At 40.9% G+C, this 62,244-nt stretch overlaps 2 protein-coding genes across 27 annotated transcripts; one reads left to right on the forward strand and one right to left on the reverse strand.

Annotated features, from left to right (window-relative positions):
- Positions 1 to 1,497: 1,497 nt before the first annotated feature.
- Positions 1,498 to 44,510, forward strand: picalma (phosphatidylinositol binding clathrin assembly protein a). Of its 24 annotated transcripts, XM_034293141.1 has the most exons (26): positions 1,498 to 1,701; positions 1,850 to 2,066; positions 16,727 to 16,869; positions 20,043 to 20,118; positions 21,323 to 21,425; positions 21,773 to 21,866; positions 22,089 to 22,200; positions 22,788 to 22,894; positions 22,992 to 23,033; positions 24,098 to 24,109; positions 24,604 to 24,689; positions 25,400 to 25,523; positions 25,946 to 26,082; positions 28,343 to 28,443; positions 29,446 to 29,592; positions 30,473 to 30,556; positions 30,863 to 30,943; positions 31,149 to 31,259; positions 32,156 to 32,287; positions 32,418 to 32,448; positions 32,570 to 32,669; positions 32,878 to 32,901; positions 34,823 to 34,882; positions 36,528 to 36,632; positions 41,631 to 41,734; positions 43,018 to 44,510. In XM_034293141.1, exons 2-25 carry the CDS (start codon positions 1,937 to 1,939, stop codon positions 41,721 to 41,723), a joined length of 2,235 nt encoding a protein of 744 aa, XP_034149032.1. In that variant the 5' UTR covers positions 1,498 to 1,701; positions 1,850 to 1,936; the 3' UTR covers positions 41,724 to 41,734; positions 43,018 to 44,510. The 24 variants fall into 24 exon arrangements, with proteins under 24 accessions (XP_034149032.1, XP_034149031.1, XP_034149035.1 ...); XM_034293140.1 differs by having other exon boundaries at positions 1,498 to 2,066; XM_034293144.1 differs by having other exon boundaries at positions 1,498 to 2,066; positions 32,168 to 32,287.
- A 223-nt stretch (positions 44,511 to 44,733) lies between these two features.
- ccdc83 (coiled-coil domain containing 83) lies at positions 44,734 to 56,849 on the reverse strand. Of its 3 annotated transcripts, none has more exons than XM_020048344.3 (11): positions 56,572 to 56,849; positions 55,623 to 55,707; positions 55,301 to 55,469; positions 51,078 to 51,245; positions 50,817 to 50,908; positions 50,170 to 50,238; positions 48,379 to 48,500; positions 47,990 to 48,069; positions 46,473 to 46,660; positions 45,729 to 45,833; positions 44,734 to 45,620 (listed from the first exon to the last, which is right to left on the reverse strand). In XM_020048344.3, exons 1-11 carry the CDS (start codon positions 56,628 to 56,630, stop codon positions 45,435 to 45,437), a joined length of 1,323 nt encoding a protein of 440 aa, XP_019903903.2. In that variant the 5' UTR covers positions 56,631 to 56,849; the 3' UTR covers positions 44,734 to 45,434. The 3 variants fall into 3 exon arrangements, with proteins under 3 accessions (XP_019903903.2, XP_019903904.2, XP_012989873.2); XM_020048345.3 differs by lacking the exon at positions 56,572 to 56,849 and adding an exon at positions 56,382 to 56,563 and having other exon boundaries at positions 45,729 to 45,835; XM_013134419.4 differs by lacking the exon at positions 45,729 to 45,833 and having other exon boundaries at positions 56,572 to 56,847.
- Positions 56,850 to 62,244: the final 5,395 nt, after the last annotated feature.

Consider the following 62,244-nt stretch of genomic DNA (forward strand, 5'->3'; position numbering starts at 1 on the left):
CAACGGTTGCCATTATTTTGGGGAGATTAGGGAAACCCTTCCTCTTTTTGTTAATATGTTGACTCTCTCTGCATTTGCAATTAAACTTCAGAATTCCACGGATTGCAAAACGTCTAACAGTTCATAATCGTTTTTTTCCCTATCCTCCGAAGAACCTCTAACGTCTACAGTGTGTAATCACCCTACTCATAGCGTTTGCAACATAACTATGTATAGGGACGCAATGTGTGGAATATGCGTAAAACAGATGACTTGTGCCCATCAGAAGACGCGCGCGTATCGGTAGAGGACAAAAGCTAAAAGTAAATTTCAGAGTCTATCAGCTGCAGTACCCTCTGCACTTTTGTGGTTGTGGTTATAACTTCATTTTGACATGGAAATTCATGCTTTCTCAACTAAATATTGTTAGTTCTATGAACCACGCCATTTGTTCTACTAGCCTAAATGTTCACTAATTTGCGAGAATACATTCAGAATCATTTAATCCAGACAGACAAATCCATATTAATCACGTTTAGGATCCAGTGCAGTTCTGAAGATGTATTTGAAAGTGTTGCTATGTGTTTTACATATCGATTGCTAGCGACAGATCTCAATTAACTGTAGCTTCTAAATCTGCAGTACCCAAAAGAAGCAATATCAATTTTTGGAGGAATTGCCCAAGAAATTGCTGGAAGGTTAATCCATGTGTCACACAAATTTACATGGCAAAATTTAACAGAACTTGACTAGGCTACATACATTTCTTGAATCTCAATATCAATACACCTTTTCTCATGTAGGCCTAACACATTCTGAAATAAATTTATGAATTTGACTGCGACTGATCTGGGCAAGTGGTTTGTTTATCCGTCACATAATTAGCCTATTGTCACAGCTGCTGATATGGGCGCGACACCGCCCTTGCCATTTTGACCATAGTTAATAGAACATGATTTTTACTGGCGTCAGTGCTGTGGATGCGAATGGTCGTTCTCCGGTTCCTTAGCGATGAGCATCAATACCGAGGATGGGCCAACCTTGCCTACCGACCAGCGCTATGCCATTCAAATCATATTCACGGTCATGTATTGATGTATTGTCATTTTAAAGGCACGTAGTCTATTAATGCAATACATTTTAAATGTTTTAAATGTATTTGTCTTTCAATTTCGTTTCTGTTTTTCATTTATATGGATACCTAGGAACTGCATTTAGGCTTATTGTTTTGCAGTAGGCAAATAGCTAATGGCAATCCTAATCAAATCCAAATCCAACCCAGTAAATATGGAACGTTCCTTTACATACAGACATATTTACGGAACTATTTTTGGCAACACCCACATACACTTTTTTGGGAGTCTCCGTATGGGAATATCTCAGGTTCATACTCCTGGTGTCCTCTCCTTGTCTGACAAAAAAACATTTGTGGACAACGTCAGAAAGTCCCGCCCCTCTGATCATTTCCTCCAATAAGTATTCAGGAGAGGAGAAAGGATGTGATCACAACATAATTGAGGTCTTCCCTCCAGTGTACTCAGACCCGCCATTTTCCTGCTAGCCTCCAGTCCATTTAAAAACCCAGCAGTGGGAGGCAAATAAGTAGAGAAGAGCATACTTCTTCAGTGCTGGGAAGGGAAGTGAAGGGAACGAGCGTCATTCAGTGTGAGAAAGAGTTGTGCGGCAGGTAGAAAGGAAATTGGGAAGACATTAAAACTCTGGGTTTGTATATTTTTGGTCGTCCAACGTAGACAAATATATTACCAACAACTTCTAAAATCCGTGGATGCGGGCTGCGTTTATCACCCTGGGATTTAGGTACACGAGAAGCGTTCCTGAGGTCCCATTTTACCTCTTTATTTTGTGTCAGGTGGCGGAACCGTGGGATTTACGGAGCACAACAGGGGACAAAAGGATTTGAGACATTTGTTCTTTATCTTCATACAAAAGTGCGACGATGTCTGGACAAAGCATTACGGATAGGATAACCGCTGCTCAACACAGTGTTACCGGCTCTGCGGTGTCCAAAACTGTGTGCAAGGCGACCACGCATGAAATTATGGGTCCGAAAAAGAAACATTTAGATTGTAAGTATATGTCTGCAAGTTGCTACATTGTTGCGTTTGATCAAGCGTGTGTTTGTTAGGATTTGTTTGGGCTGAGGCCTACTGAGGCTTTTCTAGTCTGATATTCACCTACCTTACAATGAAACAATGCGGGATTTCCTAGAATTGTGATACAATAAAGCTCTGATCTTTGGTCTGTTATATATCATGCTGTCAAAAAAATATTCCTCTGCTTGACACAAACCATGTTTAACTGGGTTACCATCAAATCATAGGTCAGATTTAACAGTAATGATTCTTGTAATTATCATTGTGTTTAATGTAATTATTGAATTCGCTCACATTGCTCCATTCATGGTTTTTGATAGTCTTAACAAGACGACCATAGTCTACCTACTGATAACCTACTAAAATGAAGAAAACACTTAAGCAATTGAACGATACAATATATATACATACATGCACATAGTTGCAGAATTATCATTTAAACATTCTTAGTCATGTTTAAAATATGTTGGACAGGCCCAGCTGCCCTTTATGTTAGTTACCATGGCGTGGCTAGAAGAAATCTGTAGTGTCTTTGAAAGAGGGGTGATTGTGAGGTTGGATTGGCAGTTGGCCTAAACGTCTGACAATTACCATGGTTTCCAAAATTGTATTTACATGTACTTTATTGGTTTTCGTGCAGTTTCTCCTGTGATCGTTAGCTGGAGTTCATAGCAAAGTAGTATTAACCTGACTTAGGTATCTGGTCCGTATATTGTCATGTTCACTTGCATTTCTCATGTATTTTCATGTAGTGCATAACAAAGTTGCTCCTAATCAGCTGCAAGTTAACCATAATGCATTTGCTCAGCATTGTTCTAAAATACTGGACTTTTGTACTTTTTTTGAATTATCAGCAGCAGCTCAAACTGTCAACCAATTCAAATGAGTAGAGGATGCTGTATCAAAGCTGCTTTGGTTGGGAATGTGTCTGTTTGGGCTGGGAGTACCCTTCAGAGAGCCTATTTTACAATTGGCTGCGGTACTGCTACGACTTGGTCTGTGGTCTATTATTCAGACTTCAGTCACCAGGCCTCAAAATCACTTAACTAATTTATTTGAGAATTTGTTGATGGCATTTCACTATCAGCCAAACAGCAAATTATTGATTTACTTGTTGAAGAATTTAAGTTGCCTTCCATAGAGTTCTGGACACTGCTTGTTAGTTCTGATTAATAGAGACTGTAGCCTTCATTTCATGCCTACAGGCATTTTAATGTTTAGTGTGTGTCTTACAGGATCTTAAAGCCATGGGGCAATATAGCATTGTTTTCTATGTCATTCTGGGTGTCTGAAATGTTAGACTGAATTTGATGTGAGTTTTGTGTAGTGGTCTTTATGATTAGTGTATGTTTCTCCCAGTATTTATGTCGGACTCAGCTTTTCACAGGCTCTCAATGGGGAACTTTGACAGTGTGTATTTTTATTTTTGTCACTGTTCGCAAGATGGTCTGACAAGGGGATGTACAAGACACACCCTCTGCACTTCCTGACATTTGACCATGGTTGTGCCACACTTCTTGTCAGTCATGATAGGGAGTCGAGCTGTCATTTATGCCAGACATGGACAGCACGATGATAGCCATGGTCTAGAATGGAATAGTATTTTCCACAATATTTCCGAGTTCACATTAGACTCTTGAAGCAAAGTTTGAACTGAAGTTCTGTGTTCTTGTTATCAACGTAACTAATGCTGAGGCTGGATTTTCATATTCGTCACCCTTATGCGCTGTGACTTAACTTCCTGATGCGCAACACTCATTTGAATCCATCACTACGTTTCAAATATTAATTTCCATTTGGCTAGATTGTTTATGTTCCTGGATGATGGACTTTGACTGGAAATCAACTGTAATGTTGTGAACTGCCTGGACAGTCATGCACCAGCAGAATTAATTATTCCTTATGTTTCTTTCCAAAAACCATAGCTGGCTAAATAGTTGGTGCCAAAATGCTTGGTTGTAGATTGAGACCTGTGCTGGAGAACACTGGTAAACCCATCCCATATTAAGGTTATGAATCAGTAATTAATTACATCAATTAGCTAAATGGGAATGGGTAGCAAACTAAACATACTTAATAAAGGCCATTGCAATTTATTCCCATTGCTAGCTAACATTAGCTAGTTAGTGAAACCAGGCACATTAGATAATTTAATTACATAATTCACCAATTGTAATTAGCTCTCCTTTCAAGACTTACTTTAGGAACAATTGCTATCCAAACCAACCACAATTTAATACCTTAATTCTAATGGATGCAACCATATATCAGTGTCATATTGTGTTGTTCCCCCTTCTGTAGCGGTTGTTATGAAGCCTAAGAGGATTTGTATTTATTAACAGTACGAAGTGTCTGGCTGGGTTTAGTCACCAGTGGAACAATTTTCCATAGCAATGACTGTTAGTCTCTATGTCTGAGCGGGGTTATGTTAGCATTAACACTTTGAGTCTGTTTCTGGGTTCATGGTGTGTGTGTGTATTAATAAAAAGGAAAAAATCAGTCCCTGCCAAGTTTTGTCTGACCTGTGAGTTAAAGGTTTGAACAGACAGCTTTTTACCTTTTACACCTTTCTCAAAGACCAGTAATGCAATCAATCTCCAATCCACTCTGAGCCAGTAGATATTAAAATGCATGTTGTGTAAGTGCTATTAGTCCTGCTCTGTCCTGGAAAAACAATAACTTTCTTCTTCATATCATTGTGCAGTTGTTGTGATAACATCTTGGCCTATAGGACCTTTTGGGTTGATTAAGTCACAAAAGCAGTACAGTGTTTCATTATAGGTTGACATCTTGGCAACTTTTTCATCTACGGTGTTGTCCTGAGTTACTGGCAACCTTTGTAGATATGCGCAAATAAGGCTAGGAACATATTTTCTTTTTGTTCATCAGCTTGATCTTACATTGCAAATAAGAGTGAAACCTTATGTTTTAGGTAAAATGGTTAAAATAACTTTCAAAATGTTTTTTCTCAGAATCGTCTCACAATTATTACATTTAATACTTTCTGTACCGTGCTCTTACAAAGATAACAGCACTGACTCTTCGCTGATGTTTGAGATGGGGAAAATGCGACTGAGACCATTCATCAATGCAGAATTGCACTTGTGAAGTCTTCTCTTCAGCTCACCTGATGTTTTCAAAGGGGTTCAGGGCAGGGGATTGAGGTGGCCATGGCAAAAGCATAACTCTGTATTAATTGAGCCTTTTCTTTGTGTGTCTGGGGGAATGCACTGGTTCATTGTCCTGCTGGGATATCTCACATGGACCCTATTTTTAATTGGATGGAACTTTTATCTAAGTCATTGGGAAGATACATTTATTAAATTTCATTTACATGAATGTCTTGGTGTGCAAATGGTGAAATTATTAATTCAAATTTCATAAGAATTGTTCTCCAAACATTGCTCAATTGCTCTGTAATTTGCTGGACCCCTGGAGCTAGCTTCGAACGCTTGTCTTGAAGACATCGCTAACTGTAAGGTAGCTTTGCTACTGCCACATTCATGGTCTCTTACCACATTGTCTTAACATGAAACCTGTGTTGAATGTGTTTTTATTAAGACTCAAATGGTCAACAGACATTAGTGTCATTTACACTGGGGATGCTGGGGACATGTCCCTACCACTTTTTGAAATGGCTGATTTTGTCCCCATCACATTTTGAAAGCATTTGGTTAAAATGTTCTGAAAAATCAAGCAAACCAATAAATGTTAAAGGTTTATTTGCACAAAATAAAACATGCAATGCAGTTTAGATACAGAAAGAAACAATGTACATTGTCCAAAAAAAGTAACTTAGTTTATTTTGTTTATTTCTGATTCTAAAAAAAACATGCATGCGCCGATAAGTAACTTGACACAGTTTCTTCTTGTCCAAGTTATAACACTTCGGCAAATTATATTTGAATAGATTGTTATTGCTGCTTCCACAGCCATCAGTGTGTATTTGAAAAACTATTACTACTGTATTATTTTACTCATGCTTATGTGTATTGACCTAAAATAAACATTATGTGGTTGAAAACACTGCATAGTTGTGATATATGACAGCGCTGAACACGTCCGACTCTGGCCAGCCCCCATGCGAAAGCACAGTTTGAATCTGGCAGTTAAGCGACGTCACTGAACATTCTAAATACAATGTGGGACCGTACTCTCAGGGGCACAGAAGTAAAAATCCCATATATGCGACCATAACGGTCATTTTTTATGCTGAGTATTTACGTGTTGTTGACTGGCCTACGCTATGCCCATTTTTGATGCATGGCGCCGTTATTCAATATTTTTCCCGTCCTGCTGTAATGTTTTTTTCATCTGATCTTTTGTCCCCACTACTTTTCAACATAAACTGACGCCCCTGTCAACAGATCATGGAATTACACAGGATATATTTGCAGGATAACTCAATAAAAGGAATGCTGTAAATAAAATACTAATATTCTAGTTCAATAGTCATGCAAGTTTGGGCAAAGCGCTAAAGTGGATCTAAACAGTCCCTTGATAATGTTGATATCTTAGGGAAAATCCTTTCTAATATTGTCGTTGGGCAGTGTAGTTTGTCTAATGCAATTTGTTTTACAAAATGTCTGGAGTTGATTGACCAGGTATGGAATTACTCTAAGCCTTTCACAAACTGTAGTTTAGGTATTTTTTTATTCCCGTTTTGTCCTCCCAATTTGCCTTGATAGCATCTGCTGTTGACCAAACAAACAAGCTCTATCCTTCTGGAATGCAGGGAGATGGTTTCTGATTCCTTTATCTGCTCTTCTCTGGAATTATGTATTCACCACAGTTTTCCCTCAGTTGTTTAAAGGACAAACACTTTCTGTAGGCATTCTAAAATTATTGGCACGTTTGATGAAGAGCAAAAATTGCTTTTTCAACACAGGTAATGTGGTATTAAATTTTTTCAAAATTTTGAATATTTTATTCTTCATTGATTGAAGCAAATCAAGAACATTTGTAATTTTCTAAAATCATTCCTTGTTTTCAATACTTTTAAATTTTGGGATCCCTTTGTTCTGCCTGCTGTCTTGAATCAACTAGGATTTTGGTCAACTAGGATTCAATGTGTGCTTTGAGTCATTGTCTTGCTGGAAGAGCCACCTAAGGTAAATATATCAGCCTACTAGCACAAGCAATTAGGTATTTGGCTAATATGTCCTGGTGCTTGTTAGAAGCATAGCCTGTGCGTCTCCATTTTAATGTCATCAAACCAAAGTACCATGTTCTAATCCAAGTGCTAGTACTGTTTAGCAGACTCCAGGCCTTTATTTTTGGTTGCTATCAATAAAGACATTTTGACTGGAAACCATTGGAAATAGGCTATTGATGTCTAATTGCAGATTTAGAATTGGTGTCTCCAAGATTCAGTCAAGCTGTGAAACAACTGGGGCCCTGGGATTTCTTTGCTTACTGAACCAATATCTCCGATATACCGGTGTACCAGGTTTCATTAATAAAACTTAAATATGCTTATATATACAAATACTCACAAATGAAGGATGGTTGATAAATAATTTGAAAATATAATTATAAAAACACCTGTTGATTGTAGCATTAGCTACCTACCATCAACTTACATAGTAATGGTAGCCAGTTATTCTCAAAGTGTATGAACATGTCTCTTCTCTGTTATCAGCCTTAAATTATGTTGTTGCCATGACTTCCATACCCCCTGATAGGGTTGAGTTCAGATTCACCAAAAGAAAGCAATTCTCTTTCCCCCACTCAGTTGTTTTAATAGCACTATTATTTTGCCCACAAACACCTGTGTGGATTGTGATTAAAATAAATGAATAAATCCAATTAAGACTTTACCTCAAAGTGGACACATGGACTAAGAGGGGGGCTGGTAAAGGGTATCAGTACTCCTTTTGTTGTATGGTGCTGGTAGGAGCAGAGCAGGGATGTGACAAAGGTTGAAGGTGTTTCAGGGGGCTGGCAGCACTTGAGAGCTAGAGTTTCCTGTTAGTCTGAAATAGCTTTGCTGTGTCTAGCTCCTGTCTGATTTGTATGCAAGATATTGCCCCCTCCTCTTACGTCCTTTTGATTTGGGTTGGGTTTCCGGGTTAATGTGCACATCCAGTCACACAAGCATGTTAAATAAACCCCAACAAATAACACTGAGACAGTTATCAGAGAAAAAGAAATGGGCAAAGGTCAGCCAATTGTCTTTTTCCTTGTTTTGACGAATAGCTTTTTCGCTTATGTGCTTCGGTTAAGAGCAGGTGTGAAATTACCTCATTGTAGAGTGTTCTGCCATTTTGAAACAAAAGCAAGCTCACCACTAAATTAGTTAATTTTATCATTGTGTCCTAAAACTGGATGTATGATCTTAAAGAGGTACTGAAAATCTGGTTCCAACTTTTCACACAACCTGACACCTGACGTGTTCAAAGTACAACCAAAATAAACACCCACTGTGCATTTGTAAGAAACGCTTATTAGTCTGTGAGAAACTTTGCACTTTACTCACTTCCCTTTTGTAAGTCAGTGAGTCAGAGGTGTTTATTCATTTTTCTGCATCCATTGTTCATGTTTGCTAAGATATTTATCATTGGGCTAACATAATGTGAGTTGAAGTTGAATGTTTTCTACCTACACAACCATGTCCTGAAGGCAGGATTAATGTAGTTGGTTGACTCAATGGAGAGGGTGGAACTTACATTCCAACTCTGGAATCACTAAATTTCATTTAATTATGAAACCGTTCTGGTTGAAGTGCCTGTAAACTCAACAGATTGTCTGTTAGCTTAATTGCTTTCTCAGACTGATCCGCTGCTTCTGTTGACGTGCACTTTAATATAACACTTCGATGTCACAAAAAATTGCACGGGGCAACTGTCAAACTTTTCCACAGTCATTACCAAGCATAGATAATCCACGTATAGGAGCCTCTGCACCAGATCCCGAGTGTCCTGAACAACAATTCTTTTAAAATAAACCATAATAACAAAACCTTCAAAACTGGTGCTATGAAAACTTTTGTAGCCACCACACACAACTCTGTTATGTGGCAGTAATGTCATCTGTCGGTAGCAAATGCTAAGTTGCTGTTACGTTGAAACAAGGATAGATACCACTGTGAACAAAACTGACAAGTAAAAAATAGGTTGAAAATGTGATTTTCAACCTATTTATATAATGAAACATTATTTCAAGGTATACATCATTGAACGGTTCTTTGAGGTAAACTGCTCTACTATTCTTAGTGGGAAGTGTTTTGGAGTTGGTTTTTGCTCGCAATGCAGCTAGGTTGGGATGCACAGTTTCAGTTGCTGAATTTGGACAATGCTATTAATGCTAATTCCAGACTGAGAGAGCCTTGCATAATGACTTGTGAAAAATTACTCCATGGGTCTCCAAGAACATGTCAAGTGTTATTTCATCCAAATTTAAATCTAATTTAAATAACTGGACATTTTCCAACATGTCATCCAAATCTGAACTATCCCTTTATGTCATAGCTATTAAAACAAACAGTATGTGAATAATCACATTGCTATTTAAGCAAAACTAAGTATTGCTGATGACAAAATTTTAAAAGGAAATTAGTTTACCTACTCATTTACTGTACCTGCTTCATCAGGGTCATATCTCCAAACAAGGAGGCCCTTTTTAGTCCGTTCAACCCAGTCTATAGGTTTACTGTGTATATGCATTATGCTACTGCATGAACACTTTCTTCATTGCATTTTGAGCATGGATCCAAACCGTGGAATCCTAAAGGTCTCTTGTGCTAGGTCGATTTTGGCCTTCTCTAAGCTATGATAGTAATCAGTACATATCCTCGTTCATGTGCCTGAAGATGCTGTTTATTTTGTTGAATGGTTTCATGGATAGCGAGCCTTCAGTAGATAAGATTTATCGCCCCTCCCTGCCACATTACAGAACTTTGCCCGCCCCCATTACCTAGAGAATTGGTCATAGTGGTGTTACACAACCCAGTCAACTCAACATGTGTTTCCTATGCCTTGCGAAACTACTATTGTAATCACTTGTGTCCATCTTATCATGTATCAAATTCTCTAGTTAGTCTGATTGCCCCTAATGCTCATTCCAATTCATTATCACCAGTGAATGTGGTACAAGGGACTGTTTATACCTGGCTAGGTTGCTGAGATGAGTATGGGGGGTGGGTTCGTGTTTACCATCCTCCGCTTGTTACTTGAGTAGCTGTACAGGAGGGCTTGCCAGTTTATTCGAGGTGGTTTTCTGCAGACTTGTCCCCCAGCTTGGGCCTGAATGTTGAGTGTTCTGTCACACAATGATACAGTACTGCAGAACGCTCTGGATGTTGTGAAGCAGAAAAATATGGTCAGTGTTTTCGGTTTCCCAGGAACGATCTTAGCCTTCAGAGAAACTGAATGCACTGTTGCACTTTGGCGCCCAAATTGTCCATAGGGACACTCCATCTCATGGTGAGTATGTACTTCCAGGGATTTCTAGGAGTTGACCTGTTATGTTTGCTGTTAATGATTGCCTGGTTCTGGTCAGTTACTGACCTGCACTTGAACATGATGACCTGTGTTTTTGTGACCTTCAGGACTAGGCAGTTTGTCACTGGACTAGGCTGTCTAGAGACAGTAGGCCGGGTTGATATAGCAGGATGACATATAGGTTGGTGTAGTGTAGTCTTTGGTGTTAAGACATGAGTGAATGGTGGAGGAGGAAAGTGGTTCATTTTAACTGGGTTCTTTCACTAATAAACGGTGGTACAGCTGGATGTTGGGAAACATCGTTATTTCATTTTTGCTTGTAGAAATGATGTTTGTACGGTCTAAAAGGTAGGAGAAATCCAGAGAGCGGTGTGTTTTAGTTTTTTTGGTCAGGCTGTTTCTGGATCTGCATGATTTGTACTACAGCTGTTTTCTATAGGTGACAAGTAAAGGTCCAGTTTTCTATCTCGCCGTTTTGGGTTTTGAGCTCCTTGTGTCTTGTGATTTGACCAGTGTCGAGGTCAGAGACCCTGCATGTCTCAATAACTCTGAAGCGCTGTGCATGTGACCCGGTTCTGGTTTATTGTCAGTGTTCATTGTGTGCGCCGCGTACTCCAGGGCTCAGGTAGTCTAACCACATGCCGTTTTAACCACTGAGGCAGCAGTGTGTTGCTGGGTCAATCGAGTCAGTCCGGAGGACTCTGTCTGTGTGTGTGTTTGTGTGGGTGTGGGTGTCGTCCCCTCCCCTCCCCCCTCTTACGAAGTGTTGCCCTCTTAGACCGCGTGACCTCTGACATAGAATGACCGTCCCTGAAGAGTGCTGACGCACTGCCGGCCCTACTGAATGGAGCCCACTGGAATTCTCTGAAAAGCCTTTTGAGATTCAATAACACGTGCTCATACCGGGCTCTACCATCAAACTGTCATTCTCTAGCCTTTCATCTGTCCACAGCTCCATTTGACCATCTACAAAATCCATCTACTGGCTCATGGATAAACCTCAGCAGCAGACTTGTGGTGGGCCGCCTGGATCTAGTTCAGAATCTTTAGCAAGATGTTAAAGGTCGACTTCACTTTGGTTTTACTGTACCCGTGTTCCTGTCACTGAATGAATTGAGTTTAATTGCGTCATCAGATCATTTGTGTATGATATTGTCCTGACAATGGGGGCACCGTGGACAGCAGATGGCTTGATGGTGGTATTGGGCCAGTAAACTAAAGACTGCTAGTTCTAATCCCAAGCCAGCAAGGTGTCTAATTGTAACCTGAGGTACTTAACCCTAATTGCTCCTCTAAGTTGCTCTGGATAAGAACGTCTGCTGTATTTCTTAAATGTACGTCTCTAATGTCGGAACGATGTGGCTCTGCCAGGAAAGACATTGTTTAGCTGTAATGTTTGTTGGTGTGGGCGCCACCCACTTTATTATATTGTTTTTCAGAGTGTGTGGAGCTAAAGAGCCTCTCACATCGGACATGTTGCGACTAGGTTTCATCTAAATGAACAGGACGCACCAATTTTTTTTATTGGGGGGGGGGGGGGGCGGGCAAGATTCCATGTCCAGTAGCATGCCAGTAAAAACTAAGCAGCTGTGGGAAAAGGCCAATACAGACCTTGAAAGAGCCAAGCAGTACTCTGGCATTTAGAGCAAGGTCACATAATGAAATTATTTGTACTGACCTGGGACATATGCCTTTATAATTCAAGAGATTTAAAGAAATATTCTGTGAATTGACTGACTTCCTTTGCTTTCCATTGCTGATTTAAAAATGTTGGTGCTACCGTAATGACTTCCTCTGGATGTAGATAATTCATTGCTTCAAATCAAAACTATTTGCAAAGTTTGTCGTGGCATTGGTAAATAAGTCTGTAGTTGGGTAAACAGTGATCGTTTTTTGAATTGGATAACGGGGGGGGGGGTCTAATTAAAGAAGGTTGATTCATGATTGTGCTCTACCTCACTTCCTAGGCATCAACACCAAACAAGTTGATGACGTATGTTCCTAAAATATCACTACTAGGTATAATAGTGATAAAACTAACTTAACAATTCTTTGTAAATAAGTCTTTATTAAGACCATGTTGAAACCCCAAAGGACTGTAATTTTCTGGTGACCTCCAAGTTCCATTTTATGGGTGGCTTCTGTCAAAATAAAATGAGTGTCATTGTGCATGTCAGAGGCTCTCTGTGCCTGATGCGCATGCATGCTGTATGTACAGAATGGGCTGTGAGAGGTAGCCAAGCTTGTGTGTCCACTGAACGTGTCTGCCAGAGCCAGGAATTGTTTTGGGGTGATTTACTTTTGAACCCATATCAAAAAAGTTTTATATCTTTAATTTTATAAACCTTTGTTTTCAGCTTAGCGATTGGCCAAAGCCATAACTTAGTCCCTGGCCTTTGTTTAGCTTGCCCTGGTGTGTTTAAGTTGTCATTTACCACTTAAGTTACACTGGCCTCGAACTGTAGGGCGGGATCTCGTGTGTTCATTCATTAACGTTAACACTGGTTCTTTATTACAGATGTGGGTGGTTTCCAAGTGCATAATATGAAGTCGCTTGTGAATATGCACTAGCTGTTCTTTTACAATAAAGTTTCAGTAATGACTTTGGCTTTCTCTCCTGTATGTGATTATGACTTGGCACCTTTCTTTAGATGTTGGGAATGCCGTCCTTTGTGACACTTTTCATTTTTCAACTTTCCACGGAACCCTTCTAAACCATAAAGTAGTTAAAATAGAGCCTTGTCACATTCCCACCCGATTGTACTCTACACTCGCATCCTTTTCGTTTTGCATTTCAGACTTCTGCCATTTCAGCTACCGTTCTGGCCAAAATGAGCCCTTATGTGAGAAGTTGTCATTTTGCGATGTTGATGTGCCACTTGGTTCTGTGTTCATGTGTTGGTACAAACCTGTGTTTTGGCATTTATGTTTTTGGTCTGACAGAAGCACCAGTTGGTTGAATGTGGTAAATTGACTCAAAGGGCATATGGACAACTGTTTTAATTTGACTGAAATGACCTCTCACATGGAGAACCTAGATCTTGCATGTAAATGATTGTGTACTTAGTGCTTGACTGTACATCTGAGTTGAGTGTGAATGATCTTAGTAGTTTCAGACTGCCTGCCTGAAATACAGTGGCCTGGAGAGAGAACATATAAATTAGTCTGTTTGCTTTATGGAGGGATAGTTGATCTAAGTAAAGCTACTGCTACGGGTCTCTGCTAGGCTCTGGCTGGCTCACAATTAGAGCCAAAATGTCAGGCCCTCTGCCCAATTCAACCGTATGTTAAATCACAGCATTTTCATGAAGCAGCATTTCATCCCATTTCTCTGCTTTGATTCAGGCCAACTTTCTGGTGGTAGTGTCTCTAGATGTCATTTAACAGAGCAAACAAGGTGTCATTTCAAGACTGTTAACTTGTATTGTCTGCAACAAGGGCATGTGCTCACTTCAATGGATGAAGGCTCTTAACTGTCCAAATTTTGTTTAAATTGTTAAATTTGTTTCTCAACTATTTATTGATAATTTTTTCCGAGCATTTGGCCCGTGATTGTTTTTAAATACTGCGTAAACCAGAGGTCTCAAACCGGTTCCACAGAGGGCCGAGTGTCTGCAGGTTTTTGGGTTTTCCTTTAATTGGTTCCCAGTTCAGACCTAAACAACCAGGTGGGGGTAGAAACGAACCAATTAGTGACCTAATTAGTCAATTAAGTACAAGGTGAGAGCTAAAACCTGCAGACACTCTGCCCTCCATGGAACCGGTTTGAGACCTCTGGCTTAACAGTTCCTGGTTATAATGTCATTCTCCTGCCCTATTTTGACAAACCAGTCTGGTCTGTATAGCTACAGTTGGAAGAACAAGTATTTGATATACTGTCGATTTTGCAGGTTTTCCCACTTACAAAGCATGTGAGTGATGGAATCTAAAACAAAAATCCAGAAAATCACATTGTATGATTTTTAAGTAAATAATTTGCATTTTATTGCATGACATAAGTATTTGATACATCAGAAAATCAGAACTTAATATTTGGTACAGAAACATTTGTTTGCAATTACAGAGATCATACATTTCCTGTAGTTCTTGACCAGGTTTGCACACACTGCAGCAGGTATTTTTGCCCACTCCTCCATACAGACCATCTCCAGATCCTTCAGGTTTCGGGGCTGTCGCTGGGCAATATGGACTTTCAGTTCCCTCCAAAGATTTTTCTATTGGGTTCAGGTCTGGAGACTGGCTAGGCCACTCCAGGACCTTGAGATGCTTCTTACAGAGCCACTCCTTAGTTGTCCTGGCTGTGTGTTTCGGGTCGTTGTCATGCTGGAAGACCCAGCCATGACCCATCTTTAATGCTCTTACTGAGGGAAGGAGGTTGTTGGCCAAGATCTCACGATACATGGCCCCATCCATCCTCCCCTCAATACGGTGCAGTCGTCCTGTCCCCTTTGCAGAAAAGCATCCCCAAAGAATGATGTTTCCACCTCCAAGCTTCACGGTTGGGATGGTGTTCTTGGGGTTGTACTCATCCTTCTTCTTCCTCCAAACACGGCGAGTGGAGTTTAGACCAAAAAGCTCTATTTATGTCTTATCAGACCACATGACCTTCTCCCATTCCTCCTCTGGATCATCCAGATGGTCATTGGCAAACTTCACACGGGCCTGGACATGTGCTGGCTTGAGCAGGGGGACCTTGCGTGCGCTGCAGGATTTTTATCCATGATGGCGTAGTGTGTTACCAATGGTTTTCTTTGAGACTGTGGTCCCAGCTCTCTTCAGGTCATTGACCAGGTCCTGCCGTGTAGTTCTGGGCTGATCCCTCACCTTCCTCATGATCATTGATGCCCCAAGAGATGAGATCTTGAATGGAGCCCCAGACCGATTGAGACTGACCGTCATCTTGAACGTCTTCAATTTTCTAATAAGTGCGCCAACAGTTTTTGCCTTCTCACCAAGCTGCTTGCCTATTGTCCTTTTTCATCCCAGTCTTGTGCAGGTCAACAATTTTATGTAATGAGTGGAAAACAGGAGGGCTTCTTAAAAAAAAACTAGCAGGTCTGTGAGAGCCGGAATTATTACTGGTTGGTAGGTGATGAAATTCTTATGTCATGCAATAAAATGCTAATTAATTATAAAAAAATGATACAATGTGATTTTCTGGATTTTTGTTTTAGATTCCGTCTCTCACAGTTGAAGTACCTATGATAAAAATGACAGACCTCTACATGCTTTGTAAGTAGGAAAACCTGCAAAATCGGCAGTGTATCGAATACTTGTTCTCCCCACTGTATATCAGGATGTCAGTGTTTTTAAAGATAGGTTAGGCCTAGTAAAATGAGCGTGTGTGTTCTTATATTGTATTCATGTGTCTGAAGGTGCCTTAATGATTAATTTAAAAAAATGTTTTTGTTCTTAGATGTCACTTTGATTGGATGGTTTGTCAATTCTGCACATCTGTCAGTCCTCGGTTTGTTTTGTTGTCACATGGCCAGCCTCGTGTGCTGATCAGAATGTTTTCAGCAGTCTGCAAAAAATGTTGTAGTCCACCCAGGTCACATGAACAGGCAGACGTCTGCACAACAAAGAAACAAATGGAACAAAAGTAGAAGCATTATTAAAATGTAGTTTCTGCTTTCGTGGTTCATTATAGTTAAAGGGAATCTGTTTGTCGGCTATTGAAATGGTTATTACAGATCTCCAGGGCAAATGTGTCTGTGGTGCATGTCGGTTCAGGGTGTTGCGATGGCCCAGTGAGCGCAGGCATGTGAGCTCAGTCTCATGTTACTGAAGGAAAGGTGACAGGAGGCATCCACTTTCACCGCAGGCCAGATGGACCAATGCCAAAGGTCAAGTATTGCCCAGGAAGTCTGAGGTATCTACACACTGACACCTGTCACCGCAGTGTGAACGTATGCACATTAAGCACAACCTTTTCCTGGGCCGTGTGAAGCAGCGCCACAAGGACTGTGTTTTCAGTCTGTCTCGGTGGGTTTTACTGACCTGAGCTTATAACCGGACGTTTGTCATTAGCTCCCAACTAAATAATGCTGTGTTCTGTGAAACTGTCTTATTAAAGTAGCATTTTTGTCTTGGCTAACGTTCTCTCTCTTCCTGTTTTCTCTTTTTACTCTCTCACTCACCACACGCGCCTTTAGAAACCTGCCATTACCTGTGTTTCCTTGTCTCCCCCAGACTTGATCCATTGCACCAATGAGATGAACGTGAACATCCCCCAGCTGGCTGACACGTTGTTCGAAAGGACGGCCAACACCAGTTGGGTGGTGGTCTTCAAGTCGCTCGCCGCCACACACCACCTCATGGTTTATGGCAACGAGGTGAGAAAAAGTCTGTTAGTGTTACAGTGCCTGCGCATGTGTGTTAGGGCGCGTGTGTGTTAGTGCGTGTGTGTTAGTGCGCATGTTCAAGTTGAAGGTGCCCTTGGCACTGAGGAAGCTGATCCTATATCTGTGCCTGGGGAAACTTCACCCCAGGTCTCTGTGACCACAGTTCCAGCAGGGCCATTTACAGTAAGGTCCAGAAATAATTGGTCCCTGAGACAAATGTTATTTTGATTTGATTCTAGGTAAAGTTAAATATTGAATATGTGCTTAAAATACCCTTTAATTTGAGGGTATTCACATCCAAATTGGTGGATGGGTTTAGGAATTACAGCTCTTTAATATGTAGCCCCCTCTTTTTCACGGGATCAAAAGTAATTGGACAGTTGACTCAAAAGCTGTTTCATTGACAGGTGTGGGCTATTCCTCTGTTATTTCTTCATCAATTAAGCAGGTAAAAGGACTAGAGTTGATTCCAGGTGTGGCAGTCCCATTTGGAAGCTGTTGTTGTGAACACACAACATGTGGTCAAATGAGCTCTCATTGCAAGTGAAACAGGCCATCTTAGGCTGCAGAAAAATCCATCAGAGAGATTGCAGGAACTTTAGGAGTGGCCAAATCAACAATTTGGTACATTCTGAGATTAAAAGAACACTGGTGAGCTCAGCAACAGGAAGGCACGGAAGACAACAGTGGTGGATGATCGTCGGATCCTTTTTATCCTTTTATAGAAAAACGCCTTCACAACATCCAGCCAAGTGAAGAACACTCTCCAGGAGGTAGGCATCATTATCCAAGTCTACCATAAAGAGAAGATTTCACGAGCGCTAATACAGAGGGTTCAAGGTGCAAACCATTCATAAGCCTCAATAATTGGCCAGGTTAGAGGCTAGATTAGACTTCGCCAAAAAACATTTAAAAATGCTGACCCAGTTCTGGGGCAGCATTCTTTGGACTGATGAAACTAAGATCAACCTGTACCAGAATACTCGGAAGAAAAAGGTATCAAGAAGGCTCGGAATGCCTCATGATCCGAAGCATACCAGATAATCTGTAAAACACAGTGGAGGCAGTGTGATGGCATGGGCATGCATGGCTTCCAATGGCACTGGGTCACTAGTGTTTATTGATGATGTGACAGAAGACAGAAGCAGCCGGATGGATTCTGAAGTGTATAAGGATATATTGTTTGCTCACATGCCGCCAAATTCACCGAAGTTGATTGGAGTATGCCTCACTTTACAGATGGATAATAAACATACTGCGAAAGCAACCCAGGAGTTTTTTAAGGCGAAGAAGTGGAATATTCTGTAATGGCCGAGTCAATCACCTGGGCTTAACCCGATCAAGCATGCGTTTCACTTGCTGAAGACAAAACTTAAGGCAGAAAGACCCACAAACAAGCTACTGAAGACAGCTGTCGTAAAAGCCTGGCAAAACATCATAAAGGAGGAAACCCAGCGTTTGGTGATGTCCATGCGTTCCAGACTTCAAGCAGTCATTGCAAAGGATTCAAAGTATAAAAAAATGAACATTTCATTTATGATTGTGTTAATTTGTCCAATTCCATTTTAGCCCCTGAAATAAGGGGACTGTGTTATGAAAATGGTAGCATTTTTGTTCAACACCTTGAATTAAAGCTGAAAGTCTGTCAGTCAGATATTTTGCCAAAGTTAGCCTCTTATAGTGTGGTGTGGTATTAATGGCTGTTGAAATCAGTTCAGTGTAAGGCTGCTTTAGGAGTCTGCGGTGTCCACGCCAACAGGATTGGGTCATTCATCATACTACTTTCAAGGAAGTGCTGATGTTAAATAATTACGGCATATTTTGCATTTGGTTAAGACAGCAATTAGCTATGTCAGAAACTCTGTTACTATCCAACTGTTGATGGGTTTTATTTTGTGCTGTTGAATTTTTTAAATGATGATTTGTCAATGTTTTGTTAACTATAAATTGTTTATTATTTTGACATTAAATATGTACAGGAGCTCTTTTCCTGGCAGTCCATTAGATCAGGGTTTGTCATTGCCCTTATTTGCCTATTATCTGTATCTATTTGTGCTGCATAAATCTGAACAGAAGGTTGCTGCTCTCTGATCCCATAATTCTACCATCTCCTACCATTTTGATCTTGATCAAGGCACCAAATATGATAACGGCTATATTAGGGTGCAGTATAAAAACCACATGAGCCCCTCTTATCTGGAGAGCTGCTGGGTGTGCAGGAATTTGAACCAACTCTAAATCACACCTACGCTTAGGATGCTTTAGGTAAGGTACTTGAATAATTGGAAAGGGCATAAGGTAGGCAAGGTGACTAGAGTTGTTCATCTACAAATATTATTCAGTAGAGATCTGCAATTTATGCAGAGCATAGAAGTTGTTTAATTCCCCTATTAGAATGTTTTGTTGGAAACTCTACTGTTAACAACGTTAATTTTTAGCTAAGCCTAGCATCAATCTTAAATAATGACAACTTACCATGCCACAATCAAGGTGTTAGCACACAGCTGCTTGGGACCAGTTGGAAAATAAGGTCACAGAGGAGGCACCACTGGCCTTCTCGTTTATCTTGGTTTTTGAAGGAAGACTGGGATGGGGGATGCGGGGAGAGAAATTCCAATTTCCGACAACTTGGAACAGTGCGTCCTAAATACTAACAGATGTTTCCACCAAACTGGCTAAAGTAGTGCTGGGTGAGGTAGTGCGCACAGTACTGACATTTAAAATGTGTTCATTTTCATTTAAACTCTGCTGTTTCATCACAATCTGCATTAAATCTGCCTACCCTTGACTTGACATCTTCAAGCGCTGTAGCCAATTGTTGGCAAATGCTCGTAGGCTAAGCTAATCTACACAATGATGATATTATGGAGCCTGATTATTTTCATTTATGATGGCTATTGTATGAATATATGTACCCAAAGCATTGCCAACACCAGTTCATCCCACAAACATCCCACTATTTCAAACTGATGTTTTCGTGAATGCAGTCTTACTGATGTTCTGTTTTTTTTAACACCTGTCTTTTTATATACAACCCTGTTTGCAAAGAAAGTTGGGACGCTGTATAAAATGTGTGAAAACCGAATGCAATGATGTACAAATCATTTATCTCTATATTTGATTGAAATAGAACATGTTTTTTTTTTTTTTTTTTTCTGTTGCAGAGATTTATACAGTACCTGGCTTCAAGGAATACACTTTTCAATCTCAGTAACTTTTTGGACAAAAGTGGCCTACAAGGTGAGTGACCTCTGTCTTTGGGCAAACATTGCACAATGGTTTTCATCACAGATTCAGTATTGGCTTCTTTGTGTTAAATGTACATGTCAGATATTTATGAAATGCTGTTATTCAAAGGTTTGTTCAGTTGTGGGTTCTTTGATTTTTATTTATTTATATGTATACATTTTGTTTAATCTTCCATTGAGAATCAAACCCTCAACCCTGGCATTGTAAGCCCCATTGCTCTGCCAACTGAAGTGTATTTGACATCTGTATGAGGGCAAATTCTACTGTGCGTTAAGGCGTTTTCTTCAGGCAATCAACAGGGCCCGGGTTTACAGGGCACAGAATCTTTGAATGTTCGTACCTGACATGTAGAATGCGGAATCGGCAGCTCTATTTAAGACTTGTAATGTTCCATAATGTTTTGTCTGCCTGACCTGCCGGCCCGCCTGGGGTTTTGCCTAACCTGCCGGCCCGCCTGGGGTTTTGCCTAACCTGCCGGCCCGCCTGGGGTTTTGCCTAACCTGTCGGCCCGCCTGGGGTTTTGCCTCACCAGCCTGTGTGTGTGAAACAGGCAATGTTTAGACCTCTATAAGCATTTCTGTAAGACTAGTGGGGAACTGCTACTTTAAACAGTGCTACTCTTTCCCCTATGCTCTATTCCTAGTGGGATAGTGAAGGCAACATTGCTGAAATTATTTAGGCCTTGGATCTGACTGGTATCTTTAGTCTGCCAGAGTGCAGATCTCCATCTGTCCATGTGTTTGTCTTCAGTCTCTGCTCTACTTTGAGAGAATCTGGAGAGTTTAATTAAGTTAGATCAGAGCTGAATCAATGTCTGCTAGGTCAAAAGTACAGAATGACAAGGGTTTTGAATCAGAGGTCTACCTGGTGTGTCTGAGTTGCACCAAACTGAGTTATTTCAATGCACCATTAAGACTCGACAATACAGTACCTATATTAGTATGTGTGCAAAGCTATAGGACCATATCATTAAGGTGGTTGTATTCCATGCTAGGTTTTTGCCAGTATAATTATGGTAGGACGCCAGTATCATAACCCCCCTGGAAGACACTTGACTTGTCAGTCGCCTGAGGCCTTGCCCCACTTGCTGTAGCGCATGTATCAACTCAACATCTCTTGTCTTCATTTTCTAAATTAATGGAATGTGCCTCTGTTTCAAGCTCAAATCAATTGATTTCTGTATTGTCTATTTCAGGCTATGACATGTCAACATTCATTAGGAGGTATAGTCGCTACCTGAATGAGAAGGCTGTGTCGTATCGACAAGTTGCTTTTGACTTTACAAAAGTAAAACGAGGGTAAGAATTATTCAGAACTATTAATATTAGTTTTTAAAATGTCTTGTATGTATGTTATAATGAAATTTCTGTACAGGATAGAAGTTCTAAGTCTGAAATATTGCCTAATTTGAAACCATGTGTACATGTAAATACAGTACAGTTGACCCCTGACAGGTTTGTTTTGCATATACAGTTGTTGTTTCGGACATTTGTTTATTCCTGCAAGCACATGTTGCCCGGCAACTTGATGTTGATTTCTGGATTGGGCCTTTATGTTATTTTTAGTTAGGTTTAGTTTATTACACAGTTTCATGGCAGTTTATAACTGTTAGTATTGGTCCCTTTATTCATATATCTATCTTAAGGTCGGATGGCGTTATGCGGACCGTGAACACTGAGAAATTACTGAAGACCATACCCATTATCCAAAACCAGATGGACGCGCTACTTGATTTCAATGTGAGTTTCCAATATGTGACGTTCCGTTTTGGCTTTGCTATGGCCTAAGCTCTTTAACTCTCAAATGGAATTGTGTTGCAACAAACTAAGTCTGCGACTGAGTAGTCGAGACCCTTTCAGTTCTGTCGTGTGGATTGGCACTGACCTCTGAGTCAGAACGCTTTGAATGCTCTGTCATTTGACTGTCAATTCATTCCGCTTTGGATCCCGTCTCCATCGCAGGTCAACGCCAATGAGCTCACCAACGGAGTGATCAATGCTGCCTTCATGCTCCTGTTCAAAGACTCTATTCGGCTGTTTGCTGCCTACAACGAAGGCATTATTAACCTTCTGGGTAAGTGCTCCCGCCTTCCGGCTCTCAATGGGTCCCGGCTCGTCGAAGCAAAGTCCTTATTGCAGTATCATTACCGCAGAGCAGCACTCGTGCAAGGACACCTTTGCACCCTGTTGTCTTGGGTTGATGCTCTATCTCTGGCCACTCAGCGTCAGTCGGCTCCAATCTACCAGGCTTTGTGCTGACTAAAAGACTGTTCAGCTACAACCCTGTTTTAGCTGCAGTTGTGCTTGGTGATGTGTGGTCTCTATTTGGGTTAGACTCTTAGGCGATTTCCCCCTTTTTATTATCTGCTATTAAATATCTAAAGGATGTTTTGTTTTTGGTTTTATTTTAAATAATTGTCCAAAAGCGCTATGTGAACATTGTATTAAGCCCATTGCTGGTGATCAAACTGGTATTGCATGCAGCTTGATATCCAGAGTAGTTAAATTAATGTTTTGTAACAAAGATTTACATGACAGAACTTTGTGGAATTTATAGATTTTATTTAACCCTGGTTTGATCATATTTGTTATACCAGTGAATTTTCACCATTATTTTGGTTGAATTCCAGTGCTTTATTATCACTTATTTTCATTTTGCAGAAAAGTACTTTGACATGAAGAAAACTCAATGCAAGGAAGGCCTTGACATCTACAAGAAATTCCTAACCCGTATGACAAGAATCTCTGAATTCCTCAAAGTAGCCGAAGTAAGATCCCACCCTTCAAACTGACTTGGTTTTTCTTTAACTTCATTTGGTTTTACCTGTAGGTCATAATGACTGTTCTCTCCCTCCATCCTTGCAGCAAGTAGGAATTGATCGTGGGGATATCCCAGACCTTTCCCAGGTAAGACCTGTTGCTATCTTAACTCTGTCCAACACTTCCACCCAAATGAAAGAGAGGAGAAACTCGTCCTACTTGGCCTTTATTAGCAAATAGACTGACAAGGAGAGACCAACAGTTCATAGCTATGGGCGTATCAGCTTTATAACTACCCGCTACAGTTGTGTGTTTCACTATAGTCTATGACAAATACTTAACTAAGGCCACGTTCTAGTTCCTGTTATCCCCGGTGAATACGAACTGTTTGTGCTAGCCTGGGGTTGAGGGTTATGTGTACCGTTCGTCTCTCCGGCACTGAGACAGAGCCCTGCTGAACCTGTGGGCTTGACTTCATCTGCATGACTCTGTGCGCCGGCTGCCGGCCTCTCCTCACCCTGTCACCTCCTGCAGACCTCAGACCTTCCAAAGGGCTTCACCTCTGCTGCAAACCCCCTAGCTTTAACACTGGCTGCTGGGCCAGCTTTAACACTGGCTGCTGGGCCAGCTTTAACACTGGCTGCTGGGCCAGCTTTAACACTGGCTGCTGGGCCAGCTTTAACACTGGCTGCTGGGCCAGCTTTAACACTGGCTGCTGGGCCAGCTTTAACACTGGCTGCTGGGCCAGCTTTAACACTGGCTGCTGGGCCCGCACTGCATGTGAACACCCCTCGCCCTTTTAAGGAAATGCCAGAATCTGTCCCTGTTCAGTTTCTGTATCCCTATTTCTTTCCGGTTGTCTCATGTGAATTGGTTGGTTTGGTGAGAAGTGTGGATACATTCTCTTCTATGCGGTCATTTTTTTGGCCTGTGGATATGTGGAGTAGACTTGACCCAAGATGGATGAAGTAGGGGCAGAAAATTATCATATTTTAGCATAACATATAGTTGAGTGTTTTTACTGATGGTCACACTCAAAGTCCTTTACACACACAACTGTGTTTTTTCTTAGATCGCCTTTTTTCTCTCGCTTTGTATAAACACATACTGTATCTTTTTACCTTGGTACCTTCCCCTCCCAAAAAAAATGTATAATCTCTGAGAATCATCACCTTTATATTCTGTATCTCTCCTTAACTTTCCATCTGCAGATTACAGTTTGTGTGAGTATCTACCCATCTTTGTTTGTACTGTTGAGGCTGCTATGTGCTCTCTCTGTCTGCATTGTGAAGTAGCTGGGCATGCTTACTGTGTGTGTGTTTCTGTCAGTCAGCTTACCGTGATGTGCCCCCCCCCGCCTCTCAATCCATTGTTGTCACAGGCAACAAGTAGTCTTCAGTCCACTGTGTTTCTGTTGTGACAGGCCCAGAGTAGTCTTCAGTCCACTGTGTTTCTGTTGTGACAGGCCCAGAGTAGTCTTCAGTCCACTGTGTTTCTGTTGTGACAGGCCCAGAGTAGTCTTCAGTCCACTGTGTTTCTGTTGTGACAGGCCCAGAGTAGTCTTCAGTCCACTGTGTTTCTGTTGTGACAGGCCCAGAGTAGTCTTCAGTCCACTGTGTTTCTGTTGTGACAGGCCCAGAGTAGTCTTCAGTCCACTGTGTTTCTGTTGTGACAGGCCCAGAGTAGTCTTCAGTCCACTGTGTTTCTGTTGTGACAGGCCCCGAGTAGTCTTCTGGATGCCTTGGAGCAGCATCTGGCTTCACTGGAAGGGAAGAAGGTGAAGGATTCCACGGCGGCCAGCAGGTAGTCTCTTTCCCCTTCGACAAAATCAAGTTACGTTCTTCCTCGTTCTGTTTGCTGGCAGTTTTGTGCGTGTGTAAGCCAAAGCATTTCCATCAAACGTTCATGAAAAAAACGTCAATATTATTGATGGTGAAGGGTGATGAGCTGGTAGTAACAATGTATGGCTTTACCAAGAGGAAGAAACCTGCGTAATTTCCGTCACTGCAAAGGTTGACCAATCACAATAAAAGGGCTCCGATGTCGGGACTTCAAATTGCTCTGGAGAAAATGGTGTGTGCAAACTGCAAACCCCCAAAAAGAACACTGAAATGACCCCTCACTGCTATCAGACAAGCAGGCTTGCTTGGGCACCAACTTACTGCTGTCCAAGTTTTTTGACAATTGATTTCTAGACAGTATTGACCTGTGAGTTATTTTAATTTTTTTGTAGTGTTAATAAATACCTTGCTTGTCGTTCATGAATATATAATTTGAATTCATTATAATATATACAGCCTATCAGTGTTTGGACAGGTTTTCTGTTGGGTGTTATGTAACAGAACTATACCTCTCAAGCAGAAATCTGCCTACCATCTGTTACTGTTTTAGCCCTTATCAGTGTGCAGTTGTAAAATGCCAGCCCTGCCCTTTTGACAATGGCCAGTAAACCGTAACCTCCTAGTCCCCACTGACTGACCCCCACCCCCCCTCCTTTCTTTCCGTTTGTCCAGGGCTAGCACTCTTTCCAATGCCGTCTCGTCTCTCGCGAACACGGGCATATCTTTCACCAGAGTGGATGAGAGGGAAAAACAGGCTGCTCTGGAGGAAGAGCAGGCCCGCCTAAAAGCATTGAAGGTACATTGTCCTTTCAGAGTGTGTGCATTCTCTCGCTGTAGCTCTCTCCACTAAATGCCAGATTGGATTTAATCTCTTTTGGCTGGTGGTATATTGTAGAACATTAACTGATAATTAACCCGGATGAATCAAAAGAAACAACTTTCTGCCATTGGGGAACGGAAGTCAATATTGAGGGAGTTTGTTTATGTTTATGGAATTGAAGTCTTAACTTTTCCTATAGCAGAATTCACCAGAATGTCTTCAAAGAAGGTTTGGCTCTCATTTGAATCCAAACGAACACTGTGGTCAGCACATTTGAGTGTTTAGTCCACCGCTGACCAAAGCTGAAGTATTTGTCTAGGTAATTTCTGTCTTAAGGCCTCCAGAGGTCTCCTAGGCTTGGGTGTTTTGGTTTGTTGAATTTGGTCCGTTCCACCTAGGAGCAGCGCCTGAAGGAACTCCAGAAGGGTCCTCCTTCCTCTTCCACCACGGCTGCATCGCCCGTGTCCACAGACGGGTGTAGTGTCAACACGGCGCCGGCCATCGATCTCTTCTCCACACCCAGCACAACGAACGGGTAACGCCACATACACTCTCCTAGGCCCAGCTGAACGGCCGACCCTGACTCACCCAAACCACTGCTTGGCCATCAACACCAGTGTCTGCCCAGGGCGACCGCCATAGCGAGGTGTTAGTCGATTAGCTAGCCATATGGCCAGAGTGGTGATGACGCTGGTGTGTAAATGACTTAATTGACTGTGCTGCTAGGTGTCCGTCAATCAGACATGTAAAGTTGTATAGACTGAGACGCTTAACTAGCCACTCAGTCAGCTAACAGATCACACCACTGGGTCAATATGCCATCCAATAGCGAAAAGGTATGGTTTTCTTTTTTTATGCTAATGGCAGAGATGGGGACAAGTCACACATGGTCAAGTCCAAGCAAGTCTCAAGTCTTAACCATCAAGTCTCGAGTCAAGTCTCAAGTCACAGTTCAGATAAATCAAGCAAGTCAAGTCAAGGGTTCACCCTAAGCAAGTCAAGTCGAGTCCTTATAAGTTTCAAGTCACAGTACTAAAGAGATGAACACACACACGCTGTCCTCTGTTTCTGACGTGCGCTCGGTGCGAAGCTCGATTTCAAAATCAAATACCGTTCCGTCTCTGGTTAGAATCCTGCTGCGTCCATAGCAACGCGCTGTTTTTCATGGCTTCGGTCTGTTATCAAGAAATAACACGCATTCTGCACTGGAATTCAGCCAATCCATGTAATAAGGGCTAATAATAACCTTATAAACTAATTATTGTGACTGAAAAACTGCCTAATATGTAATTACGCTGTAATTATTCTTGTCTGTATGAGTAAAAAAATAAAACTCTTCGAAATGTTTAGGTGCTAGTAATCACATCGGCGCCTCGTGTTAGCCTTTCATGCAGTGAAGTTAACTGTTATGGTGTAAGCACAATGCTTTTTAGTTTCCACGCGCAGTCGACAAACACTTGAAAATGCGCACATTTAATACAGACATTATAGCCTACGTGTAAGAATATACATGCCCGCTCATTTTAAGATGCCCATCAACATTAAAATTCAGGCTATGCCACTGTTATAGTCAAATTCCCTTAAATCTATTTACCAGACGTATTCAGTAATGATAATGGTCACATTTCTAACAAGAAAAAAAAAACATAATATGCAACCAAGGCCAAATTATGACAAACAAAATATGAATTCATTACATTAGTAACTTAATCGTTATAGATCTTAGTGAAACTGAATATAAAGAGATTACTTTCTTACCTTTCCTTGTGGTTCTTAAAATGACGAATGAAATTTGACGTTTTTGCATATTTAGCATCTGGCAAATATTTTTTTATTCACACGGTCCAGTTCAAAGTCCTTGTATCCAAACTATACTATTTGTGGAGCTCGACTAACGTTACTGTCTGCCATGTTTGGCGCGGTTTGAATTGTGCAGCGTTAAAGGCACATACGCTGATTAGTGGTGCTGATGTCACAACACATAAAATAATTTTATTGCTGTTTGTTTATTATAAGTTCAAGTCATTGTCGAGTCTTCCACTTCAAGTCAAGTTTCAAGTAACTTGTTCTCAAGTCAAAGTCAAGTCATTTTGATACTTTAATCAAGCAAGTCACAAGTCCTGAAAATTGTGACTCGAGTCAGACTCGAGTCAAGTCATGTGACTCGAGTCCCCCACCTCTGGCTAATGGTAAATCATTGATCCTCACTTGGGTGATGGAATTGACCTGCCTTGTACTGTGATTCCATTCCAATGAGTACACACTCACCAACACGTCCGCTTCTCTTTCCAGTTGTTTCAGATCTCTGAAGGGGTTTTAACAATAGCCTAGTGGCTATTTAGAGCAGGCAAACCTCCCCCTCTTTCCACAGCAGCTTGCTGCTGCTCAGTAGCTCATGGCCTATTCCTAGAGTAGCCAGGCTAGACCATTCCAGGTCCATGTAGAGCCGAACGCTCCTATTAATAGGCCTGCCCATGTATTCTCCAAACACCGGCTGGTGGCTGTAGCCCTCTGATGAAACGGATGCCGGGGGACGTAACTGTAGTGCCATGGCTTCCCTTCGTTCATCTCAGTGGTGTGTTAATCATCTCCAGCGTCAATACTAGCTTAATAAATGAAACTACTTCAATACTACTGAAATAAACAGACGTCTTCAGCATGTGTGCACGTGTGAAAGGAAGAGGGTGGTTACCATAGGATTGAGGTGCATGTCCATGTCTCCTCTGCTTACTGTAATTCTGAAAAGGCACAGGGTTCTAACTCAACCCCCCCCCCCCCCCCCCCACCACACACAGCACTTCCAAGGCAGCCAACGACCTGCTGGATTTACAGCCTGCGTTCCAGCAGCAAGCACTGGCCCTCTCCTCTGGTCTTCCAACAGCCAACACCTGGGGAGGTGAATATTCCTTTTACACACACACACACACACACACACACACACACACACACACACACACACACACACACACAATCTCCAGAAATGGGTAAAATTGGTTGATATCAGGTTAAGTCAACAAATCAAATCTGTTGGGCTGTTTGGCTGGCAAACTGTCAGCAGATCAACTGTAATAACTGTATCATGACTGGAATGAGTTGATGTGTTCATATTACTGTCATAATTTAGCAATTTGGTTAGCCGTTTGATTGTTCTTCCATGGGTTGTCCATCATTCATAGCATTGTTTCAACTTCATGATCGAAGTGCCAACATAAGTCACATTTATCTTAATCTTTTGTCTCATGTTAAAGGAATGTAAATATTGATACGGTTTAAGCGATTAGATACAGAGCAACTGTTTGTCTTGGCAGCTTGTTTGTTGACCCTCTAAACCAGGGGTGATTTCATATTTTTATGTACCTGTTGGTGTTCAGCTAAAACTAAGTTTGATTTAATTTCCTGATTTCAATGCTAATAAGAGGTTTTGTGATTGCCTATTGTGTTTTGGTGTAAGATATTATTTTTTAAAAATATTTTTTATGACCCACGATAATCTGCTCTGACATTCTTTCCACACCCGAATTTAGTTACCTGCCCCTACTCTGAAGTAAAACAAATATTTTAGGAAACCGTGTTCTCTCATACTAAAACCTGTAGAATTAATTTAATGTTTTTAACATGTTCAACTGGCACACTGTTTAAATTATAGATGCATCGGTCCTGTTTAATGGATAGTATTGTTTGCCACAGCGTGCGTGTGTGTGCTGAGTCATGATAACAGGCCCATTCTGCTTCTGTTTCCTTGGTACTGTACAGTATTTTGAGAATTTCTGAACACTAAACGATATGGACGGGGTTTGTGTTCTGTGTTGTTTCTTCATCGGTTGTTTGAATCGACTCATCGTTTTCTTCTAACATCTACCTGTTCTCCTTATTCTGTTCCTGTCCCTTTACTGTGTAGATCCTTTCACTTCTACAGAAGCTGTTGACGACTCCATTCCAAACTTTAATCCTTTCCTTACACATCCTGTTGTCGATGCTGTCCATCTACCTGTTGTGTCTTCTGACGGTATTAGTTCTAGGACACCCAGTCATGAAGTGTTTGGTGGTAAATCATTTTCTTTCTTTGGTGTTGTTTGCTGGCATTTTCTCCATTGTCATTTAGCTGTAACATCAGTCTTTCTGCTATCCTGTGAGCATGGATGGGTGGGTGTATATGGGTGTTGAGGTCATAGGCAACATTTCTTGATAGGAGGGAATATCTAGATCAAAATGAAAACTTTCAAACGTGAGAGTAAAACTTGAATTTAAAAATAAAAATGAAGATCTGTTAAACATTTTCTTACCACCAACCCTATGAAATCAATTTGCATATGCTCTTGTCTGTAGTTTCTTATGTTGACATTACGAGCAGCTCTTTCTCAAAAAGGGAATTTTCTTGATTTCAGTGTTATTTGTGAAGTGTGAAAATATTTGATTATCAAGATATTTTACCGGGCTGGGTATTTAAATATATTTTTCTCTTTGCTGTCCAGAGGAGGGTTACTAATGTTTTGCTGCAAGGTGTTGTACACCCTAACCAAATCCTGTATAGAGCTCCCAAAAGACGAGTCCGCCATGGGGTCATCTTATATGCTTGGAACCCATTCACCTCATATTTGTCCATCCAAGAATTAATACCTATTGAGGGGAACTTGCATTACATCAGCTGCTACAGAGGAACTTCATAATCAATTAAATGTATTGATTGATTATGAACTTCATAAGGATGAGCATCATTAACAAAATAGGATAGCATTTTTTTGGCCTTTGACAGCGTGCTATGGCACGGCACGTTTTGAAATGTCGTTGACCATGAGCCTTGCAATCTTTATTTCACCCATGCATGTTCATTGACTTATGTCTCTTTTTGCATTATTAAAATTTGAAGCAGAAAAGAAATCCATGTTTCTTGAATGTCCATGTCCATGTTTTGTTTTATTTTCTAGATCATTACAATCCCTTTATTGATTCAAGCACTTCCATTGCATCTGGTAATTCTCCCACAGTGAGGATAGAGCAGTTTATCTCAGGTACTTTGACCTCTGACCTATGTTTTCTGGAGCCCCTGGAAACATAGCATTCTAACCCAACGCTGTGTTCCTGTTTGCTCAAGCTTGGGTAGTTTTAGTGCTAACATTTAAATGTGTTGCGTTTAACCTCTCGACAAGCTGAAGTGAACTGTCAGCTAGATTTGACATCTAAATTCAAATCTATCTTTACTTTTCTTGTGCCATATCTCCATCTATTTCTTTTAATTTCTAAACTGTTTCTCAGTCTCTGTCTTCTAAAACCCTCTCTTTGCCTTCCACCCTGCTGCTTCACTCTGGCTGTGTCAGACTCCTTTTGTGGGCCAACATCTTACCCCACCACTCCTCTCTTCCAATCTGAACCCCCTGCTGTAGCTGGTCTATTTGGGGGTGAGTACTGGTGTTCTCCTCTCACTGGCCTGAAAATGTTTTGGTGTGCAGCGGAGATTTGAATGGACACAAGATTGTCAGCAGGTTGTCAGAAGGCGGCGGCACCGCCATGCTTACGTCATTGAATGAAACCAACACTACCGTCTTTCCCTAGATGACTAAACGGCTCAACCAGTTAATGTCTGCCTCCTCTTTTGCTTCCCAGGGTTCTCGGTTTCTCCCACCCCGCTTCCCCAGACTGCCAGAGGCCTTAATGTGGACTTTGACTCTGTGTTTGGCAACAACTCTGTCTCAGCCAACAGTGTGGACTCTGCTGGTGAGGATCTCTCATTCCTGTTTTTGTCTCATCCCTCTTTTCACATGCACATGCTCCACATGCTTTGACAATCAATCATTTAAATCAGCTATTGTGACAAAGTGCTTTTTAAAGATACCCAGCCAGAAACTCCAAAGAGCAGGACACGAGTTAATGCAGTTTGACACGGGTCTCTGTAATGATCAGTGTGGAATCACCTCATGACTGGGCATGACTCACATTGTGGGCCATCTGTGCTCAGGGCATTGATGTTTTGGAAAATACTTGCAGTTCATGCTTTAACAATCATTGAGTATACCATCATGAAATATGGTCATGAATGATTTGCTTCCAAGTTTTCCAGAAGCATTTTATTTTTATTTTGTATGGCAAGGCACAGCCTGCCCTCAGGGCAGGTTTCAGACATGGCAATGTTTGCTCTGGTGCCTTTTGAACTTTTTATTGGTGTTTTTTGGCACAATTCCAACCTCTCTCTGGTCCACAGCATGCTAAGTAATTCTACTCATAAAGTCATAAGCACACCACAGGAACATTTGGCAGCAGAGGGCCTTTTGGTGCTACGTACAGCATATAGCGAAGAGCAGAACATGTACATATGTAGAGCTTACTAGTGCTTTGCTCACAATCTCACCAGTGTTCTGTTTCTCTCCCTCGTCCATTGGATGATCACACTTTGGGTCTTGGCTTTTGCATGGCGTATGCATGACTGGGTGAGTTGACCTTACTCCTTAGTCCTGGACTGCCAGCAACTTCAGTGTTATTTTCACTGGCGAAAACCACGCTCCGCTCATGCATACCACATCTTCTGTCCTGTCTCGTCTGTGTAACTGTTGTTGTGTATCGTCCGTGGCGTTACGTGTCTTTTACCCCCCCTCCCTCCTGCCCCTTTCCTTAAGACGATGTTTTAGGTGGCATCCTGAAACCCACAGTGGCCTCCTCGTCCAGCCAGGGGCTAACCCCGAGTGGGCAGCAGCCTGGGAAGCTCGTGTCCGACGATCTCGACTCGTCCTTGGCCAACCTTGTGGGCAGTATGTGTCCTTAGGTTTTTCTCATACTACTATAATGGTCCTGTAATGGTCCTATGTGAATTTTAACAGCCTCCAGAGGAAGTGTGACAGGATAGTTTGTTTATAACAAATTATTTTCTTTCATTTTTAGATTTGGGAATTGGTAATGGCGTGGCAAAAAAGTAAGAGTGAAATAACCGAACTGGGCTTACAATTAGATGTGTATATGATTTATTATTCATGTGTATTCTCCTCAAACTGATAGAAGAGAGTTGGATTAAGTCACTTCCATTTCCTTTGTAGTGATATTCATTGGAGTCAGCCTGGTGAGAAGAAGTTGACTGGTGGAAACAATTGGCAACCAAAGACTGCTCCCTCTACCACATGGAACCCTTCCACCTTGGTATGTTCCTTTATAATATAGTGTCTACAGATTTAATGCATTGTTCAATATTAATTGAGTTTATGAAAATAAATGTGCTATTTATTACCCAACCCAAACTCTTACAGAGGTGTGTGTTAACCAAACACAGTTTGTTGCTATATTTTCTAATCTCTGTCTTAAATGTCTGTTGCATTGTATAATTGTTCTCCTGGGGGAAAAAATACAGAACGTCTTGCATTTCCCACAATACGTAAGTCACATTGGTTGTACCATTTCCGGTTCTTTGCCCGAAGCTGGCATGTCTGGTATTAACCCCACAAATATACCCAGCCACATGTTCTCTGACCTTTGGCCTTCGCAATGGGCACATATGGACCTGCTCAAATCAATCTAACACAGACGCCACAGCATGACCTGTCATGACTTTCCTCCGTTCTGTCAATTATGGACAGTCCTTACACCTACTGTAATAAAACATGCTTTGCCTTCATGATTATTACTGATTACATCTTACTCAGGTCATTTGTTCTCACCATCACAAACCAACTGTTTAGTACAGACATGCAGCCTATTTAGCTTATATAATGTGATAATGATCAACTATGTTCAAAAAATCGGGAAAGACCATGGCATTTTGTCCAGTGATATGGATGAGGTGCCATCGTTTTTTCTGAAGTGTTCAAAACAGCCTTTCCAGTGCAGTATCAAAGCTGGCTAGGGTGACATATCCTTGCGGTATGACTTCACCCATGATTTGCGTGAGGTTCTGTGATAACATTTGCACCAGGCAAATTGTCAAGTCTCCACACATCACCTTTCATTGAATACTAATTATTTCTAGTTGGTTATTCTAAATACAAGCTGGTGAAAACCCTGAGTAAAAATGATTAAAAATGATTTTTCTACTGGACAATTCAGTGGTACGTTACAGAGGTACTTTTATTTGAACCACTTACCTACTTCAAATAAGAGGGATGTTAAGAAGTTTGGATAGCCAGTGCTAACCAGTATAAGTCTAGGGTAGTCTAGGGTATGCACTAACCAGAATTACCAATTCCAGCAGTGCTTGTTAGCTGCTTCCTTCAACTACACACATGCATACAAATGAGTTCAACGGACTCTGGTGAAGTAGGTAAAGGGCTTCATTATCAATATCAACAAGTATCCTGTTAATGTTAGATCAATCATTCAATATGATGGTAACCTTGGTCAATCACCATTTAAAGCTTTGGAAAGCAGGCATTTAATGCTTATACAGGAACAGGAATGTTCTGTCTAGTCAGTCTCATTTGACATGTAAAAACAACTAAACTAAATATTTGTGCAAATGTTGTTTAATTTGGCCATACACCATGTCAACCTTTGGGCTTCTCATTAATAAAGCGGGTTTCTGTTAAGAAAATGTAAACACTTCCAATGTGGTTTAAAGTAACATTTAATATTATTTATCTTTTACTCACCCTGGAAGAGAATTAGCTTCTGCAGATTTAAATAAAATCTGCATATTTTCCTAATTGAGGAAATGTCTGCAATGTGTTTGCATGACCAATATTTTGTTCCAGGAAAGATTTTATGCAAACATCTGTGATCAACGGACAGAAACAAGTGCTGACTATGTAAGGACGCCAACCTTTCTTTTATATACGTCCACTTGTTCCATCTGGCCACTTTCCAATAGCTTGATTGCTAATTTAAACATTTCCTAGTCTATTCATGCAACTGAAACAAATCAGCGCTTGTTACTACTGTGGGGGCTGTTTGAGAGTCTACCAGTTTCTGTAACAGCCCGCTCCACCACCAACCCCTCCCGTCTGTCTTTTTTCAGCAGAGCAGCCCTGCACCTGCAAGTAGGGGCTTCTTGCTTCAGCACTCTTACTTTCACCCTCACTCTGGCTCTTTCTGGTTAGGCCTGACACACTCTGTCAGAGTAAGCTAGGGGGAATAAGGGCAGCCATATCAGTCTTGCCAAAGTGGAAGTATGTAAAAGGGACAATTGTAGCTTGTCAGAGATGAACATAGGTAGGTTGTTTAAGGAAGAAGGCGGCACTATACGGAGCAAACTGACTTAGAATTTGCGCCCGTTTTCTGCTAAAGTTATTCATGAAGTTAATACACATGAATGCGTGTCAAGTGTCCTTGTTCATTTTGTGAGGCCATCTTTGTCATCTCAGGCACCATCTGTCATGGCCTTCCCTGCAACCACGCCGACGGGAATGATGGCATATGGAATGGTGAGTATTTTCAGGGGGTTGATCCTCTCTCCGTTGTGACACCGCCATGCATTAGAACCCTTTTGAAACACGTTTGGCTGCAGATCAGACTTCGGGCATATTTAGTTGGCTCTGACCATAATGTAGAGCGATTTTTGCATGTGTGCACATAATGTTCAGTCGTATAAACCAGTGCTAGTCTGTACACCATCTGCTCAAAATGTGTTTACTGAATGTATGTTTGGAATGTGATTGAAATGAATTGGTTGCTATGCAGAATGATAGTGCCATGGATGCAGGGGATCGATGTGTTGGTCACTTAAAGGCTGTGCCCAGTGTTTGGGGAAAACCAACATGTTATAATCCTTGATAATTCACTGGCGCTTATTGTGAGAATGGAGGAAAGGGTCTAACTACTTAACATATATATAAATAGTTGTTTATATTCATCAGAATACGCCCAGTCAGCAGGTCTAGTCTTTATCCTGCTGAGAGATCTACTGTAGGTCCTTAAAGTTTGCAAGTGAGGCTTTACTGCTGATGCTTCCCTTCACCCTGCTGGAGAATATGTAGACAAACATTCCCTCCACGTGCCCAGACGTCTGTTCTTACCTTATTGAGTCCTCGGGTAATTATCAAGTAATAATTGTTCATCCATACATAGGAAACACATGAAATACACAGGTTTTCAGGTTGTTGGTTTTCTTTTGACCACAATAGCCAGATACCTGATGGCCTGATGTACAGAAGGCTCCCCATTCTATCTCCCTGTCCTGGTTTCTGGGGTTCTTAGTTCTGTTAGGGTTGACCGTCTCCCTGGATATGACGTCGGCTCAATTTCCTGCGGGCAGTAAGCCAGCAAAATAGTCAAGGCGATTTTAACCTGTTAAAGCATCACCCTGCTGTCTGTTCTGCAGGTTAATTGCATCGCTCTGGAATGCGTTCCCGCAAGCATTCTTTCAAACGTGTGCCTAAGTGCTTATTTCAGGTAGATCTGGTGATAGATTTTCGATACTAGCTGGTGGTAAGGTGGTCTTTAAAGGTTACGTGCTTGCATGGACTTTGACAGCAGAAGCTACTGTACACATACTTCCCTTATTGAAAATGGCAAATGTATTTCTGAAATAACCCTCTCCCTTTTTGCTGTAGCTTCGGCATTGACATTTACCATTGTTTTTGATTTGTTTTTTATCTTTTGTGTGACATTAGGACCAAAGTGTGACATTGTATTGCACATTGATGTGTGGGTTATGTTCTTGTTAATTTCTACACCTACTGATGAGCCAAAAGGTCCATGACGAATCTAATGGAAAAGGGACAGGGACATTGCCCATCTTGTAATGACTGATGCCAAGCCTTAATCATACTTTAGAAATGCATCAGTCGATGAGCTGATTCGGCTGTAGTGATAAACTTATACTGCCAGTGTTCCAGTTTCATTACGTAGCTATATTTGAACTATAGGTAATCAGTAACCAGTCAAATCAGCTTAGAACAGTTACCACAAGGATTTGTTCAGTTAAAATGTCACTGTACTTGAGACTACTACGTTAACCCGTCAAGTTTTACTAAAATAATGCAAGCGTTTCTTCACCCCCAAAAAACATGTTTAATTCCATATTCTTAATTCCAAGAATTTTGTGAAACTTGTCTTGTCTTCCTCCAGCCTCCCCAGATGGGTTCCATGGCCATGATGACCCAGCCCACCATGATGTATAGCCAGCCAGTCATGAGACCAGCCAACCCTTTCGGCCAGGCTCCAGGAGCACAGGTACCGGTTTATCCAATCTATTCCCTTTCCCAGTAGCTTCTCTTTGAACGGATACCAAGCCGTAGGGGAAGGTTCCTATCTAAACATGGATCAGTTTAGCATTTCCTATATAAAAGGTTATAGGTAGGAATGGGTGTGTTGAAACTATCCTAGATCTAAGGGAAACTTCAACCCGGTGCAAATGCAGATGATTCCTGCTCTTATAGGAGAGCTTCCTGGTTCTCTTGTCAACGTTCTCAAACTAAAGCAGGGATCATCAACTCTGGCCCTTGAAGCCAGGTCCACTGTATTTTTTTCATTGCAACCCTGTAATCATGGATCTATTTTGACCTGAGACCAGGTGGGTCCAATTAACAATGAGGTAGAACAGAAAACGAGCAGGCTTCGGCCCTTTGAGGGTAAGAGTTGATGATCCCTGAACTAGAGAATCTCCGTTATGTTTCTAATTTGACTGTTTGAATGGAATTGAGAATTGACCTGGCAAGTCATGTGAAGAAGTACATCCTCTAGAAAGTTCTATTTTTTTCTTAAATATTTGGACATGGGCATGTAATATTCACTTCAACACTTTTGACAGATAAAGACAACCTAATTTAGCAAATAACATTGAAAGATTATACATAATCTACAGAAAAAAGTAAATGGCTAGCTTCAGTAGCTGATGTTTTGGCCCCTTTGGCTGAAATAACTTCCAGGAGCTGCTTCTTGTAACTGTCATTACAAGAATATTAGCCATCTCTTTATATTACTGCTTTAACTGTCATATTCGAGGTCTTTCTTGCATCCACGCCCCACTTCTAGTCCCCCGCAACATTTCAGTAAGATAAAACACTTTTTCATTTCTTTGGGGCATTCTGTTGTAGCTTTGCTTATATGTTTTGAATTATTGACCTGTTGCAAGATGCATGTTTGGTACCGCTTTAGCTTTTTGACAGATGGCGTCACCTAAAGCATTGAGGCGGTGGCATTATGGTTTGGGACTGCTTTGCTGCCTCAGGGCCAGGCCAACTTGCCATCATTGAGTGAACCATGAATTCTGTATTTTACCAGAGAGTTCTTGAGGTATGATGTTCTTCTGTTCAAAGGCAGTATTTTGTTTTTGCAAAACATGGCCCCTGGCTTTTGGTCAAAACCTCATCTTTGATCTGTCTAGAGTAGATTGTTTCAGTAGGTTTGGTCTTTACCTTGGTGTCTGACCAATGTCAGTTGTGTCCTAATATTCTTTTTTTTGAGAGCAGAGGCTTCTTTCCTGATCTACCATATATTCTAGGTTTGTGCAGTTTATTTCTGAAAGTTGACTCATGCACTTAGATGTTGCTTTTGGCAAGAGAGGCCTGTAGATTCCTTGATGTTACCCTGGGGTTCTTAGAGACTTCTATCTTCTTGTCAGCTCTTGGGCTGAGTTTAGTGGGATGATGTCTTTTGTAGATTGCCAGTCGTCTGGGGCCTCATTTATCAATATTGCATAGAAACAATTATACCTTTGTACTTATGCACACTTTTGTATGCATAAATAAAGTGAGATTTATCAAATTATCCTTTGACCATTATGCAATCTGGGAGGAAGTTATAATTGATAAATTAAAGCTGCAAGCAGCATTGAGCGGGTTTCAGCAAACAGCACATGACATCCTAATTGCACCATTTACGCTGGGAAATGCACATGAACGCATTAGTATCAAATGTGACATGGATTATTATTTCAAACTGTCCATCACGGTGAACTTTAAGGCTTCCAATGGCAAACATTTTATTTGTGAGATTACCTTACATACCTCTTCTCAGACTTTTACTCACACAGTGTGCAATGTGAGCTTGCAAATGTGGCCAGCTTAATAGCGCCACCTTGTGGTTCTTTGGAAATTGCTTGGTCCCATTTGGTTGTTTCATGGTTGTAAAGAAACCTACCAAGTTGGATTATAATATTATTTTTGGGGTACGAGTTGTGTGCTAATATGTGCAATACTATGCCCTGCACATGTTCGTTGGTCAACAGCGGCGAGGTTCTTTCACAAACAGATTTCATTCATATAAATGTAAAGATTTTCATAGGTACAGGCAAAATATAAAGTAACATTTGGGGCTAGATGTATGAAGTTTGAGCGTTTGTACATATTCAAAATGATGGAGTTAATGGCTTCCAATGGCAAATACTTTCTGTGTAAGGAGATGGAGTTCACAACCTCTTTTCAGGGCTCTAACTCAAGCCGGATGAGTGTCGTAAGGTTGCATATGTCAAAAAAAATCTTGTGGCAAAACAATTAGACACATTGTTGATTAGACGAGAATTAGGCACATTGTCGTCTAAAGATTGTGAAGTTAAAATAAAATCTGATTAAGCGTGTAGGAATTCTGTGCCTATATGCGCAAAACCATAAATCTATCCAAGTTCATAGGTCAATAGCGTTTTTTGTCTTACTGACCTAGTGAATATATACATTTTGAAGACCTTTGACCGTAGATGCCATATATTAATTCAAGTGAATATCGGACATTTGGTGCCATAGGAGAAGTGTTTTAAGGGTTTTTCACAAATTCAAAATGGCTGAAAAAACATAACAGGAAAGTTAATGTATTCCAATTGCAAATATGTTCCATAAGAAGATTGAACTAGCATATTTGGAAAACCTCAATAGCGCCAAATTGCGGTCATTTTTGTCAATATACATACCAAGTAGAATTATATTATCATTAACCTTGTAGTAGTTGTGCATAAATGTGCAAAACCCCGCCCCTGCACATGTTTATTGGTCAATAGCGGCCATGTTTTTTTTTACCTACATGCCTGTTTATATAGCGTTTGAGGGCATTTGTCCTTAGATGCCAAATACTAAATAACGTGAACATCGGTCACTTGGTGCCATAGGAGTAGCGTTTTAAGTATTTTTCACAAAATCAAAATGGCAGAAAACCCATCACGGCAGACTTTATGGGTCTCATTGGCAAAAAAAAAATTATAGTGAGGAGATGGACCTTTGTACCAATTTTCAAGACTCTAGCTCATATTGGGTGGGCATTGTGAGGTTGCAAAAAGTGCAACTTTGAAGTCTAGTGACAGTGCCACCGTGAGGCCAATTTGCATGGCATTGCGTCAGAAGTTGTGGGCCATGGGTCTGTACTACCGTGCAAATGTGGGCCCTTTTGCCCCATTTTATCTCACGGGAACTTGCAAAAAAAACACCTTAAAACAGCAGACGACTAATAAGAAGTTGTTCACCAGTGAACTGCTGAAACCCTAGTAACACCCCTAATGACCCATACAATGCTGGAAAAAATTAAGAGACCATTGGACATTTTTCTTTCCTTTCCAAAAAAGTTGAAAAGGAAGGTTTTGAGTGCGGAACCGAAGCGTTCAATTTGCAGTGGTCTCTTAATTTTAACCCTTCTGTTCCTCACTCAAACCCTTCCTTTTCAACTTTTTTGGAAAGGAAAGAAGGTGCAGTGGTCTACATTTTTCCTGGTCAAGCCCATGGAAAACAGTGTTAAAGCATGAAATACAACAACAACAACAACATAAAAGTAGACTTTTCTAAGATTGACACAAGTATACTGTAGATGCTATAGTGTGACATGTTGAGTGCATGCCACAATTATTTTCTCTCAACTAGTAAAATAACTTCCTACTTGTTTTAGAATCCAATAAATGGCAAATAAATTAAAACTCCTCAACTCCAACCTATTGAGCTGCAGTTTCTGGAGTGTGTGAAACTGTTGGTTTTGCAGGCATTTGTCGTTTAACTCATCCTGGTGAGATGCCTGACTGATGTCCTATTGAACAGTGTTTGTGTTGCATGAAAAGTGCAATGAAACAATTTAATTAACAATCAATTATTTTTCTGAAAATTTCCAAAATATATTTTCCAAAATAACTAGCATACGTTTCAGAAGCAGTTCCCTTCGTCCACTTAATGTGTGTACACGTGTTCTCAAATGTGTGAATGTTTTCCAAACATTCTCAAGCAAACGTACCTATTGATAAATTCCACGTCTTTTTAACCCCTCCCAAAATCATGGGCATCAAAACTATATATTTTTTCTGAGGCCATCTAGACATGATGTATTATCACACACCCATATGGTTAAGACCAAGCCAGACCAAGTTTCTAGTCCATATGGAAGGCTGGACCTTTCAAGGTTCACATGATTTTGTAATCATTTTTACCTGTTTTGGTGCACCTGATTTTTAATCTGTGCCATTTTATGTAATGGTTAAGGTATAGATGTTGCATGATGAAATTGCATCTGTTTATTTTAAATGCATTAGTAGTTTTTAGTGTGATTTGTTAAATTGGCTCACCTTTCATCAATGAATGTGGTTGGAATTTAGCTCAAATCTCAATGTATCCAAACGTATCAGGTTAAAATAAAAAATGACAACCTTCCCAGGGGGTGTACTTTTTCACACGCCAAATTAACTCCAGTTCCCAGGAATGGATGGTATGAAAATCTGCATGTTATAAAAATCTAGATGCAAGATACAGCATCCAACCACAACCCATTCTCAACAGAAATTGTCTGGTCATAAACATAGTATATTCTATATAACTGTTAAATGGTTCAATTTGACAAGTGCCTTAAAAGATTCTGTTCCTGAGGGCAATATACATTCTTTGATTGGGATTTCAGAATACACTTTCACATTCACCCTCATCTGTCATTTCGGCAACGTTCTGAAATTCATACTTGGCATATGAACATAGTCCTTACAAAGGGATATTACAATCTCATCTAAGTTTCTTTATTGGGCTTTAAATCAGAATGGCAGAAACCTTATGGTAATACATTATCTTGTGAATCAGTTTCTTTACTGACCCAATACTCTGACCTGCTGTCCACATTTCAAAAGCAGAGAAGGCTTTCCTCTACATTGACTGTATTAGGTAGCTACATTACGGACCGGACCTTGTTCCCTTCATTCTGTCTTTCCACCTGTGGCTAGGTTTTCCACCCGTCTTGTCTGTGTCATTTCCCCTCACCCTGTCATTCTCTCTGAACCAGCCCTTGGCAGCTTCTAGTCCCTCCAGTCAAAGTCCTCTCAGAGCACCAGGAAAGGATCCTTTTGTTCAGCTCTCTCTCAAGGATTTCTTGTAGAACATCTTTAGGTACAACATGTCCTATGGGTGTGTGGTGGTGTGTGCGTGTGCTTCTCACGGTGTGCTTCGCATGCTTGTGTCTGCAAAAATCTGCTCCGGTTTCCAAATGCCTACAATAGTGTCTCTTTGGGTTTTATGATTGATTGTGCTTCAACACCTAATATTGGTCCTTTTATTCCATTTGTAGTCCTAGTCATGTAGTCTGTTAGTTTCATTGGTACACTGTATTGCATGTCTGCATGGAAGTCTGTTCTAGACTGCAAAGCAACACATTTCAATAGAATACATTGGTCTGTGACACTGACAGTGTAATGAATGCAGTGCTGTTGTCAAAGGACAAATGCAGCTTTTTAATCTCTATCATTTCCTTACCTCTACTGTTTTCAGTCAAAATTAAACTTAACAAGTGAAAACCTTGTTAAGAGAGGTTTGGAACTCTCTTATTTGGGCAATAATAAGGACAAATGTTCCATTCTATCTAAACATGGTGATATTCCAGAGATGTGTTATTAGGAATATTATTTTGAGTTATTTTCACCTCATATTGGGGAGTATACTAAGTATGCTGGAAAAACCTTTTTGACTGCACTGGGCCTTTAAAACAGACCCAACTTTATAAACTTTGAGACACTTATCTTAAACCAAACTTTTTACTTATGAAGTTAACTAAAAATGTTACCACAAGTAAGACCTTTTAAGAATTATGATTCACAGGGGAATGGCTTTGATAAAACGGGAATGGCTAAATTTGTTGTTTTCTCTGGACTTCAGCCCTACATTTTTGTGTATCATGCAGCACTTCCACTTGAAACAACTAAATTGTTTAAACTTATATCTTCATTGCAATACAGTACATCACACTTCCCTTAGATTGTATCAAAACAAGGCCGGAAATTCTTTGTTATTTTCCCCCTGCACTGCACATTCAGTTGTGTTTTGATCTGCACAGCACTGATGGGAGGGCATTCTGGATTAAATATGCAAGCAGGACAAACTGTCAACTAATCATGATCCAGGACTAGTTATTCCTGAATCAAAGTGTCTAGGCCCTACATCGAGGACACACTGCTGTGCAACTCAACTAAGTGCGGAAGAAAACGCTATGCACAATCCTTTTTATGATTGCATTCTGTTCTATGATTTGTGTGAAGGAGCTTTTGTTAAAAATGAACAGAAACGTGGAGAATGAACATTGTTTCGTTTGGCAGATTTATTTTTCCAACAGAATGCTGTGAATAATCTTTGCCTTTCAAAGTGTAAGCATTCAACATGGCCTTTCTTTCTCTCTGCAGATGCAGTTCATGTAACCTAAAAAGGGTGGCTTTTGCCCTCGGAAGACAACTCATGAAGCAGCAAAACTTTCAAAAAAAAATTGAGTTAGCTGTTTTTACTCCTCGTTGAGAATATCTGCCCAGATATGGACTGGTGAAGGAATTAGGGGTGGGGGGTGTGGGAGCCATGTCTAAAAGGCGTCAAGTATAGGACACAGATCCTGTTTTGTCATTTGTCTTACGAGAAAGCGGGTGCTGCCATTCAAACCCTTCTTCAGGGATCACTCATCCAATCTGTCTTCTGTAAATGATAAACATGGGTGTGGAAAGGGACATTTGACTTTGCTGTTATGTACTGAAAATGGTGGGTTATCACACAGTTTGATGTTCTCTTGGGGCGAAGATCTGGTTTGATGGAACGAGTGGAAAAATTGCTTGATTCGATCATCAATTATGCATTATCTAATTTAACCATTATTGATTAATAACGCTAACCTCTGTTTATACTATAATTTCTATATTTTCTTTTTTATGTATGTTTGCAGTAGACATTCCTTGTGTATTGTTTGTATTTATTTATAATTACCCATGGAGGAAATGACGGGGGGGGGGAACTAATGACATTGAACTCTTCCTTGTGGGAGGCATTCAGGTTTATACAAGAGTATGATTGATTGTATAACTGGAGTTTGAGAGTGACTGAGTAAAAAAATTTAAATAATATAAAGATGAAAAAATGACTGTCAACAGACTTGCCGCTGTAATTGGTGAACGGGCACAGAGACATGTTTTTAGAGTTAATCCAACCTTTTAGAATGTTTTTTTATTCTAGAAAATGTTATGTGGCACTGTTTAAATGTGGACTCTGAAATGACAGATGCAGAAAGTTAACAGCGCAACAGAGTTGAAGCGCTCCACTCAACTTGCTAGCTGTTTTGGTCCTGCCATGCTGTAACAGCAACAGCGTGACACAAACCTGGGCACATTCAAATACTGTTTGACTGTATGTAAGCAAAGTCCATCTCGCACATCTCAGTATCTGCGATGCTGGCAATGCAGTTCTGTTGAGTCTACCTTTAAATATTCACCATGGTAACGAGGAGACAACATGGCTGCCATATAATGTTGACATTGCGTGTAAATGCAGCATTATTCAGCAGAAACCATATTGTCCCAACTCTAAATATATGACTCCAACCGGCATGTCAAGCACCATTCTTTGTAGCTCAAAGTCACAGCCCTTAATGTGCAAGGGGTGATATGGACACCAAACAAGTATATTAATTTAGTACAGCAAATTCTGTGAGCTAGGGTCTTTTTTTGCAAGGGAACATTTTCACGCACTAGGAAAGCACTATTTTTGTGATTTGGCGCCATTGTATTGGGATGGATCCACATTTATGCTTTACGCTTGGCATGTCGTTTATTTTACATGGAGCAATTCTATGGCTGCCTTTTCAATCTGAATGTGCAGAGTGCCTTTCATGCTCTGGCCATCTTTACATACACCAGCATGTCTGCTGGGGCAAAGAGGTTTCCCAGGACCGGCTGTAGCTCTGTCACACCTAGCTGGGTTCAAATACTATTCACCTCACCCAAGCCCGTCTAGAGTGCTGGCTTGGCTGGTTTGGGGATGTTTCTACTGGACCATTTAAGCCAGACGCACTCAACCAAGTACAGATAGTGTGAGATTATTCAGTAATTGAACCCCTGTCTGGTTGGTGAAGTAGGGTCCAGCTGAGCCAGGGAGATGGAGCACTGTTGATCGGTGCTTTGTGTAAATAAAAGACCCTTTCTGTCCTGGAGCTTGGGGGGGGGAGGGGGGGGGGGGGCACGCTATGTGGATGGTCAGAACATGAAGGTTAGTCTATTCATCAAACTAGCATATTTGCTGCATTGTCCCTGCAGATTTATATTTTTGTTTATATTAAATATATAAATAAATGTATGTATGCAGACTGGTTGATTTTACAATAAAGTGCAGCTTCCACAAAGGGTTTTGCCTCAGTATCTTCGTTGTCTGTGTGAATAGATGATGGATATCGAACTGTTATTAAAATATAATGTATTTACTTCCTATACCCATTTTGGGGTTATTTAAATGGCACTCTTATCTCTAAACTTAAAAAAAAAAACACTAAACAAAAAACAGAGCACATTGCATTTGGTGGTCCAGGTGTGTCATGTCTCATGATCTCGCATACTCATCAGGTTTTTTCACCCCTTTAGTGTGTGTACTTTAAAGTATTTATACTTGATATTGCAGTTGAAAATAAAACCAGCTGTTGTAGGTGGTCTTTACCCTGTGTAGCAGCATGTTGAATGATACTGGCTAATTAAGAAAACAACCCTGCACCCTTCTAGTTCAATTGCATTTTTAATAGGAATATGTCTCATCAATGCCGACGTAAGACCAGTGCTAGATTTTGCAGAAGTGGCTACTTGAAGGTCTTGTGGATGAGTTTGGCTGTGACAGGCCAGTCCTCCGGAGCCTGGACCACCTCCGGGGTAGAAGGGGCGCCTTCAGAGCTAGGGGTTTCAGATGGCGCTGGGTGCAGGGGAAGGGACTGGCCCACCACACACAGCAGCTTTTGCTCCAGAAGGCCCAGGTGCATATCTCCATGCTGGACAGCACAGGGGAGGGAGGAGTGAAAAAAGGGGAGATGTGATCCCATATAAGATGCATCCTGTCTGGCCTGAAATCTCCCATAGCAACAAGGAGAGATTGTTACCCTCGGATCCTTTTGCTGTCTCGATTGCATCCACTGCCAAGAGGACGTGGCACAGAAATACACTCCCCAAGGCTCTCTTCCTCCCCTCCCGCTTCTCTCCAAAGCCTCTAGGATTAAGTAATGAGTTCAACGTCTGATTCAACGCTGTGTAAAATGGATGGGACCTTTCTTGATGGCCAAAGTCCTGTCACTTATGATGTTTAGCACCTCACTAAAATCAAGACATCTCTCCAATACTGGTAAAATGATTATTTCCGGTTTAAGTGAATCAGGTGGGAACATGGGTTGGGTATAGCATATTGCTAGGATTTAACAGCATGCGCCCAAGCCACACCACTTTAATATTTAGTTACAGGAACTAGCTTCTGCTGCCACTCAGCTGAGGCTGCCCTGTATATGAATCGACAGATGACACTGGAGGCTTTCTTTTCACCGTTATCTTTCTTTTGGACTTTTGGTTAAGAAAAAAAATAAAAACATGTGATCATGTTTTCGTTTTCTATTCAATTTCAAGACGCGATGACAAAGGCTAAGTGAGTGCCAAAAGGTGAGCCGAGTGCCTTTGGGCAAGGGGGATCTGTGTTGATGTGTTAGATAAGGTTCCTCTGTACAGAGGAGAGGCGAGTTGAGGAAACCACATTTTATTATTGGGATGCGCCCATAGACCTACCGATATCAATTCTATTACAGCTGATGTGTTTTGATCCTGAGACAGGCCTAAGGTAGACCATGACCAGGACTTACTTGCAGGTGGGTCTGGCCTCCATACAGAAGCTCACTGAGGTCCTGAGGGGGTTCCTCTGTTAGCCTGTGGGCTGTCCTGCTGCAGCTGCTGCTCGTTTCATCCCTCTCCAGCTCTTTGGCCTGCCTCTGAGCCCACCATGCTTCCGTTACTGGGTGGAGGGGAGGTGTGGGGTTGCTACCCAGCACATCTAGTGGAGACCGTAACAATATTAGAGAAGAGGAGGAGCTTCAAGCGACTGACTGGCCAATGTGTCTATCGGTTAAGCTACTCTTTTGAGAAAAGCATCTACAGTCATGAATGAGTACAACACCTGGACAGTTGTCTTCTTACATATTTGGAAACAAGGATGTCGTTTTCACTAAAACACTATTGACAGATAAAGGTAACCTAATTTGACAAATGACCCCAAAGATGATACTTTCAATATCTACATTCAAAAATTGCAGAAGGTATGGGCTCATAAGTTTAGAATTGGAAATATCTGAGAAAAGTCAGATCAACAGCCTCCCTGTTTCCTGAAAGCAAGAAGTACACAGTGCCTAGGAAAAGGAAATGGGGTTATAATTAAGAGCTCAGTAAATGAAAGCCCACATTCCAAGAGACTAACGTATTGGTAGCCATTGTTGGTTTAAAGGTTTATCGTGAGTTGAATCGAGAGGACACCATCTCAGAGGGAAATCAAGGTCTGCCATGTTGCCAAATTGTCATGGGAAGGAGGATGTGATCTCAGTGACTTCCTGTGCTTGGAAGGCGCCTCCCGTTCGAGGCAGACCATACTGATCAAAGCGCCTAATGGCACATCAGGGCAAGATGTTTTACTGACCTATCATCAACGGAGAACATTTAAATGTGGACCAAAAATCTGGTGTTATGTCTTTTCCTGCTCCCAATCAGTTTCTCCGCATCTCCCTCCATAGACAAAAGGCAATAAATATACTACAGAAATGCATATCCTTTGCTATCTGCTCTTCAATACAGCCTAAAAGGCAGCAACCAGTGCGCAAACTAAGTTAAAATGAATCACTACTCCCTCTTGTGGTGTTTCCTGCTTCTAGTTAAGGAGCTGGATATAAAATAATTTCATTACTGCCCTCCCCTGGGCATGTGACATCCCCATGGACCTGGTGTCATAATGAGGACATTCATTAAACAGCTGAAAATCTGTTGTTTACATAAGTACATATTCATTTGGCCCCAGTTACGTCATAACCCCCCAGCTGGGAAGGTAAAAAGTATGTGAACTATGTCAACCTACTGGTCGACTGCCAGGGAAGCGTGCAGAATCCCTAAAAGATCAGTTCAGGTCATCGATTGTCCACTTACCTGATTAAAATGTGAGGATAAAAACTAGCCCTAGGGGAACACCAAAGTTGTAGAAAACTAGTGTCACATGACAACTTCCATAACTATTAGGGAAAAACGTATGAATAGTTTCAATTTTAAAGAAATTTTAGAAGATGCTCCACACTTCAGGATGGATCGCAATAAGTGTTGCCATTCTGCCCATCATGTTCACCTGGTGATGGGCCACTGACATCATCCCTCACTGCACAGCCAGAAGGTCCCAGGCCTGCCGCTTGTGTCAGGAAGATGTCTCTGAGTACAGGACAGCAGAGAGATGAGTGATATTGCAGATGTAAAGTAAAGAAAACAAGTGAGTGGATGAGTAGGTGGATTACATTGCATACAGTGGATTGCCCGGTCACAGATATGCTGTGCTGTATTGCCTGACAACAACCATAGAAGTTGGATTTCAGCACAAACCGATCTGGGACCAGGCTGTAAAAAAAAAAAAAAAAGTCTAGTAGCACATTGTGGCAGTAAAAATATAGAAATAGTAGCATATTATTTAATGCTACTGAGCAGATTGCCTCCGTAAGTAGGGGTGAAGAGTTGCTAAGGAACCTGGATATTTGCAGGTCATCCAGACGATCCTTAAACAGTTGACTCAGGTGTTCAAGGTTCTCTTCCTCCAGTTGTTGAACTTCCACTGCCAAAATGGATACCTCTCTTTTGTATATTGCAAGCTGTAGGATATTAGGAAGCCATATTAACTCTTTACACTCACAGGAATTTAAGTCCATGTCAATAGTTCTTCACAGCAAAGAGCCCTTGCATAACCACGGCAGCCATTGAAAGAAAACACTTTGGAGGGAATGTTTAGAGGCATTCGGTTATATCTGAGCAGACAAGATGTTTCTGTACAATTCAGAATTCATTCTGCTCACATCATCAATGTTGACCAGTTGCAGCCATACATATACTTCAGATAGAGAAAAGAGGGAACTTCCCATTATCTAAAGCAGTTTCTTAACCCTCTCCTTGGGATCCCCAGCCGTTAAATACATTAGATCAATTAATCAAATTGATTTATTTGCTTTTACAAAACACCCAGCCTGAAACCCCAAGGAGCAAGCAACAATAGTGTTGAAGCACAGTGGCCATGAAAAACTCCCTAAGAGGTGGCGAAATTAAGGATGTGTTCCAGAGTTAGCACACCTGAATTAGCCTGTCAACTTATTATCAAGCCCTTGGCTGGGGGTCCACAGGAGATGTTTGAGCACCACTGCTTTGAATAATGGGCAGTTCCTTCTTTTCTCCACCCTTTATGCCTTGGGTCTGTCCAGAAGACTTTGTTCCAGAACTCTAAAAGCTCTTCAAGTACTTTTTAACTGTAACCGGCTGTTCCATCTTATTAGTGGTTTGCATCTTGTGGTGTACCCTGAGTTCTGCTGATCTTTGACTTGTCTATGCCTACAGTACCTCCTGGAGAGTGATCCTGATCAAGTTTTTTGTAAAACTCAAATCAAGGACAAGAAATACTCCCCAGTCCCTTGCCCACTCCATAAACGCAGCTTATAGTATATAATTTTTTACATGGGCAAGTGGGTACACACCTTCTCAAAGTGGGCAAATTTCAATGCACATTCACTTTCATGAGGTGCTCTTTTGAGCCTATCTGTGACACTAAGGAGGTGGAGCAAGCATACTTAGCATTTTGTTTTATTTGGATCACAGCCCTGCATCCTTGCCGTCACACCATTACTTTGTGAAAACATAGTCTATTGGCAATGTGGCCCAGAACATTAGTAAGTACCACTTTGGGTTTTTTAACAGGGGGATTCAGAGGAGCAGACCATGACATATAATAGGGTGCATGTTAACACGCAGTAACCAGGGTATTATGTTGAACACCATGTCATCTTGTAAATGTATCATAGTGTTAATAAATGTTGACACATCCAGAAAGACAGAGCCAGAGATACCTTTCAGTAAAGGTCTGACCAAAGTTGGATCAGCAGTCACTTTGTACCATTTAGAATCAAATATGCTATGCCTGCTTTGAAACCCCTTCTACACTAATAACTGTGAGTTTTACTCTATAATTGAATGGCCCTCCCTGCTGACCCCATGCCAGGTACCAACTTATTTATGTCCCATTTAGGCAAACTGCTGTCTGACAACTACATCCGCTGAATCTCCTATTCCTATCTGCATGTGCCCTACTGTATTTAGTGTCATTTATCATTTATTTGAATATATTGTATATATGTATATTTATATATATTTTTACAGTATTTATGTTGTTGTTTGTACTGTCTCGTCTTGCACTTGAATGTTTTTGGCCAGACTGTCCTTGAAAATGATAAATGGTTCTCAAGTGATTCACATGGTTAAATAAAAATGAATAAATACCTCTCTTTTCAGCCACTCATTCTCCCTGATCTCGTGTCGACTGTGCTGGTCAAGATTTTTGATAGCCCTCTGAGGAAAGAGTGTTTTCATCAAAAAGAAAGATATAGAATCAGACTATTCATCCCCTTTCTGATTATTTCTATTTTTGCAGACTGTTTTCACTAAAAGTTTTCAGATTAACCAAAACCTAATAATAAAGGGAAACAAATGAAACAAGACTTTATTTCAGTTATTGAATGAAAGTTATGTAACACCCCATGCCCCTCTGTGAAAACATGATTGTATCCTTATAATGAATAACAAGACTGCAACCAAACACTTCCCGTGGTTGTAGGGTGCTAAGTCAGACTTCCACCAAGAACATTGACCGACTGATCAACAACTACAGGAAGTGTATGGCTGCAGTGATTACCCACAATCCATTATTGAGTTTTAGAGGTCAATCACGTTTTCAAAGCAGGACATTTTGTTTTATAACTGTGTAAATTAAATTAAATAAGTATCTATACAAAACTTGGGTTATTCCCCTTTATTTAATACTAGGTTTTGTTTGACGATCTGAACACACTCAGTGCCAAAAATATGGAACAATAGAGGAAATCAGAGGAGGAATACTTTGTTATACAATAATGTGCCTGAAGTCTGACCGCTGTAACCAGGTGTTTCTTCTCATCTATGAGATGTGCTGTCGTCTTGTCAATTTCATTCACAGTCATTTTGAGAGAGTGCTGAATATTGTCTGTGAAGAAAGAGACACAGTCTGAGATTAGACATTTGTTTTTGTATACATGACTTATTTGATTTAATGAAAAGGTTCCGTCTTTTTTTTGTTGCAACAAATGACTTGAGTTCCAAGAAAAGATGGGCCTGGTTTTGCACCTCATAGCCCAGCCAGTGAGTGCATCTACCTGCCATCTCCTGAAAACCCCTCTGCACATGAGCCAGTTCAGCCTCCAGGTGCTGGATCTGCTGCTGGTGCCATTGACTTCCCACCATCTTATATTCCTGCCAGATATGCCTCTCACCCTGCAAGACAAGCACTTCTTCCCCTAGGCGGCTGACTTCGGCACGCAGCTCTTTCACACACAAACACAGGGACAAACAATATATTCATTGTGTTAAATGATTTTTTTACATTCAAAATATTCCAGGTGAGAAGTCAAAGTGATTGTCAAATGATAACTTTTATAGGGTCGATAATGTGTTCGAAGAAAATGTTTCATTAAAAAAGGTGTAATAGTGTTTCCCTCTTATTGTAATAACAGCGGCGGCTCGCCCCTGCTAAAATGTGAAGTGCTGCCACAGAAAAACACAACTTTTTTATGAAATAAAAATGCTTTCCCAAGCTGACCGCAGTTTACCATCGCACAAGCATCAGAGCAACCCGACGTTCGGAGTTTCAAACTATCAAATAAGGTCAAAGAAACGTAACTGGCTGTGTCTGTGCATGCGCACGTATGTGTTGAAATGTCAGTAAGTGGCTGTTACATTGATATAATTTATGAGTGAAGAAGAAAGGTAAGAAGCAAGTTAGCAAACCAACTATCACAGCTATAATCGGCTACAATATATTAGCGTCATGCTGGAAACATTAGAGATTTGGCAGCAACAATAAGACCTCCGGTTTTCGTATATTTTGCCCTCAAAATAAAAGCCTGCAGTGTGTCTATATATTGTGTATTGTGTACATTTTCAAAGTAAAAACTATGTGGGAAAAATATAAACAAAACAAAATGTCATTATTGTTGTTAAGTTGCTGGTCCTCATTAGCTTTGGAGAGGGACTGTGTTATAATTCCAACCACACCATATTTTTCATTCCCCCACTGTAAAGTACAAGGGATACTTTTTGCAGAAAAACTATTCAGTGCTGCAGTAAATGTATTGTACAAAACACACATTCCTCTCCCACCTGGTAAAAGGCAACACATACGTCAGGATGCTGTTCGTGGACTACAGCTCAGCATTCAACACTGTTAGCATAGCATAGCATCATCTTCCGCTTATCCGGAGCCGGGTCGCGGGGGCAGCAGTCTAAGCAGGGATGCCCAGACTTCCCTCTCCCCAGACACTTCCTCCAGCTCTTCCGGGGGGACACCGAGGCGTTCCCAGGCCAGCCGGGAGACATAGTCCCTCCAGCGTGTCCTAGGTCTTCCCCGGGGTCTCTTCCCGGTGGGACGGGACCGGAACACCTTCCCAGGAAGGCGTTCCGGAGGCATCCGAAACAGATGCCTAAGCCACCTCAGCTGACCCCTCTCGATGTGGAGGAGCAGCGGCTCTACTCTGAGCTCCTCCCGGGTGACCGAGCTTCTCACCCTATCTCTAAGGGATCGCCCAGCCACCCTGCGGAGAAAGCTCCCAAAGCTCATGACCATAGGTGAGAGTAGGAACGTAGATTGACCGGTAAATCGAGAGCTTCGCCTTGCGGCTCAGCTCTTTCTTCACCACGACAGACCGATACATCGACCGCATTACTGCAGAAGCTGCACCGATCCGTCTGTCCAAGTGCATGCTGAAGGTCCTGGCTTGAAGGGGCCAACATGACAACATCATCCGCAAAGAGCAGAGACGAAATCGTGTGGTCCCCAAACCTGACACCCTCCGGCCCCTGGCTGCGCCTAGAAATTCTGTCCATAAAAATTACGAACAGAACCGGTGACAAAGGGCAGCCCTGCCGGAGTCCAACATGCACAGGGAACAAGTCTGACTTACTGCCGGCAATGCGGACCAAGCTCCTGCTTCGGTCGTACAGGGACCTGACAGCCCTTAGCAAAGGACCCAGGACCCCATATTCCCGAAGCACTCTCCACAGGATGCCGCGTGGGACACAGTCGAATGCCTTCTCCAAATCCACAAAACACATGTGGACTGGTTGGGCAAACTCCCATGAACCCTCCATCACCCTGTAGAGGGTATAGAGCTGGTCCAGTGTTCCACGGCCTGGACGAAAACCACACTGTTCCTCCTGAATCCGAGGTTCTACTATCGGCCGTATTCTCCTCTCCAGAACCCTGGCATAGACTTTCCCGGGGAGGCTGAGAAGTGTGATCCCCCTATAGTTGGAACACACCCTCCGGTCCCCCTTCTTAAAAAGAGGGACCACCACCCCGGTCTGCCATCCCAGAGGCACTGTCCCCGACTGCCACGCGATGTTGCACAGGCGTGTCAACCAAGACAGCCCCACAACATCCAGAGACTTGAGGTACTCAGGGCGGATCTCATCCACCCCCGGTGCCTTGCCACCGAGGAGTTTCTTAACCACCTCGGTGACTTCAGCCCGGGTGATGGACGAGTCCACCTCTGAGCCCTCATCCTCTGCTTCCTCAATGGAAGACGTGACGGCGGGATTGAGGAGATCCTCGAAGTACTCCTTCCACCGCCCGACGACATCCCCAGTTGAGGTCAACAGCTGCCCACCTCTACTGTAAACAGCGTTGGTAGGGCACTGTTTCCCTCTCCTGAGGCGCCGGATGGTTTGCCAGAATCTCTTCGAGGCCAGCCTATAGTCCTTCTCCATGGCCTCACATGATTTTTTTCTTCATTAAGGGGTTTTTTCAACACTGTTGTGCCTGCTTATTCCTCAGCTTAGGACCCTGGGTCTTGACACCTCCTTTTGCAACTGGATCCTGGACTTCCTGACTGGCAGACCCCAGGTGGTGAGAATGTGTTACCTCACCTCTGCATTGACCCTGAGCACCGGAGACCCCCAGGGCTGCGTACTCAGTCCCCTACTGTCACACCCTGTTCATGCATGATTGCGTGGCCACACACATCTCCAACAACCATCCTGGGTCACATCTCCAACTATGATGAGACCGCTTATAGAAAGGAGGTAAAGAACCTGGCTACATGGTGCCAGGACAACAACCACTCACTCAACATCTCCAAGATTAAGGAGATGATCATGGACTTCAGGAAGCAGCAGAGAGGGTGTCATGCCCCCATACACATTGAATGGACCTGAAGTGGAGTGTCTCCGAATTCAGGTTTCTCTATGTGTTCATCAAAGATGACCTCACTTGGTCCAGGCAAGCAAACTTGGTAGTGAAAACTGCCCAAAAACAACTATACTTCCTGAGGAGACTCAAGAAATTTGGCATGTCTATAAAAACTCCCACCAACTTCTACAGGTGCACCATTAAGTGCATCCTCTCAGGCTGCATTACTGCCTGTTATGACAGCTGCTCCGCTGCTGATCGCAAGTCCATCCAGAGGGTGGGCAAAGTCTGCAGAGCACATCATCGGCTGCCATCCAGGCAAAGGTTTGTTCACACTGCTGATGCTGGTAGATGTTACCGGAGCATCAGGGCACACACTTCTAGACTCACAAACATTCATAGGCATATTACATTCATATTGTATCTATAATATTCAATACTTCTACCGATATTGTTCATTTTCCCCATCCTACTCTTTTTAAAATTCTAATTCTTACTATGTAGATGTGTCCCATGTCACAAGACTTTTATTGTGCAGGATGACGCTGTGTTATTCGGTGCATTTGATGAATAAACTTTGAAATATTCAGGAGCTTGTAAAGTTACCAAAATAATGTGAAATAATGGGGCACTGTGTGCTACATCCAGCAAAACTATATGTTATACTCCTTCTTTAACCCCAAATGCAACACACTATACTGTACATGGAATTCATATTGTCTCATGGGTTAGTAGCTAGCGGCTTTAACAGGAGTCTGGGAGGCAGTTCATGAACAGTTTTAGAGAATGGTAAATTGACAGTGCGTACTTAGGTTATTATTAGAGAATGATGTTAAGACAGTATTGTCAAGTCATGTTAAGAAAATAAAGTTGACAAGTTAGAGTGGCTGGTGTACAGGGAGGACGTTTTAGCATTTCACACATCGAGTCTTCTGTGTCATTGAGACACAGAAGACCCCCCCCCAGAAAGGCTCTTGTAGGTTAGGCTTCTTTCATGCAACACTTCCAAAGACCTTGTTGACATATAGATGGCATCTAACAATTCATTGAGACACCAGTTTGTTTGGTTTGTTTGGTAAATATTCTTTAGGGGTGCCAATACTTTTGAAATCTATGTTTGGCATTAAAACAATATATTTTGTTGAAATACAAGTATAAGGCTACTCCTTATGTTTCAGCCAACAAAATGTCTACCTGCCAGTTCTTTCTCTTGCCTATGGATCAGCTCCAAGTTCTGCTGCAGAGCTTGGTCCACCTGCTCTTTGTTGACCACCTCTCTCTGCTCTAGCTTCTGTTCCAGTTCCTTAGCCTGCTTCCGCAAGAGCCTGATGTGCCCCATCTGCTCTTCTTTCAATTGCTCCCTCTGTGTAAGCACAGCACACTTAAAACCTCAGAGACCTAACTAAGCATAGATTCTCACTTAATGTCGGCAGATTTTTAGCAAAATGCAACCCAAAGAATTGTGATGCAAAATAAATACAGACCCTGTGAATTTTCATTTGCCCATTCATCTCACCAATTGTGTGTATCTTTGCTTCTTTGCGTCAAGTTGCCTGATCTCCTCCTGGAACTCTTGTATTTCCTTTCTCTTTACTTGAAGTCTGAATACAAAACAAGTAGGTCTTGGAATGTGTGGCTATACGTTATAACAAAACAGTCAGATTAAATTAGCCGTTAGGACTGTACTAGAACTTTAGCTATATAGCTACTGATATACAGAGGTGTAAAAAGTAAAGTAAAAGTATTCAACTGGGTTCGGCTGTGTTCACCACTTTTGGGAAGTATCTAATTAAGATCTAAATAACCAAGTAAGGGGAGTTCAAAACTAACTAGTGATCAATTAAATAAAAAGGAAAAGTGTAAATTATCCATTAAGGACACTGATGAGTTATGAACTCTGTTTACATGGTCATTTAACCCTTAGGAACTTCCCAAAACTGGTGAACACAGCCGAATACTTCTACTTTGTACTTTTTACACCCCTGCTGATATATGAAAATACGTAAAACTGTACTGTAATATAACTGCAGTTACACTGCAAAATTAGTGCAGTGAAAAAAACATACGGTATTGGACGCAGACTGTACAGTACTGTATTTGCTACATCCTGCAGTTGAACTGCACTCGTTTCTGCAATATTTTTTCAAAGCTAGTCTTTGACAAAGTGAACCAATCAATCATAAAAAGCAGGCTTTAATCAAATAACGTTAACGTATGGACTTTTAAATACAGATAGCATCGGTACAATATAGCTGGAATGGACTACAGTACTAACCTTTGCATGATAACGTGTAGATTCAAACACATTATAGCTAGCCAAACTGTAGCTAACTAGCTAAGTAAGTGTTAGTTCACTGACTACGGTTTAGCATCGCTATATGCTTTCATTGAGTGGAATTTGCTAATAACAAATGGCGTTACAACATCGGTTTAGTTAATAAATTAACAACTAAAACACTGCTTACTGGAAATTTATAAAGGCTTCCGCCAACGTAGACTTTTTTTCTTCAGATGATTTACTCATGCTGACTACCGAGCTAAAACAAAACAACTGATTTAGTAGTTAATTGCAGTCTTCTCATTATGTTTACGTTCCCTTATTTCCATGGAAACGCCATAGTCGAAATCGACTCAACATTGCCCCCAGTTCAAGAGAGTGAAATGAAATTTATGTCTAAAAGCAATAGGAAATTAAAATATATGTCCATAAAAGTTGAAGGAAAAGGGAATAGATCTCTCCCCTCTGACATTCTGGGTTCTGATTTTGAGAAAGAAACAGAGACATGAAGGGAGAAGTATCCAATTGAATATCTTTCTAGTGAAGAAATGTATTGGTACACAAGTTCCTTTGATGTGTAATGGTAGTAGAAAAAAGCTAAGCTAAAACATATTTTGGTATTAAAACCGGATAAGCTATTGCAAAGCATGGAATGCTGTATCTGTGCTTTCTGCTTGCAAAAGAGAAAAGGTCATAACAATATTGACATCAACCACTCAAGTACTGGACACAATGTTGTAAGGGGGAAAAATTGGCACATTTACCAGATGCTCTCATTCACAGTGACTTACAGATATTTATATCTTAATAAAGCTAGGTGGGACAACCATAACTCATTAAAGCAGCTATCAGCCAAGTCAGTGCAAAACAGAAGAAAAATGTAGTATGCTTTCATGGAAGCCAATGGATTTTTAAATGTTAAGGTTTTAGAAGTGTTAATGTGATGTACATTTTAGTCATTTAGTAAAAACCCACAGCAACTTACAGATGCCGTTAGGGTGAAAGTAGTTTGGTTTAAGTGGTTTTCTCAAGAACACATCAACAGATTTTAAAACTTACTGGAGTTTCAAACCCACAACCTTGCAAGTAATGACCCAGTGTCCCGAACATAGGCTATTATAGGCCCCTAATGACTGGGTTATGCAAAGCACAACATTTTATCATTCTGCACAATCAAATAGTTGAATTATATACCTCAATTTATTTTCTTATATTTCTATAAAATTCAATGAAACCTCAATCAATTTCAACCACGTTAACTACCAATAGGCATTTAGTTACTGGAAATTGGTATAGCCTACCCTCCATATCATTCCAGCTAGACATATGAATTAATTGAACTCTGTGAACACAGTGACAGCTGCGTTGTTGTGGCTGAGGATCATAACAGTTGGTCATATTTAATGTATAAAAAAAAAAAATCAAGTATTATAAAACTGACCAAGCAGTTTGGACCCTTACCCAAAACATGGCCTGATACTTGGCTGTGTCACCAGTGAAGGCAATAGACCAGGGTATTACACAAGACCAGGCTATTCTCCCTTTTCTAATTTCACACTCGTCACCCAACATTACGATGGGTCGTAGAACAGAATATGTTCATTTTCTGAATTAAACATTTAGCTCACTTTATTTTGTTCTTTTTTTGTAAAGGCTCTGCAAACAGTTTTTCATTATTCATTTCCTAATCCTAAATGAGATACAAGATCAAAGTATTCTTAATGTATAAAAAATCAAAGACAAAAACCAATGTGTGTTTCATAGGCTTTTTTTTTAATATAATTGTTTTCTGTTCCCTATTTTAGCCATATAATTTTTTCATCCAAAAACTCATTTAAAGTACACCAAATTTAAGGGGATGGTCTTGTGGTTCCTTATGCTGGTCACATGGGCATTGTTGGTATGCAGCCACAATGATTTGAACACTTGGCTGCAATGACATAGTGTTAATACAAGACTTGGGGCTTTAAGGGGGCATGTTTTTGTTTTTGCAATACCATTTACACACCAAATTTAAATTAAAGACTTGTTGATAGGTTGATTACGTCAATCAAGTGTGTAAGAGGTAGGGCAACCTTTGAACCCTTCAGGACCAGGACTGGGGAAACACTGGGCTAGAGAAAATTTTACTTTTTGTGCAGAATCCTATTGCAATGAAATCTTAAAGTGGTTATGCCTGGAATGCTAAGATGCAACCCCTGAGGAAAGCCTTAAGTGTTTCCCATGGTAAAGATAGTGAAGTGTGTTCTATAGTTTCAAAAAAAAAATAATCATAACCTTTGTGTACCATCTTAGCATTTCAGGTTCAAACCACCTGTTTTATAATGTTGTAAAACAATATTGTATTATCACCATCTTTTTTGAATACCATAGAAATGTACATTTAATACAATGTTTAATTGTGAATTAGGGATGGGTCTGAATCTGAAAAATATTAGAAATTCACTACAATGTTTTATCCAAACACGCACTACCACCAAGGTTTTCAAACATACTATTCTGGCTTACTACAGAAAGTATTGGTCCATTGTACATCAAACAACATGTGGGCAGGTTGTTTGGCATTCATATCTTCTCCCTAATTCTTCCATGGGACAATGAAACTTAACAGTGTCCTACTATTCAAATAAAAACATCTCTTCATTGGGCTGGATGACAAGCACCAACCTCAGCAAAGCTGTATTAAAGAAGTTGTGTAGCCTGCCCTCTGGTGTACAGAATGATAGCAGGTCTATTATTAAGATGAATGCTCTGATTGTAATAAGGCTCTGCTTATTGGTAATGTGTAGTTGTCAGAATATGATTGTATATTAGAGGTAGACATTAAGGGGGTGTTTAGTGTGTGTTCAGTGTGTGTTTGGGGGGGGATTAATAGTCACAAAGGGAAACCTCTGAGACACAGTGGTCAAGTGTTTTATAGAGGTGTCTTCAGGCCCCAAAACATTTCTAACTGCAGAGCGTACTGCGGAGAGGTAGCCTTGCTTTGTGTAAGTGAAGAGGTGAATTTGAACTTGAATATTGTCAACAACTTTTGATTTGGGGAATATAAAACATCCATAGACTTTAGAGCCACTGCAAATTGAACGCTTCTGTTCCTCACTCAAACGCTTCTGTTCCCCACTTTCCTTTTCAACTTTTTTGGAAAGGAAAGAAAAAGGTGCAGTGGTCCCTTAATTTTTTTTCGGAGCTGTTTATCTTCAGAAATCGGACAGATGCCGTGTCTGTTGATTTTGTTGTTTGATTCAGTCAGCTCTAAACTGTTGGAAAATCAATTACCCAGTTCCATTATTTTACACATTTGCATGTTGTAATAAAGACAGCAATAATAGTTTTAATAAGAACACATGATCAGCTATTTCTGATAATGTATTCAGCATTGTTTACGCTCAATAAAATGGTCCAGAAAATGTATATTTATTAATTCTATATTCTTCTATATCTCTTTCTTTGTTTTAAGAATTTGTTATTATAACTGAAATGTATTTATATTTGGGGTCAATTGTAATTTAAGTCATTGAATCTGTTGTCATATTACTTGTATACAATTTTGAAGGAGGGATTTTGATTTCTTGAAACCTAGGCAATAAATACCATAAATTGAGGGCATTTCACCAAATGTAGTCCTTGGAAAAGTGTATTTAAGAAACAGTTAAGTGTATTTAAGAAACAGTGAAGTGTATTTAAGATACACTTAAAAAAAAGAAATTTTACTTGGGGCTTTTATGCTTGAAGTTGGCCAAACGTCATTAATATGCCAACATTGTATGGGCAACTGTAGTGGAATCCAAAGTCAGCTGAATTACATTAAAGGTCACCTGATGAATGTGAGCTGTGTGACTGGCTGGCACCAGGCTTTGAGCTTTGATGTGATGTGATTTAGCATATCAGTTTTGCACACTGACAAAACTGCATGTTAGCAAGCAAGCTAACGTTAGTAGTTAAAACTTCTGACTAAACTGTAAAGCTAAACGGTTAAGTAACTACGTAACTAGTTAGTTAGTTTTGCTAGGCTAGAGAAAACTTTAAGTTAATCACATTTGTTAAAATGTTTATTTTACTTTACCTGTCATAAGTGGTTAACTTAGATTTTTTTTTTTCAATGAACATCAAGTCAAACTTAACCACCCTGGAGGAGTGGGCATGTCATCACTTCTCATGTACATACAGTTGTGCTCATAAGTTTGCATACCCCCACAGAAATTGTGACATTTTGGCATTGATTTGACAATATGACTGATCATGCATATTTAAGGATAGTGATCATATGAAGCCATTTATTATCACATAGTTGTTGGGCTCCTTTTTATATCATAATTATAAAAGAAATCACCCAAATGGCCCTGATCAAAAGTTGACATTCCCTTGAATATTTGGCCTTGTTACAGACACACAAGGTGACACACACAGGTGAAAATGGCAAATAAAGGTGAAAAGCCACACATGTGGCTTTTTAAATTGCAAATAGAGTCCCACAGTTAACCTCAGGAGAAATACAGGCTGCTCTGGGAAAAGACAGTGTGGTTGTTTCAAGGAGCACAATACGACAATACTTGCTGCATGGTCGAGTTGTCAGAAAGAAGCCTTTACTGCGCTGTTTACTGCGATGTTTTCTTGGCACACTTTAGGCCCCTTAGTGCCAATTGGGCATAGTTTAAATGCCACGGCCTACCTGAGCATTGTTTCTGACCATGTCCATCCCTTTATGACCACCATGTACCTATCCTCTGATGGCTACTTCCAGCAGGATAATGCAAAGCTCGAATCATTTCAAATTGGTTTCTTGAACATGACAATGAGTTCACTGTACTGAAATGGCCCCCACAGTCCCCAGATCTCAACCCAATAGAGCATCTTTGGGATGTGATGGAACAGGAGCTTCGTGCCCTGGATGTGCATCCCACAAATCTCCATCAACTGCAAGATGCTATCCTAGGCAGTTCTGAAGGCGAAAGGGGGTCAAACACAGTATTAGTATGGTGTTCCTAATAATCTTTTAGGTGAGTGTATATTAGCAATTATCCTAGGGTAATGCAAACTTTTGAGCACAAATGTAGCTCCCTCTGTGTAACATACAAAAAAAATAAAAATTCAAAGTTGGCTTTGAAAATGAAAGGGTTGCCCATTCCTTTGATTAAATTTCTTTTTTTGATGAATTGGTCATATGCATGACTAACTTCTGGGTCCATAGGTCAGATCAGATCTGGAATCATAAGCTCCACACCATCGGCCAAATCTCACTCAATTCTAAAGACTGTTATACCTGCAAATTTAGGGTTTGTCCAAGTCACCTGAACTAAAATGCTGCTCATTATATCATATAATAGTTGTCTAATGACAGATCTGTTGTACCAAATGTACCATCCTCTTTACTATGTGACTGTGAGGAACGCCATCTTCAAATGAGTTGTTTGACAATAGGCATGTCATTTTGTTTTTTGATGAAGGGATTCAATTGCTGATGATAGCATGGAAATAGAAACATGTCTCTAAAGAATGAGTCTTCCATTTAATTTATATTGAATAACTCTCAGATAAAGGAAAGCCACTTCACCATCTTGATGAACCCTGATATTTTCAAGTGACTATAAAAAATACAATAACATTGATACATTTTGCTGTGATTAGGCAAGACCATAGACACAAATTGGAATTTGAAAATAAAAATAAATGTGAGCAAATTGTTAAGTGATCTGGCAGACATTGATTCAGTATAAAAGTTGCCATAAGTTCCTGATCTCTGTAAGTAGAGCAGACACACTCTGCAGAGAATAAACACATGGGCAGAATGTGATCCACACATTGCAGGAGGTTCAGGAAACTGCATCCTTTCCTCCAGCAGACTAAAGATACCGCAGCCACA

Source organism: Esox lucius, chromosome 7 (assembly GCF_011004845.1).
Source record: "Esox lucius isolate fEsoLuc1 chromosome 7, fEsoLuc1.pri, whole genome shotgun sequence".
Classification (NCBI taxonomy): domain Eukaryota; kingdom Metazoa; phylum Chordata; class Actinopteri; order Esociformes; family Esocidae; genus Esox; species Esox lucius.

Excerpts from the sequence above, each read along its gene's own strand:
- ccdc83 (XM_020048344.3), bottom strand. The coding sequence starts at position 56,630 with ATGAGTAAATCATCTGAAGAAAAAAAGTCTACGTTGGCGGAAGCCTTT. Across the intron at positions 51,246-55,300 it reads GCAAGAGAAAGAACTGGCAG|AGCTGCGTGCCGAAGTCAGC; the intron begins GTAGACATTTTG and ends TGTGTGTGAAAG. Across the intron at positions 46,661-47,989 it reads TGTCAGTGGCCCATCACCAG|ATGTGCTGGGTAGCAACCCC; the intron begins GTGAACATGATG and ends GGTCTCCACTAG.
- picalma (XM_034293140.1), top strand. The coding sequence starts at position 1,937 with ATGTCTGGACAAAGCATTACGGATAGGATAACCGCTGCTCAACACAGT. Across the intron at positions 22,201-22,787 it reads AGGCATTATTAACCTTCTGG|AAAAGTACTTTGACATGAAG; the intron begins GTAAGTGCTCCC and ends TTCATTTTGCAG. Across the intron at positions 30,944-31,148 it reads TGTAGCTGGTCTATTTGGGG|GGTTCTCGGTTTCTCCCACC; the intron begins GTGAGTACTGGT and ends TTTGCTTCCCAG.